This window comes from Mercenaria mercenaria, chromosome 12, assembly GCF_021730395.1.
Source record: "Mercenaria mercenaria strain notata chromosome 12, MADL_Memer_1, whole genome shotgun sequence".
Taxonomy (NCBI): domain Eukaryota; kingdom Metazoa; phylum Mollusca; class Bivalvia; order Venerida; family Veneridae; genus Mercenaria; species Mercenaria mercenaria.
In genome coordinates this window covers 65,817,819-65,889,907 of record NC_069372.1, presented here as the reverse complement: position 1 = coordinate 65,889,907, position 72,089 = coordinate 65,817,819, and the positions used below count along the sequence as shown (strand labels likewise).

General features: G+C 33.7%; 1 protein-coding gene across 5 annotated transcripts; it reads right to left on the bottom strand.

Moving 5' to 3' along the window:
* Positions 1-51,335: 51,335 nt before the first annotated feature.
* On the bottom strand, positions 51,336-64,215 carry LOC123534472 (uncharacterized). 5 transcript variants are annotated; one of them, XM_053520243.1, is made up of 6 exons: positions 63,900-64,215; positions 63,272-63,437; positions 62,895-62,996; positions 62,180-62,488; positions 57,803-58,017; positions 51,336-53,910 (listed from the first exon to the last, which is right to left on the bottom strand). In XM_053520243.1, exons 4-6 carry the CDS (start codon positions 62,478-62,480, stop codon positions 51,844-51,846), a joined length of 2,583 nt encoding a protein of 860 aa, XP_053376218.1. In that variant the 5' UTR covers positions 62,481-62,488; positions 62,895-62,996; positions 63,272-63,437; positions 63,900-64,215; the 3' UTR covers positions 51,336-51,843. The 5 variants fall into 5 exon arrangements, with proteins under 5 accessions (XP_053376218.1, XP_053376216.1, XP_045172680.2 ...); XM_053520241.1 differs by having other exon boundaries at positions 62,895-63,437; XM_045316745.2 differs by lacking the exons at positions 62,895-62,996; positions 63,272-63,437.
* Between the last annotated feature and the right edge of the window lie 7,874 nt (positions 64,216-72,089).

The window sequence follows — 72,089 nt, the reverse complement described above, 5'->3', positions numbered from 1 at the left end:
GAAGAAATTGTCTAACGTATTCTACTGAAAATGCATTTGCGGACACTTTCGTTGAGACAGACCTCTGTAAAATGTTCGGTGCATGAGTGCGTAATAATTGTCTGTTAATGACAATTCAACAATTGTCTCCTTGAATACTAACAGGTGTCTGTTCAGATGTTTGCGATATATTATTGAACTGATCATTATAGGAAGTGCTTTCTGAACTAGGCACCGGAAACGGTCAACACAATGGCAAATCTCTTAGAATATACTGTATGCAGGCAATTCACTAATTTTGATTTGGTATAATAGCGATACTCTGGACAGTGTCCGTAGATCGCGGATCAGATGTTGTTTTTTAAGAGCTTTTTTTCTACAAATGTCCCTTTCTCTCCTCCATGACCCTACATTGAATAAAGAAAGTGATACTAAAGACAAATATATATGTTATATATAACAAAATGATAACCTCAACATTGCCATATATAAGATTAAAAACTCCACACTTTAAGTAAACTTTCTTTCATACTTTCTATGATATAATGATTACTTTACTTTGTGTTGTAAAGCATAATTCACAAAATTATATTTTTACATATTAACGCCATTTTTAGCTCATCTGAATTTTTGAAAAAAAAAAAAGATAAGTTATTGTCATCACTTGATCGGTGTCTACGTTGCCTGGTTAAGTTCTATGTTTAGGTCAGCTTTTCTCCTAAACTGTCAAAGCTATTGCTTTGAAACTTGCAACACTTGTTCGCCATCATAAGCTGACCCTGTACAGCAAGAAACATAACTCCATCCTCCTTTTTGCAAGATTTATGGCCCCTTTTGTACTTAGAAAATATCAGATTTTTGGTGAAGTTTTATGTTTAGGTCAACTTTTCTCCTAAACTGTCAAAGCTATTGCTTTAAAACTTGCAACACTTGTTCACCATCATAAGCTGACCCTGTACATCAAGAAACATAACTCCATCCTGCTTTTTGCAAGAATTATGGCCCTTTTTGAAAATCATGGGTGGGACAATTTTTCTATTATACAAAAAAAATCAGATGAGCGTCAGCACCCGCAAGGTGGTGCTCTTGTTATTATCTTGTTGTAACAATCATTCCTGTTAACGTTTGTACATTTTCTACCAATGGTATCTCAATCACCGCGGGATTTTTAGACAGATTCCCATTTAGATATGACGTGTTACGTAATTCATATTTAATATACTTTTAATTAATTCATGACAAGCACTATTCGATCGATAGAGCAATGTGGTTGGAAATATGGCTGACTTGAAAGATTGAAATGAATAAAACTATAACATATTTTTGTAATAATATGGTTTTCATTATATCGAATTATGTTGTAAAATCATGTCCTATGATACTGACGTTGTCGAAGTTCATACCTTATCACATTTGACATGACAATTTTTGCAGAGTTTCCTAAATGTGCAAAGAGTTAATTTTTAGGCATATACTTTGTAAAAGTTTATTGTGCATAAATGTCACTGAACAAATATTGTCAAAACTGTAAAAAACTAAACATGATCGAATCGTATTATTTATGTATTGAAATATAACATGCCGATTCAATTCAAAAGCCTATTTAAGTTATCTCTTTCAAACATATGAATAATTAATATATGTCATTAAACTCATTATGGAATGCATATTAGGAAAGTGGCATGTTCAATATCATAGAAAATAAATTGTAAATGATCGATTGTTTTATAGACCTTTTCAAACATTTGTAGTATGTAACCTCTTTTTCTATACCTAGGCCGTCGGAAACAGCATTTCAGTCCATAAGATGTAAAAAAGAGCTGAAAATAAGTAGAATTAACACAGGTTAAGTGAATTAAATATACGTCTGTTTAACCCAATAATGATGTTCTGTTGTAAAGATCTTTTTATCATCCCGCAAGATTTCATTGACATTTTATTATAATTTCGGAAACAAACTGTGCATATCGAAAGAAATCTAGCCCTCTTATATTGTTGATTACGACTGGAAAATAGATTGTCGAATGATTTACCAAAATCACCCTAAATGTATACAAATGGCAGTCCGCAAGGTGCTTGGCTACCTGCTGAAAGTGTTTCCTTTCTTAAGCCAGTCACCCTATCCCATCACATAATCATTACACGCATATGCTTAAATATTTCTATTTTATTGTAATGATTCCAGTGAATTTGAACATCTTTATTTTTTTTTATTTTCTATGTGCATCATTGAGAAAGACATTAAATATAAAAGCGTGATGTCGGAGGACAGTCACGCTCGACCATTCTTGTCACCATACAAGTAAAGATAAAATTACATAGACATAGATAAGACCAAAGGAGGCAACACTATTAAGTCTTAGCACTTTCTTCTCTTATTACGTTTTATGAGATTACTGCCTGAAGCACTTGCCCATCACCGGACATAAAAGTTTTAAGAAAAGGGAACCGTGCATTGCATGGAATATGTTCACAGTGAACGAGTGCATAATGGATACTGGAATACCAGCATACACATAAAAATTAACTTAAAAATTGCAAAGTGGAAAAAGGGTCATAACTTTGTCAAAATGTAAAATAGAATGATAAAAACTGCACACTGCATCTCAGAATATTACAGTGAACAATACTTCAGTGTATGATTTCATACCATGGCAGTGGATACTGAGATGTCACCTTACATACCAAACTAAATTTAGGCCGAAAACCGGGTATAACTTTGTAAAAATGCAAACTATATATAGGTATGTAACCTGTGCACTGCTTGTAAGAGCACCGAATACTCAACAGTTGTGTGTAGTTACAATCCATTCCAATCAGTGCATACTTAGGTAACAGCTTGCATACAAAACTAAATAAAAAATCGCAAACAAAATGGGGCACAACGTTCTAAAAATGCAAAATACACAATTCTCAATGCTCACTTGAAATATATCGTGCATTTAGGTTTTGGTTTCTTAACCAGGGAATCATATATGAGATAGCAACAACATATATTCTTTCTTCGTTATTTGATTTAGTGCAACATTAGTTATCAGAGTCGTCTTTACGTTGACTGTACAGAAACATTTCAACTGAGGTCCCTAAGTGTAAACTTATTCGTCAGACGACTGTTGAGACTATAAGTATTTGATCATTGATCATATTTTTGTAAAATATATAAGCACCTCAAAACGGGGGACGATTGTAATGATCACATTATCGATAAATATAGATGACTTAGATCCCCATTAATAACAAACTTAACTTTTTATATTAGTAATATAAATTATATTCTTTAGTCACGTTTATCATATTAGCATTTCTAATACTAAAGGATGCTTTCAGGAGAAATTTTAAAATCGATGGCACCAATTTGACATTTAATGATTTATCTGCTACTCCGATATTGCGTTGTTTCTAGTAAATCAACAAAAGTGTTAAGAAAAGTGATATTGTTCGTATATAGTCCCTGACTGTATAATTATGTGAAAAATAAGAATTATACAACTGATGAATATATGCCCGCACACAATGCACACTCTCAACACTTTGGTATCTTCAGCATCTTATATAGGACGTTTGTCCATTTGTTTTGGCTAAATCAAATAAAAAAGATTGACACAGCAATATTGTGTTACACACAAGCTTAAACTAATGGCGTTTAACATTTCAGCTTGCTTTGTGTTGCTTTGCTTAATTTATCTGGTTACGAATTTATGTAATTTTTCATTTTGACATTACCCTATTATAATCTAGTTCTCATATTAGAATATGTACCATTACTGTCAGTTTCAGCTGAATCAATTTAGGATCTTTAGGTTGATTCCCATTTAGATAAGACAGGATAGTCACTAAATGTTTAATATACACTGAACTGATTCATGATAAACACTGTTGTACCAAAGTGAAGAGAAACGTAGCTGATTTTAAAAACAGGAATGTTCTTTTGGTCTGATTTCGTTACAATTAGTGCCATTTCGTTAAAAATGATCATCTTGTACAAATATTACCAATATTGTTTTATTTCAAAATCGAAAAGTATTTCGCAGGGTAAGGTCATTTTCTGCAAATAACTTAAATGTATTTGCTATTTGGCCATTTGCACAAGCAACTTAAATAAACCGATTACATTATTGGTAAAATGTTTTAGGCTTAACTAAATTAAAATTATTAAAACCGTTACAGACACCCTTTATTAAAATATTGACATACTACACGTCAGTCCATTTCAAAAGCCTTCTGTTTATTTCATACATATATTTGAATAATTAATGTATGTCGTTAATGTTTTTATTCAATGCAATGTATGCATTTGAGATAACGTTGAAATCTTATTTAACATGGTTTACAGATTATATATATAATTAACTTTCTGTTTAGCTTGCCACATCGTATTTGTATGCGTTTAATGCTGTCGGTTGTTTGTAGCCCGCTATCGTGTTTATCTTTTAGACGAAGGCTGCAAAAAGATAAGAAGTAAAAGGACTTATGAATATAAAAGATACACACTGAAATCAAACGGGTTGACTGATAATGTACAGCAGTAGACAACATGCTCACACTGTATCCATGGCATTTTCTCTGCGAGTTTATACTGGTGCTGGAGATATTTTACATAATGGAATGTATCATTGTTCGGATAATTACAATTACTGTGTTCGGCTGTGTAATGCATGTCTTAATAAATTATGTTTAATAAGTACGAGTCCCTTTAATAGTTTTTCATCTAAATTATATGCGTCCAATTTAAGATTCAACTCATATTCGAATCTCTTAAATACCGTCTTCAAAACTAAATGAAACACCCAAAAGACTGTATTAATGTGGTGAGGTCTTACAAATCAAACTAATGTAGTACTTTGAAGATTTCATACAGCGATATGTCATACACAAAGTTAGAAAATTTAATGCCACACCCATTTATAGAAAACCGTCAAACATGACAACAGCTTAACACATTTTAATGACCTTTTCTGGTAAATCTCAAACTTTAAATATTAATTAGCACATTTTGAAATTTCACTGTCAAATACTTTTTATAACAAGTATACAAACAAAAACGCTAATGATTTGTAATAAGTCTAGTTTTATTTATCTGAAAGTTCTCTTTGATAAATGAAATGTTTTTATTGTATTTATTTTTATTTTATTTCAGTCTCTTCCATTTACAAACAATAAGTATATACAAATATACAACACAACATTAAAACATATGTAAATGACCATTCAATTTTAGAATTATAAGAGACATATAAAACGGTAAAAAACAATACTACAAACATTAAAATCCACCAGATGACTTAAAACAGTACACACAATGTATTTATATGTATAAGCATGAGTGTGCTCGTGTGTGTAAATGCATGTGTGCTTGTGTGTGCCATTTTTGTGTGATTGTTTGTGCGTGCTTGTGTGTGTTGGTGAGTGTATCATTACTTAAAAAGTATACAGACAAGTGTGTGTGTGTGTGTGTGTGCGTGTGCGTGTGCGTGTGCGTGTCTTTTTGTGTGTGTGTGTGTGTGTGTGATTGTTTATGCGTGCTTGCGTGTGTTGGTGAGTGTATATCCATTACTTAAAAAGTATACAGAGATACATAAGTGTGTGTGTGTGTGTGTGTGTGTGTGTGTGTGTGTACGTGAACGTGTGTATGTGTGTGTTTGTGTGTACGTGTGCGTGTGTGTGTGTGTGTGTGTGTGTGAATCTGATGAGATAAAGTTACCTCAGAGTGTACTAATACATTAAGTGTGGAAGTCAAATCCATATTTAATGAAAACGTGACAGTCACATTCCATAAAATATTAAAACACCATTTATATAAACCGTACTCACCAATGATACGTATTTATTATAACAGTTGGTACTAAAAACCATACTTATAGACATAGTTGGTACTAAAAACCATACTAATAGACAAAAGATAGATTTGTGAAGTTGGCACTAATCCTGCCTGGTTCACTGGTTCATGTTTAAAAGGATGTACTAAGAAAGTTAAAGTAAAAAGAATACTAAACAAAGTATTTAAGATAGTGGATAATACTTCAGATCAGATCTAGAGCAACATGGTTAATACCAACTTCCTAAATAACAATTTACCCTCATTCAGAAAGAGATTAAAACTAATCAAATTTAGTGGAAAAAAGACTGAAATTCTATGTAAAATTATTTACATAAGTACAATTTACGACGGTCTAGAATTTTACAACAGGTTTTGGCAACAGATCTTACTAACAATGGGTTTGTAAACAGATATTTCAGTTGTTCTTGTTCTGGCAAATTCTTGAAATTTTCATTGTTTTTAACAACATAACTGAAAAGAGACTCCCTTAAATCATTATACAAGGAACATTTCAAAATAACACGTTTTTCATCTTCCACAATATTAGGACAGAACGGGCAAATTCTATTTTCAACTTGTAAATTTCATATCTACCACTCTCTATACGTATTGGTGCTACACCACATCGAAATTTACATAAGGCAGACATATGTTTTCTTGGCAGAATAATTTTACAATAATCTTCAACAATAAATTCAGATTTAAATGTACAGTATGTCCTTAATTTATTGTTGCCTTTACCACTATTACTAGTTATTCTATTAATACCATTAAACCAATCTTGAACATATTTTTCCATAATACATTTCTCAATGTTACCAACAACATTTGACTTACACACATAACTCATTATATTGAAAGTAATATTACACTCTTGGAATTTCTGTTTCACATAGTAAAACCAATTTTTGCACCGAACTTTAGAGCTAGCCCAGACTGCAATCCGTTTATTAACTCTTGTCATTGCGGTGTTACACAGACGACACACAAAGCCCGCGACAGTTTTCCATTGACGGACCATTGTAGGAGTCCAGGCCATCTGCCCCGCAAGAGCCAAATTAAGAGTATACCTCCCTACTCCCAAATAGAACCGCATGGCTCTATTGTGAACAGCATCAATACAAGAAAATGACCTGTACCCCCAAATGGCCGAACCATAACTAATAACTGGCCACACTACGGTATCGTAGAGTTTTGTGAATACGTCATATGGAACCCCACCCATCACTTTACATTTGGCTATGACAAGTCCAAGAGCACGGCTTGCACTTTGTGCTACAGCTTTAACCATAACATTTAAGTCCAGATGTTCATGCATTAATAATCCAAGGTACCTATATCTATCAACTATTTCAAGGGTGTCATTACCACATGTAAAAACCTGATTAGTTCTTGAACAACTAGGTGGCCTAAAATGTATGATCTTACTTTTAGAGACATTAATGTTCATATCATTTAAATTGCACCAGTCACGTAACACATTCAACAGCTTTTGCAGATCAGCAGCATTTTCTGCTAGTAATACAATGTCATCTGCATATAGTAAAATGCATAAAAGTTCATCACCAATCTTTACACCTATGTCTAAAGATTTAAGAAAAACAGCAAGATCATTAATGTACAAATTAAATAGTAAAGGCGATAAAATAACCCTTGTCTTAAGCCTGATTTAACATCAAACCATTCGGTAGAAAAACAATTTACCCTGATTGAAGCAGAAACTGTAGAGTATAGAGATTTTATAGCACTTAACATTTTTCCATTTATACCAGTATTACATAATCTATTCCATAATTTACTTCTTTTTATAAAGTCGTAGGCCTTTCGGAAATCTATAAAAGCTGCAAAAGTTGATTGTTTTAATTTGTTCCTGGTATCTATTACATTATATAAAGATGAAGCTTGGTCTATTGTACTACGCTTTTTCCTAAATCCATTCTGTTCATCCACCAAAATTCCATTGCTTTCTACCCACTTATTCAACCTTTCATTTAAAACATAACAATATAACTTATACATTGCTGACGCAAGTGCTATTCCTCTATAAGACATAGGATCCCTAGGATCAGAAGCTGAAAGTTTTTTGGAATTGGGTTTACAATACTAACCCCAAACCGTTGGTACAGTGCCATTATTAAAACAAGTATTAAAAGTGCATGTAGAAATAAAATAGCAGTATCATTTTTCAAAACTTCACTTGGGATACCATCTATACCAACTGCTTTACCACGTTTTGCTTCATCTACCGCCTTTTTAACTTCAATGATAGAAATATTATCATTGAAAGCATTAACATATGCATTATTATGGCTGTGCTCGTTGTCAAATTGGACAGCATCATCAGTATCAGGATTGTTATACAATAATTTAAAATCATTTTCCCACATACATAAAACATCTTGTACATTAGTAGAAATAGAACCATCTTCGAGAACAACTTCCAATGGAATCTTTTTAGTCTTAGTAAAACAAACACCAATCTTACCAATGGACTTCCAAAATTTGTTACTATCAACATTACATTCTAACAGAAGTTCGTTTTGCATATTATACCAGTAAAAACGCTTAGATTTCTGCACTTCTCTATCAAAAATTTTGCGAGCTTGTACATAATCAGATTTGTATTTCTTTTTACTAGCAATACTTTTACAGCTAAGCCATATTTTTTCTTTTACACAAACATCCGACCATAAATCAGTCAATTTTTGAGACCACCAGGGCTTACCGGGTCTACGTTTCTTATTTTTGACACCGAAAGCAACGGTTTTAAAAGAAATCTTATCATACATATCCATTCTAATCAGTTCACACCAATTTTGATACACTCTGTCAACATTTTCTTGATTAGAAACATTAGATTCCAATGTATTTATCAAATCAGTGACATTATTTAACATAACTGAATCATTCAAAAAACCTGATGCTACATTGCTAACATCAAATTTGTCAAAGGAACATTGTTTGTATGAATCAGCATCATCAGAATACAAATACACTTCAGAATTGTTATCAGATAATATATTCAGATTACAAAGTAACATAGAATGGTCTGGTATACTAGCCGCAGCTACAACATTTATACCTAAATCATTTATTATTTCTGTTGTTCTACAAACTTCAAAGTCTTGAAATTGGTGTAGATTATCTTGACTTACTAAAATGTAATCAACAACTGCTGAGCCATTTGTCGATACTGAAGTTTAATAATTTCTGATATTGTTCCTCCCATACATAAATTTGTGTTAATTAGAAACTCTGTAAAATATCAACGTATGAATTTCGTTTAAAATCAATAACTTGACGCTCAGTGATAAAATCAACACCTGGTATAAAATCTTCCAAATCACCTACTCTGCTATTGAAATCTCCACAGATATAGATCAAGCCTTCTTTCTGAAAACGGTAAACGTCAGTTAGTAACTGATTTAAAAAGGAATGCACATCAAAATATCTTGAAGAGTTTTCTGGGGGGAGGTAACAAACACAGGGTAAGATAGTAAATTTATCAGTTTTATGAGTTAATTTTAGCCAAAGAATACCTTCATAAGCTTTCTCAAAAATACACACATCAAATGATTCACAGAGTTCATTTTTTATTAAAAAACCAACACCTCCCGAACCTGTTCTAGCGTTTTTATGTATATCAGCACGATTAAAACCAAACCAAGTGTAACCTTCTATATTTATAACATTATCTTTTAAAAGGTGAGTCTCAGCTAGACCTAAAATATCAACACTTTTCATAAAAACACTAAAAGCACGTAAATTAAAACTATCACTGTCTTTATTCATTGCCCATCCCCTAACGTTCCAAAACCCGATTGAAATCTAATGGCGTTGTGAATTGTTCCATTGCTTTTCTTTACGTTTTCTGTAGCTACCATTCTGTTGACTGTTGCCATGTCTACTACCTCTACCTGAAAAATTAAAGGAGTCAGTTCTATTTGTCTGATCACCACGACTACCTGAAAAATTAACAGAGTCAGTTCTATTTCTTTGATCTCCACGGCTATGGAAATCAATATCACGGCTTCCACTACTGAAGCCTCTATCACTATCACGGTTCCTGCGATGGTAGAAATCTCTTCCCTGGTTTCCCGCATCCTCCTGAGAATTAGACCTGTCATAGGAGCTAGACCTAGATCTATCATGATCTGATGAGGACCGCACTACACGAGAACCGATCATTTTAACACCACTATTTTTCATTACGCCTAGAATAGTTCTAAAATTTTGTGCCATTTGCCTCTCAGCTTTTGTCTGGTCATGATTAATATAAATTTTTTCGTATTTCTTATTTTTCACTAGATCCCTCTTTTGTAAGTAAAGACATTTCTTTTATTTCATCCTTTTTGGAAGAGTACAGATAGGAAAATGTCGTGAGACCATCTAATAAATTTTAACGATTGTTGACTTAGGTTGATAATATGATGCATCATACTGTGGCAACACTGTTGTAGTGAAAGTTGTAAGGCACATTTTAAAGCGTGCGATAATTTAGCAGTTAAACTGAGATTACAATCAGGAGATTAATTCATTGCCATTACATCCCATTAATGTATGAAAATTAACGTTGTCTCGTACGTTTGTATTCAAATTGTTTATGCCAAAAATACACGAGGAAAGTTCAAGTTTTCCTTTGATCAGTGCAAAACGTTATATACAATGATTTCATCCTCGGAGTTATAATGTAACATAACAGTGACCTAACAATTAAAGGCATCTGTTTCGCCAGTATCCCGTGTTAATGTCTCCTGGACAGATAAACAGGGCTATGCACGTACTCTGTACATGTTGTTTTTCTGAAGAGTTTTGCTTTTGTATTTGAACAAATGGTTGCTGGTTTTATAGACTTTTAAGAGATTTGATAAAAAGCCTTCGTGTGAATGACATATTACAATCTGGTCTGTGTCTGTTACTTGATTTTTGGCAATATCTAACATTTTTACCATACAATCTTATATGTTTGTTCAGTGTTATTTTAAAATTCTATATCGATCAAAATAAGAATAATTTTATACATATAGCAGTACATTTCAAACGACATTTATCAATCAGCTGTGGAATATGATGTTTAGGATCTAGCAAATAAACTTGGTTAAACAACACGTTGTATTAAAGTGTTTCTCAACAACCAACAAATTTGTTGGTTTAAGGTCACACCGGCACAATTATTGATCATGCTTTTGATGTTGAAGGGAAACCCAAGATGCTCCTTCGTGCATCACGGGCGGGCATCCGGGTAGAACCAACAACCTTCCGTAAGCCAGATGGAAGGTCAAGTGATTTGAAGTCAGCGAGTTTAACTAGTGAAACTGTCGCATTGTTTGTCATTTGCTATGCCAGGGCGGCAACTAAAAGTAAGAGGATTGGTTTAAGGTGTTAATGGTTTAACATTTTATTTGTTAGAGAAAACATAAACGAGGAAAATCATAAATGAGAGCGCGAGATAACGGATTAATGAACGGTTTGTTTCATTTAATTTATCTTTATAAAGATGTAACGTTCAATCTTTGAATTCAGGTCAGCCCTGCCATCATTGACTTTTCTTACAACACAAACAATCCAACTAAAGTCTCTGAAAGTGTAAACTTATATACGAAAGACAATAAAAGTGGTATTTTATCATTAATTATATCTTTTTTTGTAAAATATATTAGCTCCTCAGAACGGTGGAAAATGGTAATTACCACATTACGATTAAAAGCAAATGATTCATATCACCATTTATGGATAAAAATGTAAATTCTATTCAGTTAAAGCTATATAAATTACACGCTATGATCTGTTCTATCATATTAGCATTGTTTGAATGCACATTCTTTGTAATATTAATGGACACCTATGAATACGAAACATCTTTTAAATCGATACCGTTGCTGGTTTTTGTCTGACATTTAAAGTTATTAATGTGATGTTTTCGCTAGTTGTTTGTATCCAATAAATCAAGTTTACAAGTTTATTTCCCCTTGGATTTCAATGTGTTCTTCATGTGTTGTAGTGTGCTGTATTATGTGATTGTATTATGTGATTGATATATATATATATATATATATATATATATATATATATATATATATATATATATATATATATATATATATATATGTTATGCAAAACAAGAGGTTGCACTGTGTGTGTATATGTTCGTTTATATACAGGTACGGTCAATTGGTTCTTTCTCGCTTAAAGTCTCTAACCGTAGTTGTACTTTCATTCGTGCTTTTCTTTCAGCAGATACAATGAATGCAGAACGTATTACTTTTGTATAAAATTTATATTCTCTGATTCGTCAAAGTATATTCTACGTGATAATATGTATTTCTTCATTCTTTAAAATGGTTTTAGTTCCTGGCGTGTAAAATTCATTTATATGAGGAAGTCATCCAGCAAAATTACGAAAGGTCAATGATTCTACCAAGGTTCCCGCCGTGTCTGAAATAATGTACGAAAGGAATACCGCCATGGAAAGCTGGAAAATCGCCATAGAACCTATAAGTTTGTCCGTGTGATGTTAAACCCAACAAAACCAAATATAATTAAGAAATTGCCTAACGTATTCTATTGAAAATGCATTTGCGGACACTTTCGTTGAGACATAACTCTGTAAAAAGTTCGGTGCATGAGTGCGTAATAATTGTCTGTTAATGACAATTCAATAATTGTCTCCTTGAATACTAACAGTAGTCTGTTTATATATTTGCGATATATTATTAAACTGATCATTATAGGAAGTGCTTTCTGAATCAGGCACCGGCAACGCTTAAACACAATGGAAAATCGTTTAGAATATACTATCTGTATGCAGGCAATTCACTAATTGTGATTTGGTATAATTACGATACTCTGGACAGTGTCCGTAGATCGAGTATTAGATGTTGTTTTTTATAAGAGCTTTTTTCTACAAATGTCTAGACCCCTTTACTTCCCTCCTCTACGACCCTACATTGAATAAAAAAGTGATACAAAAGACGAATATATGTAATAATGTAATATATAACGAAATGAAAACCTCAACATTGCCATAATTATATAAGATTAAAAACTCCACACTTTAAGTAAACTTTCTTTCATGCTTTCTTTGATATAATTGTTACTTTTCTTTGTGTTATAAAGCATAATTCATAGAATTATATTGTCATATATTATATTAATGCCATTTTTCATTGCGACATTATCTTATTGTAACAATCATTCCTGTTAACGTTTGTATCTTTTCTGCCAATGGTATTTCAATCACCGCGGGATTTTAAAATAGATTCCCATTTAGATATAACGTGTTACGTAATTCATATTTAATATACTTTTAACTAATTCATGACACGCACTATTTGATCGATAGAGCAAAGAGGCTGGAAATATGGCTGACTTGTAACACTGAAATGAATAAAACAATGGCGTATGTTCTAAAAGAATTTCTTTTTCATTATATTGAATTACATGTATGTTGTAAAAAACATGTCATATAGTATTGACGTTTGGACAGAGATCTTGTCGCCGTTTAATACCTTATCACATTTGATATGACAATTTTCTGCAGAACGGTTTCCTAAAGATCTTAATATTGCTCATATGTTTTCGGCATATACTTTGTACAAGTTTATTGTGCATAAACGTCACTGAACAAAAATTGTCAGAACTGTAAAAAACTAAACATCATCGATTCTTATTATTTATGTATGGAAATATGACATGCCGGTTCAATTAATTAATATATTTCAAACATTTGAATAATCAATGCAGGTCATTTAACTCATTATGGAATGTATATTAGGAAAGTGGCATGTTTAATATCATAGAAAATAAATTGTAAATGATCGATTCCTTTTTAGACCTTGTCAAACACACTGACTGTAAGATAAGCTGGAAAGTTGGCTATTTACCTTTGTAGTATGTAACCTCTTTTTCTATACCTAGGCCGTCAGAAACAGCATTTCAGTTCATAAGATGAAAATAAGTAGAATTAACGCAAGTTAAGTGAATCAAATATAGATGTTCTATTTACGTCTGTTTAACCTAATTATGATGTTCTGTTCTTATCAAGATTTTAATCGTCTCTAATTTGTATAAATCATTGACACTTCATTATAATTTCGGGGAAAAACTGTAAACTCCAGCCCACCTATATTGTTGATAACGACTGTGAAAGTTAACTTGAAAATATGTGTCGAATAATTTATCAACATCATCCTAAATGTATACAAATGGCAGTCAGCAAAGTGCTAGGCCACCTGCTGAAAGTAGTTCTTTTTTCTAAGCATGTCATCGTGTCCCATCACAGAATCATTATACGCTTATGTTAGAATAGTTTCATTTTATTGTAATGATTTAGGTGAACTGGAACCTCTATACCTTATTAATTGAGAAAGACATTAAATATTAAAGAGAGATGTCGGAGGACAACAGTGCTCGATCATTCTTGTCACTAAACAAGTTAAGATAATAAATACAAATAAACAAGAACAAAAGAGGCAACAATTTTAAGTCTTAGAACATTCTTTTTTTGTGGCGCTTCATAAGATTAAAGACAAGACATAAAGAATTGATAAAAAGAGAACTGTGCATTGCATGAGCTATCTTCACTGTGAACAAGTGCATTAAGTTTCAAACCAATCTCGTTGATGAATACTGTGATACAACCTTACACAATAAAATGACTTAAAAATTGCCAAGTGGAAAAAGGGTCATAACTTTGTCGAAATGTAAAATAGAATGATAAAAAATTACACACTGCATCTCAGAACGTCACATTGAACAAGCCTTTAGTGTATGAAGTTTCATTTCAATCCCATATTAGTGGATACTGAGATATCAGTTTACATACCAAACTTTACCAAATATTATTAGCCCGAAAACATGGTTTAACTTTCTGAAAATGCAAACTATATATAGGTAAGGAACCTCTGTACTGCTTTTTAGAACACCACAGTCAACAATTGTGTGTAGTTTCAATCCATTCCAACACTAAAAGAAGACAAGTTTTCAATCGATGCCACCAGTTTCGTCAGATATTTACAGTTATTAATCTGCTACCAAGATATTGGCAATTTGTGATATTTCAGTTAAATCAACAAACGTGTTAAGAGTTTTTACATCTAGTCAAAATTGATGAACGTATGCCTGCACATAAAGGCTGTTATCTTATGTACATTGGTTTATCCTTTATCTTATGTACATTGGTTTAACCCTCTGTTGTATATCATTAATACAAGGCTTTACTGTAAAGGTGGCACGTGAGGAACACCGCTCATACACCTTTTTAAAATGTATGACAAGGACTTTGCGCTGTGTTGATCCATTTAATTTATGTGATTTTACATTTTGACATTATCCTATTATAATCCAATTCTCATAATAAATTTTGTATCATTGCTGTCAAATTATCTGAATTAATTTAAGACGTCTAGGCCGATTTCCATTTAGATAAGTCAGTACAGTCAATTTATGTTTAATATTCTTTTAACCCATACATGACAAATACTGTTGTATCAAAGCGGTTAGAAACCAAGGAAATCAGATTGCCATTATTTCTTCGTTCAAATGCGTGTCATTTCATTAAAAACGATCATTTTGTACAATCTGTACCTATGATATTTTGTTTAAAAATTGAACATTTCAACCGAACGGTGTGGTCATTTGTCTGTTTGCACAAATAATTTGACTGAATTGACCACTGAAATTGATAGAGGATTGTATATATAAACTTCTCTGGTACAGATCAGTTATAAAAACTAAAATGTCACTGCTGATTTGTGAGACGCGAAAACAGAGATTTAAGTATATATGCAAATGTTGAACCAGTACGAATTTGTAGTAAAGTCCGGGTGTGTACATAAACACATAAATATGATAAAGCAGCTTATTGGGTTAGTGGACTTGCTGTGTCATGTGCGTTTTTGTTTGCACTACTAGGCGCTTTGCCGTAATTGGTCTGGTTTATTTGTGGTGGTGATTATTTTATTTAAATTCTCTCGACTAATATTATATAAATATTGCATTCCTGAGAGGGTGATATGAAAAATGTTCACCACGAGATATATGAATATCGACCGAGGCGCCAGCCGAGGTCTATATTCATATTTCGAGGGGTGAACATTTTTCATATCACCCTCTCAGGAATGCAATATTTATTTTATTAAACCGAAATGACATTAAAGGTCAAACATTTACTGTAAAATCAACATAATGATTTAAATGATTCATCTAACGTTAAAAATGAATTACCAAATAGTGGAGACTGAATTAAGGATTGCTTACTTGTTAGCACTCGGATGGCAACTCTTCTGTGTAATAAGACTGAATCCTATGTTTATGCGCATAATTATTTCAAAATGGTGACATACTGCTGAAATCGCTAACAGTAACATTCGAAAAACGGCGATAACTATATTATTTCTAAACGAAACATATATGTGTGAGCACTTATTTTCTTAGTTAGATCATTTCCAATCTCATGGAAATAGTTTCGATAAAAAGTTGTTTTCGAAATTTTTGGCACGTAGAACAAATCATTAATAAAAGAAAAATCGGCCGGGTTCACAAATGAAAGAAATTTAATATTAAATTATAAAAGCACATCTTCTAAAAAGTTAACGTCTCAGTCTTTTACTCAGTGCAAAAGTATCAATCACTCAACGGGAGATATGAAAAAATAATATCACATGCGCAGAAAAACAAAATAGCGCTTTTGCGCAGGTGATATGAAATTATGTATCATATCACCTGCGCAGAAACTGAAAATAACGATTTTGCGCATGAGATATAAAATTACTGGGGAATATGATATATTATTCAAGATAAACTAATGGGAAATTTGCATTGGATATTTATGTGAGGTATAATAATATAATTTATATCCAAATCTAAGCTATTTTATCTCTCACTTGTAAAAGCGACTTTGGCCTTAGACTTAGAGCTTTGCTTGTCTTCTGTACGAGTAAATTTTGAACAATTGATGCTAATTTTATGAAATTCATTCTAGAGGTTTAGAAGTTAAGGAACCGACAAGAAGTAAAGCTATTTGACATTTAATCTCCAAATGTAAGCTTGGCCTTTGACTTAGTGATATGGGTTTTAAGTTCTGCATGTGGTGTTGATGATGTAAATAATTGATTCTAGTTTTGAAAAAAAGAAACAGTTTAGAGGATATAGAGCGGATACTTTAAGCTATTTGACATTTGACCTCTAAATTTGACATTGCCTTTCGGTCTAGTGACCTGAATTGTGCACTCTACACGTCGTATTGATGAGGTTAACAATTAATGTTACTTTTATATATGAAAATCTTTCAGTGTTTACGAGGATACTGTACGGACACCAAAATAAGCTATTTGGCGTTTTAGCTATTAGTGTTACCTTAATATTGGACTTAGTGGCGTGAGCACTCCTTATGAAGTCACGATGAGGTTAACAGTCGACGCTAGCTTTATGAAAATATTCATAGCGGATTAGGCAATATTAAGCAGACACGAAAGTAAGATAATTTATCATGGATTGGTGAGATTAACCTTGGACTTAGTGACCTGGCTGGCGAGGTGAGCATGTCGTCTTGATGAGGTTAAAATGATGCTAGTGTTAAGAAAATACGCCCACATATGGAACGGGCATAACAGACGCTTTACTCCAATATTGCTCATCTATACTTTGTGTCTAGAGGTATAATAATAACCGTCTTTTTAGAGAGATGCAGAACATTGAGACATCATTCACGCTCCAGCACTGGCAGAAGCGTGATTCTATCATACAGTTAAATGATCCCAAAGGACTAGAAAACTAGCCGATAAATCGAACCATGCACAATGCTTAAAAGTGAGCGAAAAATAAGTATTAAAATTAGATATTATTAAGTAATGAATCTTAACAATTATATAATTTCAGTGAAAACAAGAAATATCTTAAAAATGATGGTCGGCGAATTGTAATAAGGAAAGAAGTTTATGAATTTTTCATCTAACATTCATCTTTCATCTAACATTTTTCAAATTGCAAAACTAAAGACCACACTTTAACAATTTAAATGGTTCTCTTTTAATTTTTCGCAAAGGTTTCGTAGGGTTGCAATTTTGTTTCGTTTATCCTTAGACGAATAATTACTGCAGTAGTTTGATGAAGATTCATGAAGCGGTTCATGAGAAGAGGTCATTAAACGTGTTTATATTTTTAGCTAAAGTGGTCCCTATCCCCATTTGTAACAAAATAGCAGGAGACCTTACGATATTGTTACACATCGAGTTTGATAAAAATCCATTACATTTTAGTGGTTAATGCGAAGAAAGGCATATCTACTTTTAGCTATAGTGGTCCCTAATAGGGCCCAAGTTCCGATATAAATAAGTTTTGAAGAGGACCTTATAATGATGCCCCAGACCAAGTATGACAAAGATCCACCAAGCTGTTCATGAGACGCTGTATAAAGGCATTTCTAGTTTTAGCTCTAGCAGCCCCTCAAAGGGGTCAAATGTCCCAGCTGAAGAAAGTTGAAAAAATCAATTGAAGGATTTTTTTATTTATTATTTTTATCTATTTCGAAAATAGGCCTACTGATCCCGCTTTAACAAATGCATATTCGCTATTCATGAATCTTTGGACAATGACGTCACACCTATAAAAAAAGTGAAGGTCAAGCAAAACATACAATTGTAATTATTTCAATATTTCTGTTTCATAAGCAAAGTTTGACCGTAGTCATATCACATAGATAAACTGTATGAGATTCAGTCATTATATAGCATATATATATAATGAAACAGATTTCAACTGAGTTCAGTATTTGCATACCATGCTAAAGAAAAATATTCATACATAATAAATCAGTTAAATAACTTATAACAAATATATCAAAGCAAACAAGTACTCGTTTTAATATGCAATCTGAATAAGTCACAAAAGCAAGAAACCTTTTCATATACAGACGACAATTGTAACAAGGAAAATCTTTTAAAAGCTCTTCTCGACATAAAAGACTCTTATCACACCCTTATTCATGTGATATGCAGACCGTATTCAGCTCTTTCTTTAATTTGATATATGTTGGTTTTTGAACAGGTTTTGATCATATTTATTAAACCTTCTTATCATTTTGAGATATATCAATATTCTTGCTAAATATACTGAGCCAAAGTTAGCTTTAAAACTATGAACAGCGTCGTTTAGCATAAACGCTTTGTCTACATTTCACTCAGCGTAGCACAATCAACAGAGTGAAAGAAATTGACACTCTCGTCCAATCAGGCAGAGTGTTGCATAAATCTTCCATTTTGATAAATTATCTCTAATGCGTTATGGATCAAGTAGTTTGAATTGCAAACTGAAGTCACGTGGCATAGGTAACGAAAACGAATTTAGACGGTGTTCGCCGAAAAATAAGAATTAAATGATAAATAAATATAAAAGGTACACACAGAAATCAAACGGATTGAGTGATAGAGTTCAGCAATAAAAAACAAGTTCAAGTTGTATCCATGGATTTTCTGTGTTGTTCGGGTAATTACAATGAATGTGATCGACTGTGTAATGCATGTCTTAATAGATTATATAAGCACGAGTCTCGTCTTAATTATATGCGTCCAATTTAAGTTTCAACTCCTACCTGAATCAAACGAAATATCGTCTTCAAAACTAAATGAAGCGCAGGAAAGCCTCTATCGAGATGTCTTACAAATCAAACTAATATAGTACTTCGAAGATTTCATACAGCGACATGTCATACTCAAATTCAGAAAATTTAATGTCACACCCATTTATAGAAAACCATCAACGTATGTGTGAGGTCAAACTAGTTTTAATTAACAAAGTTGTTAGTTTAACGTCACACCGATACACTTATTAATCCAGTTGTTGATGTTGGCAAAAGGCTCAAGGTGCCACACCGGGTAATATTTCATCACGGGCAGCATCAAGGTAGAACCACCGACCTTCCGTAAGCCAGGTGCTCCTTTAAGCGAGACTAGCTACTTTAACTACTTGGTCACGGATGCCCGAATCAAATATAGCTGTCGTACTGTTTGCCTTTCGCTATGTCAGGGACGGAGGAGTTGACAAACAATTGGTTTATGGCTATAATATCATATCTTAAGAAATCTTTTACGAATAGAATCTGTTTGAGGTAGACTGTGGGTTAAAATGCATATGAAAGAACATCTGGCTGTCGGTGCAAAGCTTATACGTGAATTTGTTTTCGAGGTTTTATTTCTTACATGTTATCATCATGAAAATCAATGTCAAATATTACAATATTAATTGATAATAAATGTAAACAAAAAACTGCATCTGCCAACATTTTACAGACATTTACCCTATGAGTTAAGAAATACGCTGAATATAGAGTACCGCTTGAGAAATTAAGTGCATTCTTCAATATCTACATGTATTGGAAATTTTTCAGATCGAAGCCTTCATATTTTATTTTGACTGCCACTGATATTAAAAGTCACACTGATTCAAGATAAGTTATGATCAGATAGTTTGCTTTTTACTGGGTTCCAAATCACAATTCTATGGCATCTGTCGATTCTCGAGCTTGTGATGGTGCAGGAAGACATTAAGTGTCTCTTTTCGGATTATATTGTAGGCATGAGGGGGAACCTGTCTTGATTCATAAAATGATAGCTCTTCAGTCGATTTTAACATCTTAAATATTTAATGGACCTAAAAGTAATTTATTAATAATTACCATTGATCGATAGAGTGCGTTGATAGAAAACCTGCAGTTAAGTTATAATGTAAATTGAAAACGCTGTTAGTTTTGTACAATCTATACAGCATTGATATGCATACAGCGTAAGAAGGAAATGTCACAGTGATATACTTGATAAAGTGCATAATGATATCTCAAAGTGTATACTTCTTCCCGCCGTTACATTCGCTGAATCCAACATCATTGTCCGTTTGGGAGTCGCTGGGGTTACAATATCCCTGTAAGAAAATAGAGTCAGTCTGGTTAGGAGCCCTGTCAAGCATAAATCTTCCAATTTGACATTCGTTCATTTCAAGCTTTCGGTATAAATCAATGCACTTTCCAACCACGAATATCCATAAAAGCTTTAATTGTCTAATTGTCTAGACCGAAGTCCAACTACCTCTAAAATATGGCAATATAGCAAAACATCTGGTTTTGAAATTGCTACGGACTGCGACAGGTCAATATATGGTTGCATGATTTAACATGATGAAAATTATGAAACGTTTGGACTTTAAAATACTCGTCAAATGCTAAAAGGTAATGTAGAGCAAAATGCAAAATATAGCTGTGTTACTGCTGTATTTGATATTATCTTTAATATATACTCAATTTTCAGTCTTTAAATTGTGCGTAAAATTATAGTGCGTGCTGTTTATGATAAAGAAATATTAGGTTTAGTTTTGTAACAGTACATAAATAAGACTGTAATGGTGATAAAAGCTAAAAAAGCTCCTTGTATTTTATAATATGATCTATACAACTGGTATTTATTTTTTATTGGAAATATTTCCTTATTGCTTTTTCCGGTATTACGATATAATTTTTATTTCAAAACAACGGAAAAGACCGAAGCTTTCGAATCCCATGGAGGCTATTTTTACCTGGCTTTCTGTGCGAACCCTTGTAACAGCATTTGCAAGTTGAGAACCAGCTGTTGTAATATATAAACCCAAAGAGATTCTTTCCTTTTTGCATAATTGATGGTTTAACAGGATATGTATTTTGGAGCTATTTCATTCTCATTTATGTTGAGCATTAGCAATCTACAGGCCGCTGACTAGTTTTCACACAATGGACTCTGATATGAATATTGAACCACAGGTTATGTCAGTGTACTGCACAGCTACCCGGAATGTACTTTAAAAAGGTCTTACTGTTAAACTACACTAATGTTTTAATGCTACTGTGCAAAAAGACAGAAATAGAGAAAGTAGAAAACTAGCTAAAACTCGTAGGACTGCAATTGCTTCTGTTATGAATGTTACAAAATGTTTGAAAAGAATCTGTATAATGTCACTAATGATGCAATATAATACATGGTTAGTAATTCAAATATTCATTCTTTAATAAGAAAGCACCCATGGTTCTCCCATTAGAAATACTCTGTAATTTCATTCACTGAAAGATGTCCGTTAAAATAGCTTTAATAAAGTAATCAAATAATAGGCATAGAATAATAAGTGTTTGGTTAAGAGTAGAGTATTTTATGATGGAGTAAAACATATTTACAGAAGAAATATTTGAACGAATTCTTTATTTGTCCAACACCCTTTATGCGCGGCAAAATTTGGGTAGGCAATTTTATTATTTACATACATAACACTAATACCAATTACGATTGTTTGCCTTTAACACAATCGTACTTGAACACCAATTGTGACTTATAGATATAGTTCGTACATTGAATTTGTACAAATTCAATGTACGAACTATATCTATAAGTCACAATTGCGTTTCCATTCATAAGTTAAGATTAGTTGCAAAATTCGTTTGCCAAGACAGCTATGTTGCCCTTTATTAATTCTGTAAAAGTATGATTTGTCAACTCTTTCAAAATATAGAAAACCATATAGTATGTCCGGACATCCTGGTTTTGAATGTAATTAGAACGGTTCAATCAATATATCAAACACAATTTAAACGGAGACGAGGCGCTAATCTATGTTTGCGCAAACAGGGCTTCTATTGTTCAATACTCGCCTCTCAAAAGGGTCTGGTAAACCAAATATGATAGTCTTTGGCTTTCTGGTATTCCTGGAATATATGAGACAAAAATAAGTATAATTATGCATTCTGTTGTATATCTAAACTGATTTATTTGTTTCTTTTAACGGCGTGGTGGTCAACGACAAGCTCCAGACTTATATGCATTAAACTGCAACAACACTTTGTTTGTGAGCTCGGCTAGTATTGTATTACATTCGTCAATAGAGGCTTTTCACTTTTTATCTTGTTCAAAGGATTGAATGTAAATATTACTCTTTAAAACTTTAAAACTTTTCTTTTAAATGAATGACAAATATGCAAAAGGAGTTAACATGTTCCAAGACTACATCCTTCCAAGAACAATACTCTACAGAAGAAGTGCATGAATTGTTGTGCAGACGATAGTCTTTGAACCAGTTAGTCCGCTGTATCCAAAACAACGTAGTTAGCGTCGTTGACCTTGAATATTGTCATTTACCAACATGGCGTCGATTCTAATAGTAATTCATGATAGTTTCTCTGGAGATTCAAGCCTTTTCACATAGTAAATTGAATATTTCCTCTATTTTAAATAAAATCGCCGTATAACATTATTAGGCTGTGACCTTGAGCACAACATCCAGTGATAAAGTGGATTTGGTAAAAATAATGCAACAGACCCGAATTACGAGTGGTTTCTCTGACTTAAACTTAATGTCATTTTATTTGTTTAAAACAAAAAAAAACAACATTTAACAGAACAACAATCTGTAATTCTTTTAAAGACTGAGCTATGCAAATTTAATCATCTATCGAACTTGACCGTTGGAAAACCCACCCACTCGGTGTCAGCTGATAAACAAGGCAGTCTGGAAGACAGCTATATCCCCCGCCGCTGCTTTAACATTTGACCTTGCGATGTGACCTTGAGCTTGAGCCGACATGGCTTATTTATAAGTTCTGCACATTGCCTTGATCAGATGATCATTTGACCAACGTTTGATGGAAATCATTCAAGGGGTTTAGGAGGTACAGAGCAAACACAAAATAGAAGGCTCAAATTTTCGACCTTGAGTTGTGACCATGACCTTTAGCCAACATGGCTGACTTATTAGTTCTGCACATTGTCTTGATGAGGTGATTATTTGACCAAAGTTTCATAAAAATCTTTCAAGGGATTTAGGAGATACATAGCGGACACAAAATGGAAGGCTTTAACATTTGATCTTGAGTTGTGACCTTGGCCTTGAGCCGACATGGCTGATTTATTAGTTCTGCACATCGTCTTGATCAGATGATCATTTGACCAACGTTTGATGAAAATCCTTCAAGGGGTTTAGGAGATACAGAGCGAACTCAAACCTTTGACCTGGAGTTGAGTTGAGTCGTAAGAGTCACTTGAACATTTCACTAAGTTTGAAAAAGCTTAATCATTTGATATCTTTTAAATAAACAGTCACTGTTATTGGTATGCAGAAAGATGTCGAGTTGCGTTTATACAATAAAGATAAAATTCATAATTGATATTTTGTTAATGACTGTTTGCGTGGTAGGTTAACTGAAAAAATAAATCTGGGGCCCGCGAGTCCGATCCACGGGTGCGGCGAATATGACGTGTGTTATAAAAATGTAAATCCGATTTATTTGCGGCCGACTTGATTGGCCTTGACATGAAATATTATAGATGCAACTTACACTTGCCGAGTGGTGTATTGTCAAAGGTGGCTAATGTCCGTTATCACATTACACTCACTAAGAGAATTTAGTCTTAATTTGTTGTAATCAATTTACATGCCAAAAGGTATAGAATAATGAAATTTAATGCATTACTTCCTTTGTCAAGTATAACATGACATTTAGAATGACTGCATATGAATATGAGACGTCCTCTAAATAGTTGCTGTGGCCTTTTACATATATCACTTCAGTTATTAATGCTTTATTTATGTATCAAATATATCAAACAGCTGGACTTTTAAATATTATTATGTTCCTATATAAAGTTTACGACGGGGTAGTTTTTAACTGCGTTTTGCAGTTCTTGCACTTAATCATTCAATCACTTTTTATTATTGGCTCCAATTTATCAATTTAGTTTCGCAAGTCGTAAAAATAGATAGAGATGTCACGTTATTGTCCAATATCACAAACTCTGATAGTTGGAAAACTTTAAATTCAATTTTTGTTATTATTCTATACAATCTAATGGATTGAGTGAGGAGTACTTATACGGTATTTTAAGCAGAAGTCATACTGTGCTAGCCTCCTATTTTGAAGTCACAGTCACTGACGCCCTGTGATGTTTACGTAATATCCTTCATATCCTGTTTATACCAGGAGAATGCTGAGAAAACGAAACGTTGATTTAATAAAATGTTGTCTTTATCAAACATGTTACTTTTTAATCAACATTTTATCCAAAAACATCGTGTTTACATTGGGTATTCAAGGAAAGTGTCAAAAGCTTAATTACCGAGTGAACACCGGGGAGTTAAAGCTAGTTTACTAGTGCCCCCCCCCCCCCCCTCCCACCCCCACTTTCTTTTTAATCCCAACCATGTTCCTACATAACAAGACAGCGTAAAGAAAGGTACAGATTGTAAAACACTGGTGCAATACCAACTATGTTATAATATTTGTACCAGCGGTGTTTTCAGTAGCATTTGGATAAATTTACGGTGTAATTACATATGAGCCGTGCCATGGGAAAACCAACATAGTGGGTGTGCGACCAGCATGGATCCAGACCAGCCTGCGCATCCGCGCAGTCTGGTCAGGATCCATGCTGTTCGCTAACAGTTTCTCCAATTCCAATAGGCTTTAAAAGCGAACAGCATGGAGCCTGACCAGACTGCGCGGATGCGCAGGCTGGTCTGGATCCATGCTGGTCGCACACCCACTATGTTGGTTTTCCCATGGCACGGCTCATATATTCTATGTTCTATGAATAATATTAGGCTGATTTCCGACAAGCATTAAACAATGACAAGACAAGCCACAATATGAATTATAGCTATTTCAATAAACCGTATATATCAAACGTAGACATTAACGACGTTTGCCATCCGGGTCAAATAGAAAGCTTCTTTTAGAGATCATGACAAAGCATTACTGCAAAAATTACGAAACAATAATCTGTTACATATTACCGCTTATATGCAGAGGTATTGATGTGTAAAATACGTTCTCTAAAATAGACAGCAATAATACTGTTTCAACAGTGACAATTTGTTTTTAAAAATTTTGATTTGAATATATCTGTCTTATATGATACAACCGTTTTCATCACTTAAATTTTGATAATGTCATCACGGTAATGTATGAAGAACTGTATAAAGAGTATGAATACCAGCTGAAAGAGTGGTGATTTCAAGCTGATGAATGTGTTTTCTCCTCAAAACGCATTAATTACATAACTCTACACTAAAACGAAGTAAGGTGAAAATCGTCGCCTTCATATATCACGACTGCTTTAATGTCTTGTCAAAGCGTGTATTTTTGCATCTAATTTGTCAAATTACTGAATTTATGTGCAGACATGGCAACACTTACATTATATAAAACTTACTTTTATAACACGATCTGTTGCATCTTTCCGGGCATGCGTGCGGATAAATAGGATGAAATAGGTTGAATGTGTGCGACAAATGTCTTACTATTATGTATTTTATCGCAGAAATCTTAAAATACTTGAAAGCTTATTGATAATTTATTTTCAGTTTATTTTTCAGTTACAGGCAGAGCTGTTTTACCGTCTCAATGTAATACAAGTACCGCTTTCAGATTGTGAGTACGAAACGGCACACCAATATTTAGTATCTTGATGGTTTCCACTCTTTCTGGTCATGTCTTGTTCACGTTTGGTGAGACAGTATAACGAGACCACAACAGCACGGCAACAAGAAATCTCAACATATTTTAAGGTAGTTCTGAACGTCATTTATCCGGATAACATAGGATAAAGCCCGGACTCAAAATAAGAAAATGGAAATCATTCTATGAATTTATGGTAACCCTTGAGTACATTTATTAAAATTGCAACGTTACTATCTTTCTAAAGATAAAAACGACATTAAAACGTTTTACATCTTAAATTATTCAAAAACCGAGAATCATTCCGAACGTGCAGAACTAACTTAATAGTCAGAATTCAACAGTTTTGTCCGTCGAGTTTTCTAAATGGCGCGTATGAAAATGTTCAGCTAGTGTTCAATGATGTTTTATGTTTGCATTTCTTCTCGGCGCCAGCTAGTAATGAAACATCCTCATATATGCATAGTCACTTTCGTAAGCGTATCTTTGTTGACTACGTAATAACCTTTACGTATTCACACTGATCTGTCCTCAACAAAAACCATAAAATTGAATGAAAAAATACCGTAAAAGTTTTTTTTTGTTGTATCGAAATGAATTCCCGCTAGCTGAATATGAACCCTGCAGTGGCTACTAGTTAAGATCTCCACCCTTCGTCTCACTTTCTTTACACCTTTACATGTGTGTATAAATCAAACCATAGTAGCTGAAAGAATTTTTTTGATGTTCACTGATTCATTTAATAGCTAATTTACAGTTTACTAATGACACAATATCCCACGTAAAAATAGTTTTATGCCCAACTGAAAGGTACATTTAAATTTTAACGCATGCGGATTTTAATGTCGAACAGGAGTATTTGAGACGCTAGATCGCATAGCAAATTACACTGTTCAGGATTCACGCAAAGGAATACAATGGTTTAAAGTTATAATTTACCAATAATAGTGAATGACCGAGGTCAAGTTTCTTCTAGAACGGTGTCACCTGTCCAAAGCCCTTTAATCATTAAATGTTCCATCTCCGAAAATTGTCAGGCGTGCCGCTGTTTCTTTACACTGTATTAACATCTTTTTGCTTCTTAACAGGTCACTTGAACTGTAATATAACGATTTAGATGGTCTTTCATTGTAACAATATGTTGATGTACTTTACTCTGCCTGCCAATATCGATATTTGGAACAAAGAGTTCTTCGTGTTGGGCTAACCGGTGTGCATGTTGCTTGGCCTAACTTGGACAATGATTCCGTTTGTTTTTACAACATTTTTCTTTTCCATCACCTGATGACAGGAACAGCAGTTTGTTTTTACTAAGATTTTTTCATCTAAATGTCAATGTCTTAATCTGCATTTTACATCATGTCATTAAATAAAACCTGTGAAGACAAGACATTTCTTAATTACATTTGTCGCCGTAATAATCTATCATATTTTAACATAAGGCAAAATAATAATTTAAATGTCAAGGCAACTTAATTGCAGTAACTTTCAATTTTTAGATCAGCGGGAAATGAAGAAAAAGCGATCAATTTGAGAATACGCACACATTAAAAAAGTGAGGTAAACAAAATAATTCAACTTCAGTGTCCCAGTTTCTACGATCCAAATTGATTAAAAATCAGACGATCGTGAGGAATCTCAGGGCAGTATTTGCCATTAAGTAGGCACAAATATACATTCTTGCATAAAAACTACTTTTTTCACTGGATCTGCCCATGTATAAACGGGAGAAAAGTCGTGTGCAAACAAGGCAATTCACGTGCTGTTAATACATGATTTTTATTTTTGAAATGCTTTGCAAGGGACATATGTATGTATTTCTGCGCAGACTGATATTTGGCATCTGCATCTTGTTTCTTCCATAATAACCTCTTCTTGTAGCATTATAGATACAATGTAATCCATAGTATGTTTAGCTGTATCAGTTTCCAACCCCAAACGTACTGCCCCCATTAATGTACGCACTAGCTTCTCTTAGAGTTTATTCCCTTTACAAAGCGTCTGTTAAGTTATTGTAAATAACTGTGAATAAATAAGTATCGCGTGTAACTTTTGCTATTGCCCGTTTTTTAGGTATTATATTAATGGTTTTTGTTAGTATCAGTCGGTTTGTTTTTACCTGATTGTTCGCAGAATTCATATAATAAACCTCGAATGCTAGTCACTAGCTTCGTACTCATCCGTACTCTGTTTGTTCGTACTCAAAATAATTCGAATGTAAAGTTGTTATTCTTAAAATAAATGTGTTCCTGTTTATCAAACTTTTTAGTTAGATGCAAAATTATGTGTAATGTAACGTTTGTAATAACTAAAAATAAAAATAAGAAGCTCAAAAACCTTCAAATCACGATTTTAGTAGTGTTGTTTTTATGTGTGCCCCGGTTATGGATATTTATAAAATGTTTACCGTTTCCAAGAACAACAAGAATGGTAAATAAAAAATGTACCGGAATCGTCAAGTCATCACATATGAAAACAATGCATTTAGCCGTCGTGTAATGTTTTTTATGCAAGAATAGCGACAATACACGTTTGTTTTGTGTATTAACGCCTGCAGAAGCCCTTGGGGTATGTTTGTCATACAATCCCGCGGGCTTCTGCAGACGTTAATACACAAAAAAACGTGTATTATCCCTACAATGAACATCAAAATTTTGTTCACATGGTTAAACTTCATAGGATGGTTACCAGGGATTGGTACATTACCTTATTGTTTTGGAATCGATATGTCAAAGGTCAATGTCAATATGACTCAAGGTTGAAAAAGGCTTCCGTTTAATAATGAAATAACGCCTTAGCTGTCTGTCCTTACAGGATGCTTGTCTGTAGTCAGCAGAACACCCATTTTAGACAGTATGACAGACGTCGAAAAGTCAGTGACAGTCATCTTGGTCAAAGAGATCAAGGACGCAGTCCCAGACTACCTTTCAATGTTGTAATATTCCAAGTAAGTGTATTGAGCCATACTTGCGATTCTATTTTCCATCAAGTTGTTCTCTGTGACCGTATGTCCCATCGAACCCATTGTACTTATGTTATCAATCTCCAAGAAAACAACAGCTTGTCGTCGTTATAGAGTAAACCTCTAATCATGGCTTTCTCCAATACCCCGAGTAGTGTTGTTTAACTGACCCTGTAAAACGTCTCTGAAATTTGTCCATAGGGTTCTGTCTACACGATTCAGGCCTTTTGTACAGTTGAATGGTCTAGAAGTGTTTCAGTCCGCACCGACTGTTTATAGCATTTTTGAATGCGACCTCGGTGACTCTCAATCTAACATCGCAGGACGACCGAAAGAAACTGATATTTGTCGCATATGCACTTTAAGAAATACACTGTATGTCACAGTGACATTTTGCTTCATACAATGCATGCATATCAATTCCAAATAAGGAAATTACATCAATAACGTGTCTCTTATTTATAACTGAACAGCAGGTATCTGTCTGCACACCGCGCTCCACCGATCTATAGTTATTTATAATGATCTGAAGCAGTCCAAACATGACTAAGAACTTCAAAGCAGCATGAACTTCGGAACTGTCTCAGGTTATTAATATAAGCTGTAGAATGGGCATTTTGTCCAGCCATAGAAAGAACTACATAAAAGGGATATAATGAAGCTCTTATCGCGTAACTTGAAGCTCTAATAGCATAACAGTTTTGATTTTCTCATTTGTTTGTGTTTGCCTTGTCGTATAAACATCCTACGTAGTAATCGATTTCACAAGTTGTTTATTTCCAAACTGAGCAAAACTGACTGGTGCGAGTGTAACCTTGGCCTAGGAAAAAGATTCATATTTCCTAGATTATTTAACAACGCAATAAACGTTAATGACCTAAAGATGGGAAAAATCCCATGGTCTTAAAAAAAGCGAAGCTGGCAATAGACGAAGCGATGTTTGGATGTTTCTTTATAGGTCCTAAAAATGTACATCTCACCAATTTGGTACTCTGATTTATTGTTGGACGTATCTTTGCAGTTTAAAGCATTTGAATACAAAGCGCGTTGCAAGACACAAAGCTAATGCATGGGTACAATCAGTGCCGCAAACAGATACGTACGAAATATTGAACCCTCTAATGTGATGAGATACACTGAACAATATACTATTGTAATATAGCGGTCTTAACAATGTCAAGTATTTTAAAATCCATTCTAAATGAAATGATTTTATAAGATGTTATTATGAATGAAATGCACCTAAATGCACAAAAAAGTAGCGAGTAGTAATCAGTTTATTCTGGAAATAGAATAAGTGTCCCATTCTACTGGGAATAGCTAATGGTACTATTATTCACGACTTGGAAATATCAGGTTCTTTATGGTCAGGAGAACTGTAGTTTTATTTAGGACTTTTTGATAGTTTCATGGTTTGAAAATTAGCCCAAGCTTCCAACCCCTTTCAATCATGGCTCTACTTTACCATCTTGGTAACAATAAATCATTCATAAACATATATGTAGCGAAACTAAGTTGTCTTTTAGAGTTCTAACAAGGTACTGACAAGGTCTGCCAAGTATTTATAGCCGCTGATTGGGTGACTGTACAGCTCGTACGACAGAATTGTAACCTCGCCAGTAATGGCATTGATGGTCGACAACAGGTGGCATAATAATATTTCAGTGCTTCTAGCATGGAATGTTTTAATCGTAACTACGCGGGTAGAAAGGCTAATTGTCGATGTATAATAGTATCGGCTGGAAGACATCTTTTTAATGAGCAATATTCGACAACTTAAACTTTACTACAGTTTGGATACTTTATATATCCGGACTTAAAATGATAATGGCCTGGTCGTTTCATTATTGTATTATCGCTTATATTTATAAATATACAATATCGAGATTTTATTGTAGGTAAGGTAGTGCGTCTTTTGTCAAAGTATTGACAACCACAGTTGCGCGCCATCAAATATGACATTGTGGTTCTGTATAAATTTCAAAGCATAAATGGGAAACACAAGTGCGTATCAATTTCGAGTTGATTACTGTAATCATTCTTTTAGTTTATGTTGCATGCTGTGGTGGTTCAGAGAAATGCACTTGAAGGTTCATTTTCTAGATTTTAATATTTCTGAACTATATTGCACTATTATATATGCATATGTAATATAATTTCTTTAAACAGTTATGTAATATTTCTTTAAATAGTTATTGAAGCCCTTCGCAAAGTGACATGCAGAACAATGTAACTAATAGTATGTAACATTTACTGTGATAAGTTTTAATTAATATTAGGCAAAATAAATTGATGAAACATTTGAAAGCTTGTATAGTATGGTTTTGGATTGTCGCAAGAAGATAACTCTATCTGCATAGTAGGCATACTAGCAGTAGGTGGCTTAGTATCAAATTTTCAGTTGAAAACATTTCCAATTTTCAATTGAAAACATTTATGGTGATTGTTTGGTTTAACGTCATATAATATGTAGTTTGGCGATTTACAAGATTTTGATGCCAGGTGCCCCTGGGTAGAACCACTGATGTTCCGTTAGCCGGCACATAAAAAGAACTCTACACAATAAATGAGTTTTTCAACACACATCATTGAGTGGAACGTGCTTTGTTACAACCACATTTGTAACAGTGCTTGGAATCCGTCAACGAAGACCCTCATGACAAATATAAAAACATATTTCATTGGACTTTTCTTAAAGTTAACAATGATATTAGTAAGCGAACGGATAGGTTATTCATGAGTAGGTATGACAGGTTTGATTTTAAAGACATCTTTAAAATGTTTCTGTACTTGTCACCGTGCATCATTATATTACGTACTAGGTTATTATAATTTAGGTAAAATTTGACTTTGTTTAAACTATATATAGAGAGAGAGGGCATGTCATTTGTTCAAAGTGAACATGGAAGAGGATCAAAAGGATCTAAAATATTACACTTTTTTGTCTTACCCCTATTCCGATCTTATTTGGCAAACATATATCTGTGGCAACGCTTCTACTTTCAACATATTAGCTTTCTGTTTATTGTTGTCTGAACCATACCAGTGCTCTGTGCTTTGTAACACTGGCTTCAAATGGACCATATATACAAATTTCGTATTTATAAAACTGAACACTTGCTGACCTACAGAAACATGAAAAAGAGATTTGTGTGCATAGTGTTGTCTGTAGCAGAATTGATAAATGTAATACCAGTCGTAATACCTTTAACAAGAGAGCCAAGATGGCCCTAGGTCGCTCACCTGAGAAACACACCATAACAGTGTTGCAAACATGTTTGACCTAGTGATTTCATGGAAAAAAATATTCTGACCAATAATCATGAAAATTGGAGCAAAAATCTTGAGTATAAATAAGTATTTTCTTTGATTCGACCTGTGACCTAATTTTTGACCCCAGAGTACGAGACCCATATTCGAACTTGACCTAGATTTCATCAAGACTATCATTCTGACCAAATTTCATGAAAATCAATTGAAAAATACAGCCTCTATCGCATACACAATATTTTTCTTTGATTTGACCTATTGACCTACTTTTTGATCCAAGATGATCCATTTTCAAACTCGGTCTAGATTTCATTAAGGTTATCATTTTGGACTTAATTTCAGGAAGATCAATTGAAAATACAGCCTCTATCGCATATACAAGCTTTTCCTTTGATTTGGCCTAGTGACCTACTTTTTGACCCCAGAGGACCCATATTTGAATTTGACCTAGATTTCATCAAGGTAATCATTCTGACCAAAATTCATGAAGTTTAATGGAAAAATACAGCCAATATCGCATACACAAGGTTTTTCTTTGATTTAACCTAGTGACCCAGTTTTTGAGCCTAGGTAACCCATTTTCAAATTCAGCCTAGATTTCATTTAGATTATCATTCTGACCAAAATTCATGAAGATTAACTGAAAAATACAGCCTCTATAGCATACACAAGGTTTTTCTTTGATTTGATTTATTGACCTAGTTTTTAACCCACGATGACCCATTTTTGAACTCAGCCTAGATTTTATCAAGGCTATCATTCTGACCAAAATTCATGAAGATTAATGGAACAATACAGCCTCTATCGCATACACAAGGTTTTTCTTTGATTTGACCTAGTGACCTAGTTTTTGACCCCAGATAACCCACTTTCTAACTCGGCCTAGATTTTATCAAGGTAATAATTCTGACCAAATTTCATAAAGATCAGTTAAAAGAAACAGTATCGCATACACAATGTTTTTCTTTGATTTGACCTAGTGACCTAGTTTTTGACCTCAGATAATCCATTTTCAAACTCGGCCTAGATTTTATCAAGGCTATCATTCTGACCAAAATTCATGAAGATTAATTGAAAAATACAGCCTCTATCGCATACACAAGGTTTTTCTTTGATTTGACCTAGTGACCTAGTTTTTGACCCCAGATAACCCACTTTCAAATTCGGCCTAGATTTCATCAAGGTAACCATTCTGACCAATTTTCATGAAGATCAGCTGAAAAATACAGCCTCTATCGCATACACAAGCTAAATGTTGACAGACAGACGACAGACGACAGACAGACGACAGACGCCGAACATCGAGCGATCAGAAAAACTCACCTGAGCATTGCTCAGGTGAGCTAAAAACTGGCTGTTTTAGCACACGACTGTTACTACTGAGCCCATATTCACCAAGTTTTAAAGTCTGAAATTTAGACCTAGACTTTAAACCTTAAATTTCAATTTTTATCTGCCAATATAATAAGCACAAATTGCAACGAAATGGTACTTGAATGTGCATTCTGACTCTACAAACTTTCACTAGTGTTTAATATGCTATGAGCAAAGTCCTGACAAATTCAAGATTTGAAAAAAGCCATATCATAATCATAAATTATTTTAGTAAAAGATGTTCATTGTATATCGTTAACTTCTTCTTTGAAACTTGATGAGGCTTTCTGTGCTATAGGGAGTATGTACAATGGTTCTCACATGATTTAGATCAAGTTATTATATGATATGGTTTAATAATAAAAATGTGAAAATAAGAAAATTTAAAACTGAGCTATAAATTTAAAAACTTTTTTCTACATTGCTTAAATTGTTGCATACTTCACCATACATTTATCACATATCAAAAATAATATTTTTGAAAATGTTTGATCTTTGGTAAAAGAGTACATGGTAATTAGCGAGTGCTTTATTATAAATAGGTTGAAATGATTAATGAATTCAATTCCCGTCCAACTTAAATGCCATAAATCATCAGGTAATACCTAGGTTTTATATGTCATTGAATTATCAGTACCATGTTTATTTGCCTTTGATTTGAATTACACGTAAATTCAGCATAATACAGTTCTGTAAGGCCTTGTACTCCATTCTATAGCATATATCAACTCTACAAATACAACCAAACTGTGACGTGAAAATTCAGCATGAAAAACTAACGGGCAATAATGGACATCATCAAATATCAAATGTTCTATTGTAAAATGTTGACACATCGCTAGCTCGCAATACGAGGAACAAATGCACTAGCACAAACTGCGAGTTCTATAAAAATAAAACAACCTTATTTTAACGCCACATCAGTTTAGTTTTCGTATAAAACTATCGCTTGTATAATAGAAATGTTAAACATAATCTTATTGTCAGAGGTAGATATTATATACATTTATTATCGAATTATTGTCGGACAGACATCAGAACACCACTTAACATGTCGTTGATAATTACTCCTGTTAGTATTAAAATCACAAATCAGTCGCCTTTTCCGTTTTTTTTTTCTTGTAACTAAAATAATTTCTCTCAAACAGGATATATGAATGTTGTGTAATTCACGAAAATTTAAGTATGAAAAATCCGCTTTTAATAAGCAGTCAAATAAGTATACAGTATGAACCAGGATCAGTAGAGACTATTTCGGTGTCGATCCATTTCAAAGATTTCTGTACAAAATTATGATAAAGACAGTTAATATATATTATATTATATATTGTCATTTTCAGTATTGTATGGCACTTGATATATTCTAATTAGTACATATTTATGATGTATTTATTTATTGTTACAGAAGATTGCAACACGTGTGTTTTCATCTTGATATATTTCAAGGTATCTCTCCCAGATTAATTTATTTAATCTAAACAAATCATTACATGTTTATGCCAATAATATTTTGACTTGACTTGACATATTATTGCAATAGCTTAGATATGCAGTACGGTTAACTGGCTTACTCATTTTGTCCCCTTTTAACACAGAAAAATACCTGTAGATCAATGTTCATCTTTGTTTTTCGACGTTTTTTTCCCCCCAACAAATACTGAAGCAATTAATTGAATTAAAAATGGGATCAAATGCTTAAATTCTGACTCATAGTATGGATCTTTTGTGTAAAATCCATTTGTACACATTCAGGTCATTTGTTCTTTTATCAAGGTACCTGATGGATAACAAGATAGCAGTTATCGGATAAACTGGACTATATGCTTCATCATCTTAATCTATTTGAAGCTAGGTTATAAATGGTTGATCTGTTTTTTTTTATAAAATGTATATACTGAACAAACAGCTAGCCCACTAGTTCTGATTTTGAATTGTTTGAAATTAAGCATTGAGTATGCTGTTAATAACACATCAAAATCTGAAATTATCAAATTACGCAAAGATATAATTTTATTCTTAATTTTTAAAGACACATGTCACCAAATTACACGTAAAAATTGTGTTAAAAAAACAAGTGAATCACATTTATAAGAATGCAGAGGTGTACATTTTGATATTTTGCTATAGAAGGGTGTTAAATATCACACAAATATTAAATGCTCTTTTTCGATAGTGCATGACACCGATGTTACTTTGTCTTCTTGTCATTTCCTTCTCTAAAAGTGCTTTACCAAGATTCCAAGATTTCCAAGATTTATTTACATTTTGCACAAGTCCCACAATAATGGGAAACATCAGCATAGCACACAATATAACGTCATGATAAAACATCACGTGTAACAATGGAAAACGGCTACTTAATTGTAGTTAATTAACAAGTATAATGTGTAGCCTTTGTGTTTTATACAGAATTAATATAATCATTTGAACAACATATCTATTCACATGAAGAAAAAGAAAAAAGAGGAGAGATATGACAGGAGGTCCAAGGGGGCTGATACGCTCACCTGTTTGACCTAATTATAATATACATGTATCTATGTACTACAAAAGAAAGTATATACGTCAGACATAGGTGATCACAACAATTTCTGTACATTTGTGTATATGCAGTGTGTGAGAGTGTTGCAAAGCTTAAGTGTAGTGTTTTCAAATATTGTGTCATTAGTTAATTTGTTTTGAAATAATCCATGATTTTCTCACAGAATAAGCTTAGCTTTTTAAGTGAAATTACATTTTCGCTTGATACTAAATTAACAAATTTGAACATACTTGGACGTATTCTTATATGTCTCTCTATGTATTTAACTCTGTAGTTTTCAAATATTGGGCATAAAAACAAGTAGTGATATTCATCTCCTAATTCTCTGCAGTTTGTACATACACGTTCGTTAACGGGTAAATTTTGCCACCGACCTGTTTCAATAGGAAGTCTATGGTTTCTCGTTAGAAAAGATATTATTTTTTTACACTGATTTAAGGGCAACTTGTCAATTGACATAGTACGTTTAAAATAGGTCTTTATATATTTGTAAATATTTGTGCTAGACGTTTGGTTTATTTCAGCCTGCCAGGTCTGAATAAAAATATCTTTTAATTTTTGGTATGTTGCTGTCTTAAGCCATTTGCTACTATTAAAACTTTGACTATACCACACCCCAGAAAAACCTGCCTCACAAAGATATTGTTTAATGTTTGCAAGCCATTGGCACTTTATTTTATTTTCTGATTGTAGCTCTAATAGTACTGTGTAAACTTTGGAAGCGAGTTTAGTGTTATCTCTGCTATTAATATTATCAATAATTCTTGCCCAATAAGTAATGACTCTGTCATGTATATCAATTTTTAGCGGAAGTTCCCCAGTCTCACCATAAATCATATAAGATGGTGTGGACTTTTTAAAGTTAAAAATGTATTTGTAGTACTTGAGTTGCACCTTTTCGAGAACATCCGTGTTACCATAGCCCCAAATTTCGCTTCCATAGAGTAAAATAGGTTTTACGGTTTTTTCAAACAATTCTATCTGCAAGTCGAATGGTAAGGCGGGTGATTTCACCTTTTTCAACAATGCAAACATGGCTTTATTAGCTTGTTCAGCAATATGGATTTTTGACTTGTAAAAAGAACCACTTTTACTAAAAAATAAACCTAGGTATTTGTAGTTATCAACCGTTTCTAAGGCATTTGTACCTATAGTAAATACTTTATGTTGCCTTGGTCGGCCTTTACTAAAGACCATAATTTTAGTTTTGGTAGTATTTATGTTCAATTTCCATTCATCACAGTATATTTTAAATTTATCTAGAGCTATTTGCAGGTCAGTCTCACTGTCACTAAAGATAACTGTATCGTCTGCATATAAGAGTATAAAGAGTTTCAAATATAAATGAGTTTCTTCAATTGATGTATTTAAATTTATTCCATTTACACCACTTGCATTCAAATGCTGTTCAAGATCGTTCAAATATATTGAGAAGAGAAAAGGTGACAGATTTTCACCCTGACGTACTCCAATGAGACAATCGAAAAATGAAGAAGATCCCTCTGAAGTTAAGACTTTAGATTTTATATTTTGATACAGACTTTTTATAACGTTCAGACATTTGCCATTTATATTTTCTTTAATAAGTTTTTGCCATAGGCCTACTCTCCAAACTGAGTCAAAAGCTTGTTTGAAATCCACAAAGCAACAAAAAAGTTTTTTCTTGTTCGCCTGAACTATGTCAATGAGACTTTTAAGGATAAAAATATTGTCAACTGTTGAATAACTTTTTCGAAATCCTGCTTGAGTTTCATGTATCAGGTTATTTTTGTCAGCATATTTTGTAAGTCTGTTATTCAAGATACATGTGAAGAGTTTACCAAAACAACTTAACAAAGATATCGGGCGATAATTTTCAGGCGATTCTGGACTACCTTTGTTTTTATAGATAGGTTTAATATGTCCAATGGTCCAACTTTCTGGAATAATACCGTGATCAAAAACTAGGTTGAATAACTTTTTATATACATGTATCATAGAATGAACTGTATATTTTATATGTTCATTAATAATTTCATCGCAACCTGGTGACTTGTTATTTTTTAATGTTTTAACAGCATCTAGTATTTCTTTTTCTGTTATCGGGACATTTATTTCCTCATTGTTGTTAACGTTAGCGGTTTCTGACATATTTTCGTCGCTACTGTTTTCAGTGTCGATTAAGTTTTCATTTAAGTCTTTAAAATATTCATAGAAGTCGTTCAATTTTGCTGTTTTTTCATTTTGAGTAGATTTTCCATTTATAATATTCCAGTATTGCTTAGGGTCAGCGTACTTTAGATTTCGCAATTTATGTATTCTATTTGCATTATAGTCATTTTTTGCTTTTCTTAACGCACATTTATATTGTTTGCTGACTGATTTCAACATATCTTTGAAATATTTTATACAGTATTTTGTAAATTTTAGACAATTAAGACGATTAGTTTTTGTGATTACCCAAAAATGGATGGATTTTTGTAAAGAGGGTAACTTCATATGTTGGAATAGTTTGATTTTGTTGAAATTTGTACATTTTATCAAAACATATTATTCTATAGCGTACGCTAAATTTAATAAAAGGTGATTTCATTGATTTTTAAGACATGGATAAAGTACCAAATGACGGGTTGGCTGTTTTGTTCAGTATGTTAGTACTCTTCTATATTGAAAATAAAGTTTACTTCCATTTATATGCTTGTTTGAAAGCCACATCAAAAACGAAATACATTTAATTCAAATGATTTTTTTTCAGAAATAAATAATTGAACTTCAGCGAAGCAAAGTACCACGGTAAAATTTTACCCATGACCGTAATGTTTGATATACCAAGCCATATGCCGATATATTTGCTAATGAAATTGTTTTCATATATGATGCAGAAAATGTCACAATATGGAAAAGGGCTTGGATTTACAACTTTCATTCTGTCTGTCAGATGTTCTACATTAATTTTAACTTCTGAACTATCCCTTTTATGGAGTTTTACTGTTATATATTAATGCTTTCTTATGTATAGCATATTGTTGTCTAGCTAATTTTACATTTAACTATCTGAGAACGCCTATTATTAAACATTTTATTTGTGACAGGATCGCAACAAATTGTCAAGTTAATGGTAAAACTTGCTATTAAAGTTTCTGTTTGTCAGTTGTATAAAGAATCTTTATATTTCATTTTGTCCGATATATTGGAAGATTTTTCACGTAAAGTTGCCAGTGTACATTGAGATTGTTGTTATTAAAATGGTTTAGTCACTGGCAAGAGAAGTTTATATTACAAGTAACTTCAATGGTCTAAGAAAGACCTGTCTAAACACTGGGTAAGACACAAGTTGACTTCTATTTTAGATACTTCAGGGGAGTTATCTTATGTTGGTTCATTTGAGCATTATCAAATGTAATTTCCTCTACAGTTTTATATAATTTAGTGCACGACGCACTGTAAGTCAAATTGTCACGATGAACATTTACCTAAGCGATGGCGTCTGGATCATTATCTATAATCATATTTATGGAAACATTATGTATGTCGAAAACTTAACAAAATATATTTGACGTATCGTAGGTATTAGGGTTTGAATTATCTCCCGGATCAACGGAAATGATTGTGCATGTACGTTATATAACTATTTTTGATCGTGTATATGTAGTTTAATAATTATTTATACATATGCAACAATCATTGCCGTGGATAGACTCAGATCGATCATAACTTAAGGACAGATAAAATGTTTTGCAGATGATATGAAAGATTTATTAATCTGTGCTGTGACAGAACAATTAAGAGAAATCTAGGAACTAGTTAAGAATACATTTCAAAATACTAACGATGCAAAATGTCATGACTGCTCATTTTACGGGAGTAGTAAGTAATATATGTAGATGAAACTAGGGAAATGGACACGGTGATTTCCGTGCCATTATGTATTCTTTTATAACGTTTAGGCATTTTCAAATGATGATGAAGCCCGGTGGTCTAGTGGTAACACGCTTGACTGTCAATACAGAGGTCCGGGGTTCGAATCCAGGTCCAGGTACTGGAAATTTCTGAGATGCTCTTGAGTGTCTCCCACCTAACTAGAGGCCTGTACTGTTCTTCCCAGGAAAAACGGCTTCGCGTGTATCGGTGCTATACATCGGGCACGTTAAAGAACCAGACTGTCTATTCGAAAAGAGCTAGGCTAAATTAGCCGGACACGTCTGTAACTGAAGTTCTCTCTGTCTGTTCTGGGGGCTTTATCTCACTCTGTCCCTCTGGTCAGATCGCTCTGTGTCTGTACTAGTAGAGGATGATTTCGCGCCCTGTGTGGCAGCAGTATATGTAAAGCGCCTTTAACGTGTTTATCATGAAAAGGGCGCTATATAAATCTGGTATAATGATGATGATGAATACCTAGCTTTCCGGTCATACCGTAGAATGCTGAAATTGCTTAAGGAGGGCACGTAATCAATTTCCTATTGTCATAACTTGCCCACTACCTTAATAGTTTTTCTACAGGACTTTAAGTACCTTCTATATCTTTCCGTCCTTCCGCTACAGTGTCTGTTTGTTGAGGGCGTACACTTAGTATGTGCGTATGGCTATGATTATTGTGTTCTGTGCTTCCAGGTCATCTACCTTTGATAATAAACTGTTCTACATATGAGACAAGTTATGCAGTATATACCATACTTAATACACTTGAGTCGTTTATGCGGATTAAAATATTATATCATGATTAATGCATTTAAAGAGAAGTTCAAAGACGAACTGTTATGAAAGAATTTCTAAATAAAGTATGCATTGGACCAACCGATCTGATCAAACTAATTCAGTTGCACTTTACGGTTGTTTATCAGGATTGAGTAATATCCGAATAACATAAAACTGTCATTCAATTACCGTACGACAAAAAGCAAGAGAGAGAGGAAGAGCGAAGGTTTTCAGTATACAAACCTACGATTTTTTTGTTTGTCGTTATTTACTTTATTTATTTTTTTAACGTTATAACCTTAAAGAGACACGTCTGGCAGGTGTTGCTAAAGATACTTCAAAAAATGATAAATCGTATTATTCAAGTATAATGATCAGTCATAATTCTTCTTGCATACTAGTCAGCCTATGTAGCTGCTTCTGACAGTATGAAAACCCATTGTTAGAAATGTTATTGAATCATGTATGAGATTCGTGCTGTGAAAAGTACCCTCTGAAGCATAAAACGCAACAAAGCAGTTTCGGTTTGAGCGGGTCTGCCCATGAGAGGTATGAATGTCAACACCTTGCCAACACAATCATGTACCTAGCGGCCCCCCGAGGAATTCTAATTCATTCGGTTAAAATCGCGAATGTCTCAACCATTCAATGATCTCAAAAAGGACCACAACAAATACAACAACAAAATGACAAAACAATATCGGTTAATTTAAGTCATAACCACATAGAATTGTAAAATTTCAACATTACTGAATCTGTAATTTGTAATAAGTATATAGAGTTAAAAAGACGCGACATTACTCCCCAAAAGCAAATAAAAGCAAAACAAAATATGTAATTTCAAAATGTTATTAAAAGGCCCACAATCTATACAAAACTTTTAAAATTAAAATAACTAGAAAATATCGTAATACTGTTTCAACCCACATAAAGAACATAATATTGAACATGAAAGTACTGAATCCTGTAACATTTATAAATATGGAGAAAAAAAACGTGAAATTGGAAACCTGCATAGCTTACTTTGTTAGCCAAGATTCTTGAAAGCGAAAATCCACCCTACACTATCACTTATTCTATACCAATTTATCTTTATATTAGCACACTACCTAAGCAACAGAAAGAATTTTAATTAAAAATACTAATGAAAATATATCGTACATAAAATATCATGTCAAAATGAGTGGGCATTTCTTTAAAATTCTTGTAAATGATAACAGCGCCTTAGCAAATTACATTTATAAGATTTGGATTCCCGCAGAGAAATACAGAGGTTTGAATAATAGTTTAGCAATATGAATAAAAACGCTAAGTTTCTTCATGTAGGATGTTACCTGTCTCAAACCTTTTAATTTAATCGTTCTTAGCTGTGATAACTGTCAGACACGCCGCTGTTCTTTTTTTTCCTACTGTATGGACTTCAAAACAGGTTGTTACGAATCAGTGGAAGGTAGTTACAAGACCAAATATTCGCTTTCTTCTTTCCTTTATTCTAACTTTGAACGATATGCAGTTTTGAAACCATTTAAATTTTAATTGACCTATCTACTTTGCAATTTATCATTTGAAACCAATCCTTTACCAAAGCTGTTTGCAGAGCCAGCGGTCATTGCTCAAATACAACAGAAATAAAAACCTCAAAAGATAGAATACATGACAGTGTGCAAATCGTATACACATATCTGTGAAAAATGTTTATTTTATTCAGTAGAAGCAGTTTTTGTTTATTGCATTGGTATTTGAATACAGGTATGCCAACACAAAGACCCTGTAAATTCCCCAAAATAGTTCCAAATCGTTTTTGTTGCGTTTTTGCTTGTTTCTTAATATGGCATGTTTATAATAATCAAATTTAGGTAAAGGTAAGGGTTGGAGTAAGTTTCTACAACCAGTAAAACAAAAAGAAAGTAAATTAGTTTCATCATGTCCTGACAACTACAGAACACCCTTTGAATAAATCAAAATGAGTTCAAATTTGAATTCAAACTAATGAGACAACATTAATTTTCTAACATTAATGTTATGCATTTACATATGTTATGAAGACAAAATGTCAGCGCATAAATCTGCCTGTTACCACTTAGTTATCTCATGAAATAAAATATGTCATATACAAAAGAATTATGTTTTGAAGCTACACTTTTGTCTCTACAATAGTATGCGTTATACTGTAAGCCTTTGAACAGAACACGACTGTGAATGTTAAACATGGCGTAAGAAATATATATATATATATACAAAAAAGTTGTATTTCACTAATATTTTGTACGAGATTTATTTTTGCTTTGCACTCAAAATACCTTCTCTTACGTAAAAATGCACATTTTACCGATTGCATAGCATGATGTTTGATTCTAACTTACTCAACCATGATAGCATTTTTCATTATATTCAGTCGGTTTTAAGTTAGTGTGGTTTTACCGTCGCACCTTCTCCGAACTCGAATAGGTCATATTATACTCTTTCGCATCTTGGTAAATTGAAATAATTTCTGGCTGAGGTGTGCGCAGTCTTTTTGTCATTTCACGTCAGGTTAACTAACTAATGGAGATATTTATGAGTTTTCATGACGGCAGCTGGGGAAAAATAAATCATCATTTGCAGTTTGTGCAAATAAACACATAAACCACCATGATCAATTCTATTCAGCTGTATGTAAACGAGTCTAACATATGGGCACAGCATAGATGACAGTTTGCAGTGTCGATCAAATAGTGTTAATCTAGACTCATTTTAAAGCATATTTCTTATTAAAATTTCGGCGATATATGACCATTTTGTGTCGATTCGCCGTAAAACCCAACTCACTCACTCTTATTAAAATTGTCTTGCAAGATAAATCCATCCTGTCTTATCTAAGCAAGGGGCGGTCTACAAAGTACTCCTTAGTGTCTAGGACAACATTTAAAGGGAACTGTATCTGTTTCTATACGTAATGAGCTGCATATCCGTGCTTTAAGCGTAAATGTGTTGGGCTAAACACAAAAAAACAGAAATAATGAGTGTGTCAACGAAATGTCATAACAACGATTAAAAAGATGTCTCGCGTTAAAAGGAGGTGTTCATTTATATTTCAAAGAGTGCATACAAAAAAAATGCTAATTTGATAAAAGTAATTAAAACATGCAATTCATATGACTTTGGACAAAACAGAAAAAAAAAATGAAATAAGGCGTTAATCACCAAGACGTCGGAGGTAAAAAGACGATGACACCGGTTAAAAAGAAGTCTCGTGTTCAAAGGTGGTGTTCATTATTAATCAAAAGAGTGTGCATACAAAAACATGCTAATTTGACGAAAGTGGTTAAAGCGTGCAAATCAAATAATTTTCTATGAAAAGAAGATTCATGTTTTGCACTTTGTTATCAATTAATGGGGATCTAAAGAATGTTAAAATATGACGGTACTGTGATCATTGCTATTATTTTTGAGAAGCTATAATATGAAATTAATGACAAAATTTCAAATGGTGTCAACTGTCGATTTACAGTATTAGGGCCTTCAGTCTTTAGCAAATTGTTCTGAAAGAAAATCCAACACCAGAAATTGCTCCGATATTTAACTTAAGTGTGTACTAAGTACCTCTTAAATCATAATCCTTTAGTCTAATACATCGCTTACCTTACATATAGTGTCAATTTCAAATGAAAACAAAAACCACTTGTGAAGGTGACCTTATGTAACCTTATTTAAAACGATTATTTTTCTACCATAGTCGTTTAAAAAAGAAACACTAGAATTGTTTTATAATCATTTGCTTTCATCAAAAAATTTACTACGTAATTTCAAAACTGCAAAACCAAATTATTATGTCTTAATTCAATTCAATCAGTTCATCTCCTTTTCCTACTTGTACCAGGTACAGCAACGTTTTCTGATGAACTGTAACCAAAAATAAGGGTTATGTTGAAAATGCTACATCATCACACCCTATAAACGACTGTATCCCCCGCTTCCTCTTGCGAGTGATCAAAACAATAAAATGACACGGAAAAGGTACGAATCGTCATTTAATTCATTATTTGGCTTTACACTCTATGTGTATTTAAGTTAAACGATAAGTCTAACATAAATATGTGTATATGATGATATAATAGATGCAACTGACAGGTAATGTTTAAAAAATGGTGACTGATCACACTCATCGCATGAAAATTCTCTCGACGATGTCACGAAATTGATGAATATCACACCAAATTGATTTGTAATCCAATTATCCATTTTGTTTTCTATAATAAGTATGCATACTCCAAAATGTATGTAAATAAAATGTTTTGTTTCTGTTGCGTTTTTGAATGAAATTAATTTTTCTCTAGTCGGTAAAAAAACATTTACTGTATGCCGGCTTGCCAATTTTGATATTTGATCTGAATTCGTATTTGCGAATGATACTGTATTCCATCTTGCGATTACAAAAGGCGATTTATGTCCTTGAAATGCGTAAATGAAATAAAAAATATGCATATAAAATTGTTTCTTTTAATCAGTCGTCATGTTTATACTGCCATTAAATGTCGAACCCAACCCCCCCCCCCCCCCCCACCAACCCCATGTGATGCTTATACTAATCCATTGGGGGTGGTTGGATTCGAGTGTCTGTGACTCGCTATCCTACTTAATTAAATAGTTAATTGCTTCAGCATCGTTTACATGCAAGTGTTCAGAGTTTGCTTTACACACATATACTATCATAAAATACGAATTAGAAACTGAATGTATACACAAGGTCCCTACCATGTCTTGCAAGAAATTAATCGTCGATTCCCTATGGAAATCGCACGAAGTAATGTTACCTTACGATTTCAAAATATCAGTGAGATGAGACAGGAGAGGACTATAGGTTGACCCCCGTCTGTCTGTCCGTCTGCAAGAAAATGATCCTCTGATTTAAAAACAACAAACAAAACTATTTCACCCGCAAGTATCCTCTGCGGATGAACGTATAAATAGAAAAGGATAACGAATATATTATCGGAAAAGTCGATTAAGTCCTTATTAGTATTTCAGAGTTAACTTCATGGTGAATCAGTCAACAAGATTCAAAAGCATCACAAAATAGCTGAATGGCCTAATGGTTTAACCCTTTTCTCAATAATAAAATAAACATGTTATCGTTACAAATACAGCCGTCATGTTTACTGACTCAAGATTTACCGCTATTTCTCATGTTAGAAATAGTTTGCATTTGATAGTGATAACGCACACACGCCAGGAATAAGTCCTTGCGGATTTGGTCGTTTTCATTGCTTTTTTCAGTTTACAGTTTATTAATCAAGTCAAGGCCCATAAGGGCCTCTGACAACAATTGTAACAATAACAAGTCATAGTAACAAAATCAGATTGGCATGTAAAACCTAACAAATCGTTGCAGAAGTAACTGATGATGTGAAGGATGAGAACTAACTATCTATCTAAAAGCAGACATAATTTTCTTACAGAAAACAGCCAGTTTTAACAAAGTATTCTTATTGTAATTGTTCATAAGGTCAGACAATTTGAGAGTACCTGGATATTTAAAATAATATTCATCTATATATTAAATATATAGATGAATATTATGTTGATAGAAAAAAATATATTACATTTTTTATCAACATTGAAATATATATTTGTAATAAAAAGGAAATTCATCTCCTAAATATGTTACTGTTACACAAATGACAAGTACTTTGTTCTCCTGCATTGTTTTCAAATCTACATTTTTCTATTGGCAACATGATTCATGCATCTGAATTTACAAAGTGAAATGCTAAGGTCAAAAGGTAAAAGCTTGAAATATTTTTCAAATACAAATTCGTGTTTATACATTCTATAATTTAAACATTTGCTTGGGTTATTAACTGAATAGTTCCAGTTTTGTATAAACTGATCTTTAATTCAAGTGTTAACATTTTAGAAGGAGTTACAAGAGCCAATCTTCTGATGTAACGACTAATTAGATATACCAAGAGAATCAAGACTTTCTTTAAAATAACATAACCAGTTAAATTTCTTGTTTTGCCTCTGAGACAGTGAGAGAAGTTCTGTACAAAATATTACAAATTTTATTTTCCTTGGAGCTTATTAACTTACTCCAAAAACTTAACACTCTACATTTAATACGACTCGAAAGTGGTAAAATACCAAGATCACCATACAACATGTTATTAGGGGTACTCTGCTTCAAATTTAAAATAAGTTTTATATATTTCAACTGAAATTTATCAACAATATCTAAATTTTCAACCCCTCCTCCATACCTCTGAGCCGTACAAGACAATAGGAGTAACCATGGTATCGAAAAGGTGCAACTGCAAATAAATAGGTAAAAACAACTCTCTGAATTTACTAATAACTGCAAACATAGTTTTGCGTGCTTGATCAACTAAATGAGCCTCAGTTCTACTGAACTTGCCATTGAATGAAAATTGAATACCTAGGTATGAGAAGTAGTCAGCAATTTCTAAAATATTACCACTCTCAAATTGAAATACTGAAGCGTTACGTATACCTCTCTTATTTTTCAAAAATATGACAACTTTAGCCCCTATGAGGTGCAATACTCTGACATAGCATTAAGAGCTGACTGGAGGTCATTAGGGGTCTCTGCTAAGGTGACTGTGTCATCAGCATACAACAGCAAATATAACTTGAAGAAGAAAACTTCAAAATCGTTATCACTTAACATATGACTAGCATTATCAGAAAATAACTGAAGACCATGAAATTTACTAGACAAAAAGCTATTAATCATTCCAGAATAAAAAAAAATAGAATATGAAAGAGATTTTCACCTTGTCTAACTCCTGTATCACAAAACATTCAGATAGAGTATTGTTTGATTTTACACAAGACTTCGCTTTATCATACATGTTGAGAATAATTTTAAAACATTTACCATCAATATTGTAACTTAGAATCTTTCGCCGCAGGGCAATACGATTGACTGAGTTGAGGGAAATTTGGTTAATCCAAAAAAGTACAGTACAGTTTTTTATTATTGACAAAATACATATCTATTAACATTTTTAAAGGAAATATATGACCAACAGGGCTGTAATGTTTTCTAAATCCAGCCTGTTCTTCACACAATATGTTATTGACCTCAAAAGTGTTAAACCTAGTGTTTTATAAAGATGTGAACAACTTTCCAAAACAGCTTAATATAGTTATGCCCCTGTAATTGTCAGGGTTATTAATGCTAGCCTTGTTCTTGTACAAAGGTAAATAACACCATTACTCCAGATATCGGGAAAAATACCCGACAACAACAGACGACGGACACAGGGTAATCACAAAAGCTCTTCTAGAGCACTTCTTGCTCAGGTGAGGTAATAGACCCTCATTTTTTCCTCTAATGGCACTTCTGCTTGTAAAATGGGGACTTATTTCATTCTCAGAATGTATTTTCAGTAAAATAAGACAAGGTTCATGTTAAAGTGCATGTGTTTATGGCAAATACAAAGACAAACCTAAAATAAAGCTGATTACTGTGCGACGCTGTCAAGAAAGCGATCCACAAAGGATTAGTGAATTCAATCTGGATCCGCTTCACCCCATTTACTGTTCATATTCTCACATGTTATTAATTGCAGTTGCGAATATATATTAGTTGGTTTGAAATTCTAGAAAATATAGTCTTGTATGAGACACATCGTCGCATTACAGTCTCATGATGGTGAACATTTGTGCCAAGTTATTTCAAAATCCCTTAATGCATAAAGATGTTATGGCACTGACACGAAACACAGACCATGTTTCTCCTTTAAGTGTAACTTTAAAAAGAAAAAGGAAAGTAATAAGATGGGCATTAACTACATATGGCCGATGTTTGTATGAAAGCTTTGAGAGAGGTAGGTGCAATAGCATTGAAGTAATTGCACGACCAAATATATGAAGACACATATAAAAACAGATCGAACAGACAGACCGCATGGTGACTGCTTTATACCACCCTCCTTCAAACATTGTTTGCGGGTTCTAAATATGAAGAAATACTACAGGAGCATAGGAAACGCCGACATTTTGTAAAGAAGTCACTCACAAACTGGCATACAGTCTTTCTACCAAACTCGAAAGCACTTGTACAGAAATTAAGCAAGCATGCATACAGTCAGGAAATAGCACTGAATCTTCTTTCCTTTACGGTTATAAACAAATTCGAGAATTTATCAATGATTTTATTTCATTTTACCAAACTAGTATTGTTTCTTTATCCGTGAAACAGTGGAATTTACATATAGGTCATTCTTCCAGCAAGAAAATAAGTACTTGTGACGCCGACAATGTATAATTTCTGGACAAAATCAGTGATCAATCGAGTTTTTGCTATAATTCTACCTGTCATCAGACTAGCACATTATATACAGAAACAAGTCATGTTCAGGTTCTAATAAAATGAAAATATATATACCTTTAAAGCAAATCAGTCACTTTAAAATGCTGTTTTCAACGTTTAGCTGTCAGTTTATTGTTTTGATCACTCGCAAGAGGAAGAGGCGAAATACAGTCGTTTATAGGGTGTGATCATTGTATCACACAGTAAGTCAAACCTGTAAACAAAGACCACATTTTCAGAAATGAAACATTTGGTCTTTGCTGGCATGTAGGTCTTTCAGCACTGTTACGTTTACTCTGTGGTTAAACAGGCAGAGAAAATGTGACTTATGGACATGTTTGACAGTAGTAGATTTTGTCCCGAGATGGTCTGTAGCACAGGCGTAACTGTAATTCAAACCAAAGCGAGAGTCTAGGAACATGGTAAACATCCTAAGCAAAAGTCTGCGTCCTACTACTGTGACTGTGCAGCAGTGGCAAACGGTGGTTCTACACATTTTTCCCCACTTTTGTGAGAAGTCCTCACGTCCTGGCCGTTATTTGGATTAAAATGGCGTCGATGATTTCTGTACGAACTGATTTTGAACCCGCAAGCATAAAAACAACATCAATAAAGCTTTCAAACAGAACAACAGTTATGTTTTATATGGCGGTGGGCCGTTGGTCTAGTGGTAACACGCTTGACTGTCTATCTAGAGGTCCGGGGTTCGAATCTCGGTCCAGGCACTGGAAATTTCCGAGATGCTCTTGAGTGTCTCCCACCTAACTTAGAGGCCTGTATTGGTTCATCCCAGGAAAGATTGCTTCGCGTGTATCGGTGCTATACACCAGGCACGTTAAAGAACCAGACTGTCTATTCGCAACGAGCTAGGCTAAGTTAGCCGGACAAGTCTGTATCTAAAAAGGATTTCTCTCGATCTGTCTGGGGGCTTTATCTCACTCTGTCCCTCTGGTCAGATCGCTCTGTGTCTGTACTAGTAGAGGATGAATTTCGCGCCCTGTGTGACTGCATTTGCTATATGTAAAGCGCCTTTGAACGTGTTTATCATGAAAAGGGCGCTATATAAATCTGGTGTAATAATAATAATAATAATATGAATTAATAAATTGTGTATCTGAGTAACATTTCGATATAAGATAGGCGTGGTATTACAAAGAAGCTAACATAACACATTACTTTCAATTTTCCTACTAAAGTTGGCGGCGAATAGCCTATTGTTACAAATTAATATTTCATTTTTTTACAATGCATCCGATTTTTTTGCGTTGTAGCTATGGAGATTTTCTATATAAATGTGTTAAAACTTTTGACTACATATTAATGATATAGTGTGTTTGTTCGTATTGTTTACAAAGTCAGCTAACGGATATTGTGAAAACTCAGTGTCGGGATGTTAAAACTTCCGTAATACCCTTTATTTTCTAATGCCAAAGTTTGTTTCTTTTTATAAATATAGCTCAATATATTTTTCTAAATGAATTAAAGCTAGACGAATTCGTAGAGCTAATTGATAAATATTTATAGTTTCATTGCTTATATATTATAGCACGTTCTTCTGCAAAGCAAACGTAGGAAATAAAGCCATGAAATTAATTATTATCAACCAGTTGATGGTGTTGAACAGTTCCTTACTGTTTTCTTTAATTTAGTGTATCAAATTTCTTGAAGGCATAGATACCATCTACACCTAGCGCTCTTTTACATTGAAAAACTTAGTTGTTTTAGTTGACACAATTGTCGTTTCCGCTCAAGAGAATAACGAGGTAGAATGTGATAGCCCATACTTTATAACTTTGCATACATACAGGTAATATAAGGGTCGTATGAGTGTCTTTACGAAAACCAACAACGTAGTATCTTGATCATCAAGGCGCATACCAGGCTGGCAATAATCATTATCAATGATGACAATATTATGAATATAAATAGAACAGCCGCTAATGCAATTTTTCTTTTATTCTGCGACTCTGTCAAAAGATATTATGATATTTTTCAGCTGTAGGCTGGACGTAATAAACAACAACAAAAAATAAAATGTGCACAAAGATGGAAAACTTATGACAACGATTAATAAAGAAAGGATAGGGATCAAATCATTTCACATTATATTTTGATTATGACAAGTATTCTGTCAATGCACTAATTCTAGTAGCAATGCATTCATGTATTTGCTTTTGAGTGTAATTTCATAAACAGAACTGTTTCTAACAAATGAACGTGCAGCGAAATATGTGTACATGGCAAGTTGGAGCAAATATACTATTCTTTCACCAGTCACGTTTTCATAGAAGAAAAGGGGGAATCTAAATATTTGCTGTCAACATGAACTTGACCAAAGTCTTCAATTTCTAAATTTCCCTGTGAACGAAGTAAATTAGACTTTGGTGAACCAGAATATTTGCGTTTCTACTACTTTTGTCCATAAACCAATTACCAAAATATTGCCTTTTCATTTTTGAACATATTTATTCCTATAGTAACCAGAATGTAGCATAATCGGAGTATAATGTTGTTGACACTCCTTTTTAGTGTATAATTGTAAACATGCCTTAAGTACACTTCTGTAGTCATCTGTCTGTTTCAGTTTACTGTACATACTTAATAATATTCTAAACGTACCAATCCGCCTTGGATCTATTCTATTAGACATTAAAAGTCTCTGCTCAGCTTTTGTGTACAATCCATAATGTATCAACCAACTGCCTTCATATTCAAGAATTGTTGCATTCCAAAAGATCTTTATATTGTCCGTTGTATTTGCTAGATCCTCTTCCTTCTGTTTTTCAAAAGTTCTTTTCAAAACTTTAGAATTTCCAACTCGGAACATTTCGTCATATCCAATGTCAATGAAGTTACTGTTAGTTTTTAGAATAAGGAAGTTATACTGTGGAGTTTGCCTTACCTTTAGGGAAAGATATTGCGAATGATAGACTGATATAAAATCAGAAATATTTGTGAAAGTTGAAAATCCGTTCTTTTTACTGGAGAATAAATCCAAGCCAGCAGCACCATTTGTATGTTGAGTTATAGTTTTTCTGTATTCCATATATTCAAAAATGTTTAAAGCAAACACTGGAATGTCATGGTGGAGTATGGAGTAAGCCCCGGATGTATGCACAGATCGGTCCATAAAAACACCTGTCACATCTTTCTGCTGGCGGATAAAGTCTAAACATATATTAGTTTCGTGAGAATCTGTGTTTTTACCGTAAGTCCATTTTGCTCGGTCTTCAAATTTCATATTAATAAAATTGAAACAATGACTAGACATAAATAAAGCAGTAAATAAATAGACAATATAAATAGAATACTGGCATCCATTTTGATTACGTGAAAATCTACTAGGCAGCGACCATATTGCACTTGAAACTGCAATGTACATAAATATGATACCGTTATGCATTAAACGCAATTCCTTGTGACTGTTTAAACTAAATGCTAGCAAAAGAAATATAAATATAATAAAGCTTTGATTCCTAGCTGATTGACTATGTTTGTTTGATGATGTAAACAAACGATGGATAATATCTAAAACATGAATCAGAAGAATTGTGAAAGACAGTGTCACTAGAGGTTCATTTTGATATAGTTTAAGCAGATAAAAGTAGCAGCTGTTTACGCCAAAGATTTCGCCAGCAAAACTATTCCGTACGTTAAATTTGTACCACTGATATGGCGAAAAGAACCACCTTTCATACGTGACGTAATCGCAGTAACCACCAATCAAAATGCCTGCCGCTATACCAAGAATATAGTACTTGAGTAACTTCACTGTTTCCGAGATACGCTTGAAACTAAAATGGTAAAAACCGGCTGAAAGTAAAAGCGGTATGAAAACCAAATCTACTCTGACATAAATGCTAAGGGCAAGACCTAAACCTGCCAGTACTTCATGTTTATTGATCTTGTAAATAAATGCACCATTGCCGACCTCTTTAATTTGTGTTTGGTTTCTCTGTTCATCTATTGCTTTAGATGTAGATGCAGTACTTCTTAATCCATAGATATTACTTGCACGCCTATTTGACAAATTTTCTTTTAGATAGATAACATTTGCGTTTTCATCATGACTAGGAAATGTCTTATTTGATTCTTGCGTAAACTGACCAGATCGAGTATATATCCCTTTTGGACTATCATTTTCAATACCCAATATTTCACCATTTGCATTATGTATTTCACTCATTGTTACAGTTTGTCCATTCGCAACTCTTGATTCTCCTCGAGAATCTGAAGGTTCTTCAACACTAGCAACCTCCGATTGTTTTGACTCTCCAATACCAAGCATCTCTAAAGATGACAATGAGCTGACTAGAGGAAGCAAACACAAAAAGAAAAAAGGAGCTAGAAAGCTATTGATTAATGTATGGGTTCCAAAGATATTCAAGGACGATGAAGAACTAACTAAGATGGCAGAAAGACATCCAATGTCACTGGAATGATGTAATATCCGACTAAATTGAAAGACGATCACTGGTAGAAGAGATGTAACTGTCACGTGAAATATCTTCATGACCTGCAATATAAACATAAAGAAATAGTATAAAGTGAATTATTAGATAAAATACAATAAGAAATTTCTCATAAAAATAATTAAACTTTGTTCCACTTTCCTTTATAACAATTCTTGAACGCGGATATATGCAACTGAAATGAATTTTGTTGGAAGTTTTATGTTAAATCCACACAATTAAGTAAACATTGTCGATCTTTTTATAGTGGAGAAAGACATCATATGCCCCTCCACACTTTTATTTCAGGTGCGCAGGCACCATGGCAGACCAAAAAAACATTTCGAAAGCAGCCAGTTGGTTTCTTCATATGAGGACCCTAGCAAGGGCCGAACCAACAGAAGTGAGGAGTAAGCGACTGGAAATCAGCTTAAACACTTAGTTACGGTAACCCCTTCAAATGAATTCATTAGTTGTAACTGGGGTGAATCGACTCTTTAATGTGCATAATTCTTTTGTGTTTTAGCACGAAGACGGACCAGACTTTTGTAAGCAAACGGATACATTGTTTCTACAAAGAAGCAGAATAACAGAAACCCATTTAAGCGAAACATAATTATAGTAAATGGAAACATGTGTCTTCAAAAATGTATTCAAATAAAAGATAATGACAAAAGGGCCACATGACCCTAAGTCGCCAGGCGCGTAGCTGCTATTACGCAGATACGAAGCTGCGTAATGAAAATCTGGCAAACACACAAAATTAAACTGGCTAGTTTATTTGGTTGCAACAAGAAGTCTATATTGCTTCATTCGCAATCATTGCTTACTTCTTATTTTATTTGAAGTACGGTAAACTGAAGTAATAGCAAACTGGTTTATATAATTAGTTGATTTAACGTGCATTGAAATTCACCAATAATTGTCTTTTATAACAATTTAGGTACAGTCATTATCCTACTATTTGATCGCTTATTTTGTAATAATCCTGACCATGTGAAATATTATATTCATACACCGTCTATGCCAACGGTATAAAGAGTCAAATTTCTATAATAAAATTATAATACAATGTCAAAATTGATAAACTGTTGGTTGAGAAATTGGCAAAGACACATTTTCAAGGCTAATAGCTTTTGAATAGGACAATCATTTTGTATAACACTGTAAACGTACTTTGTCACGCGTAATAATTATTACGTTATTTTCAAATATCATAGATATGTCTTATCTATGAAATTATCAATTATTCCATGGTCCCAATGTTGTAAAAAATAAAATATTATAAAAATCAAATAATCACACCTAAGTTTGACACCGGTACAAGTCATACGATATTACAGTATCTGTCAACCAATTGACAGTGAGGTAAATATGTTTTTTCTTTACAATTGGTGATTACGATTTTTTCAATGGCCTTATAGGTAATAAAATTATATGCATTATATTTCAGAAGATCTTAAACAACATTCTAAAAAAATATCCAATCAAGATTTCAGTGTAATACTTGGTTTTAGATGTCGTTGACATATATCAACATTCACGCTATGTTTTTAATATGGTTGGTAAAATGACTACCGAATGCTACTGTTAAAGCCTGAAATATTCGGGGTTTTTTTTTCGCACTTCGCCATTGTGATCTTGCGCTTCTCCGTCTTGAGCAGGCGATACGCGAAGCGCGGGATCATGATGGTAAAGCGCGAAATCATGATGGTAAAGCGCGAGATCACGACGACGAAGCATGAAATCAAGAATATTCACATGCGCGAAATCACAATGGCGCGAAATTGCTAGTTTCACGATCTCGCCATTCGCCATCGTTATCGCATATCGTAAGAATGAAGCGGGAAGCGCGAGATCACGATGGCAAAACCGCGAAATAATTTAAGAAACATTTTGCAGAACACTGTTTTAGTTAAAAAAAAGAGAGAGAAGGGAAATACCTATAACGAAGTTGACGTAATGAAGACGTCGCTTTATCGGAATGCTTTCCCTATGCAAGGTATCAGTTTCAGAATTGGTACATTTGTATCAGTATCATGAAACTTAACATGTCTTTGTTGACTAGTCTAGTATTCAGTTTGGAGTTATGGCAAATTCCTTGTAACAGCTATCGTATAAATACTTACAGACATATCTCTTGGATGATATATCCAATCAAAATGATATTTTCAAAGTTTATCACCACTAACCATTTGTTTTGAATTAATATTTGCACATAAATAACATGGATCACTAAACCGCAGATTGCATGTGCAATATTATGCACATAACTAGTAAAATAAAACATCTTATATTAAACAGTTAACAAAGTATTAGGTTTTCGTGCAATGTTTTTGCTCCAAATACACGCTAAAATGCACCATTTGCCATTCTCACATTGATAAATAACCATGGGGAGGATACAGCGACGCCCGATCCCCATTACGTCTGCGTACTATGAAAAATGCCATAGCTACGCGCCTGGTCGCTTACATTGTCCTGACTACTTGAATTTGAATGTGTGTATGACATACTGCATCGTGAATGGTAACATACTGATGTGTGTGCTAAAACAAATCTGCGTAATCCTAGTCAGTTGCCCCCATTTGAACAAATTTGCGAGGGGGCCTTACAAGGATGTTACTGACTTGGTTTAATGAAGATTCGCCCATGGATTCAAGAGCAAAAGGTAATTTAGATTTATTTCTAATTTTAGCTCTAGTGGCCCCTTTAAATGGCCAAGTCTCATTAGTTGGAGAAATTAACAAAGAATTTCATAACACTGCTACAGACCAAGCTTGTTGAAGATCTATCAAGCGCCAGGCATTTCTATTTTGAGTTGTAATGGTCCCTAAAAGAGGATGAGTCCCCGATTTGAGCAAACTTGTAGGAGGACGTCACAATGAGACTAAAGTTTATGTTTGATGTAGATCCATCAAGCGGTTCACTAGAAGCCGTTTAAGGGTATCTCTTGTTTTACCTCCAGCGGCATATAAAAGGAACTAAGCTCTCCGCTCCCTACTTTAGTAAGTTGGGAGGGGACCTTGTGATAATGCTACAGACCAAGTTAGAAAAAGATCCATTAAGCGGTTCGTGAACAGACATTTAAAGATATTTCTATTTTTAGCTCTAGTTACCGCGACCCTTAAAAGAGGCAGAGTGTCCCAATAAAATTGGGAGAGGACCTCATAGAGATGCTACTGACCAAGCTTGATCAAGATTCTTTAAGCGGTTCATGAGAAGAGGTCGTTTAAACATTTTTCTACTTTAGCTGTAGTGGCAACTCAAAGGGGCAAAAGGCCCCTAATTGTATAAGCTGAGGACATGACCTTACAAAGATGCTACAGACCAAGTCTGATGAAGATCCATCCGGTAGTTCATGACAAGAAGTAATTTAAAGGTATTTCTACTTTTACATTTATTGACCCTTAAAACGGGCCGAATGCTCCAATTAAAAAAGAACCGAGATAGGACCTTGCAATGATGCTACATAGCAAGTTTGCTGATTCATGAAATATTTCATTTGAAGAAGTCGTTTAAAGATATTTTCCTAGTTTTTAGCTAGAGCGGCCCTTAAAAGGAGTCAAGCGCCCCCATTTGAACAAACTGGAAGAAAATCTTATAATAATGTCCAGCGGTGCACGAGAAGAAGTCATTTAAATGTTGTTTTTCTTTCTATTGTTTTAGCTCTGGTGGTCCCTTAAAGGGGCCAACCTGAATCATTTGACAAACTTGATAGCTGTCCATACCAGGATGCTACTGACCACTCACCTATACTGATATAGGTATATTACATATAAAAGTGTCGTATAATGCTTCACACTGAGACATTTAAATATGAGTACATTTATAAATAACAAATGTAGAACGATGCAGGTAATAATCAAAACCTAATGAAAATGTAATTAAGCAACAAAGCGTTCTAGGCGTATGAAAAGATGTAATGAAAATTTATAAATAATACTATATGCTTACTAAATATGGCGAAGCGTTGATCCCACTCATATCAGCTAATATTAATACACCGGAAATAAGTTTTGGCAGAATATAGGATCTGAGACTGAACATCCCTAACTGAATTTCTTGCACGTGCGCACTAGATAGTGTTGTTGAGTTTATGACGTCAGGACTTGGTGGAGGCAGGTACTCGTAAGGTCGAAAACCGTATCCAAAAACGTCTGAATGAGCGACTGAAAAAGTGAACACCACGTGTAAAAATGTTTTAGAATTTCGTAATATAGCTAATAATTGTCTGTTTCGCGGCTTACTGGGTTACTTTCCTTATTTAACTAATAGTGCCTAAAATATCAAACTCAAACAATATTATATATTTCTTCATTTCGGAAAAAAGAAAAGTTTATAACATTGTTTTGGTTATGATAAAACTTATACTTCTCATTCTTACCCGTGGGAATTTGAATATTTATTAAATACAAGTGAGAAATTAATAGCTTGAAATATCTATTTATGAAATATTAGTATTCATAAAAGCCATGGAGATTATTTGATAGCTTTTCATTCAATAAGACAAAAACTGATTAAAATGAACTTAGTATGAAAGATGCGACATGCCTTTTGTCGCATTAGTATAATTATGCGATGAAAAGGCAATTGATCTATCGGCTGAAACCAGACATACAGGCTGAGTACTTTACATGCACCATAAAAAATGCACCATAATTAGATTCACAAGTTTCGTGTTTTTGATAGTTATAATGGATTAAGATATGAGACCGCCTATGGATTTATATGACTAATGCATCTGTGGAAAGCGGGATAAATGAAATCGAAATGATAGTTTTTACACCAATTTGCATGCGTTAGATGAATAAATAATGTCAAAATGATTCAATTAACTTAAATACCCGTAAATACCCCAGTATGATATAGATGTATCGTTAAAACTTGACTTTGAAATTTGCAAAATTGATGTTAAAAGTACATACAAAACAAATTTTAAATGCGATACCGACACTTTCCTGGGAAAATTCTCGTTGCCTTTAAAAGGCATTATTAAACATTGTGTCTGTGTTTTACATTCTGTGGTTAAACGTTTCCCTTTTCCCGCCTTTGTTAAATTAAATTCGCTGACAACAAAATCAACATAATAATACAGACATTAAAAATCGTACGGTTTTTTTTTTTAGTAATTATTTCAAAGACTCTATTATTATTATTTTTTTTTTCATTCTCCAAATCTTGATTTTTAACTAAGATACATGAATAAATACGCCATTATAAGGGCAAAAGGTGTCTTTACCATTTAACGTATACTCGTACTTTGGTCATCACGACGGAAAAGGTCGACGTTATAACATACAGTTGAACCTTCCTTAACGGTCACCCGTGTTAATTAAGCAGCCATACGCATTCAGGTAACTTGTCAAATAGGCATTTTGTTCTAATTCTAACTTGTCTTTAGTAGACATGTTGTGTATCTCCCTTGACTGACTGCTTAATGCAGATTTGATTGTATCTATTATAACTATAAACAAATTTAGCCGAAAGCAAGTAAAAAAAAAAATCGCCCTCTTTAACCTTATCATAGCATATAATCATCGTCATTTTTAAAGACGTTACTCGGTGTTACATTGTTAATGAGAAGTTTATGCAATCGAATCATTATTTGTTTTATCTCTTTAACCATCTTGAAGTGACATGACTAACACGGGGTTGATCAAGATTTGTATTGATAAAATAATCAAACTTATTCACCAAATTAGGTCAAATTTAATATCCTTTTTATTAAAGGGCAAGACCAATAATAATCCATACATATCGTATGTCTGTAAACTCATACTATACACTTTATTTGTCTGCCACGGGCGGTACCGCCATCGTGGGTGGTTTTAGTAACTCTGTATTAATTAGAGTGTTTATCAGATTCCAAATTGCATGTAAAAGTGTTTGCCTTGTATTCTCTAAAGATTTCTTTTATTTCGGAAAGATCCATTTGGCACTTGTATTTGTCAAAGCTATTGGCAATGCAATTATCTAGTAGGAATCCGAAAAAAAGGTCACACAAGTAATATAAAACGAAATAAATCTTTGACAAGTTGCCTTTGTTGTATAAAATGGATTTTTTTTTCCAGTTCAATAGGAACCTTGTAGTTGCTACCAAAACAGTTATATGGGCATTAAAAGCGAAAAGCCATCTTTCAATTTTCTTTTACAAACAGAATGTTTGGGCCATATGATGCATTTAATAGCTTTTTTATAGTAGACTAATGGCAATATAACGCTGTTAAAGTTTGTTTTATGTTCACTTGATTGGGTATTACGACGAGATATATTTATGTTTTAAACGCATTCCAATTTACTGCTGACTTATTTTACAAGACAGACCTCTTTTAAACATGAACAGAACAGAACAAAACAGAACGGAACCTTGCAGATCATGCAGTTTGGGGTTACGTAGCTAAAAGGACAGTAGCTTCCTAAGTTTAACCGAAACTGATGCTGTAGACATTTATCCGGAATAGATAAAACAATGTCTGGTAGCCGTTAAGTCGGTAGCATAAATGAGCCGCACAATGGGAAAACCAACATAGTGCATTTGCGACCAGCTTGGATCCAGACCAGCCTTTGCATCCGCGCAGTCTGGTCAGGGTCTATGCTGTTCGCTTTCAAAGCCTATTGCAATTTGAGAAAGTGTTAGCGAATAGCATGGATCCTGACCAGACTGCGCAGATGCGCAGGCTGGTCTGGATCCATGCTGGTCGCAAATGCAGTATGTTGATTTTCTCATGGTGCGGCTCATTAATATCTTCCGGAAGAAATTAAATTATGTCCCAGGCATTATTTGGTTTATGTGTTATACAATCAGTGAATCCGGCGAATTGTAAGAAATCAAGCACGTGGACAATTTCTTTCGGCAAAATATGATTGAAAATAAGTAAATCTACAATTATAGAAAGTTTCATTAAAAATTCTATTTTGTAGACCAATCTTTGTTTCCAACGTGCAGAATTACGTTAACAAACTAATAATGCAAGTCAGTCAAATTATAATGTTTCATGTGTCATAATTTTCTGACCAGTTGCTGCGTCTTTTTAGTATACTAACTTGGTTTCTAAGGCAATAACTAATTTCTTTTAAAAATTAACAAACACCTAAATTTAAACACACTGTTTAAGGTGGTAAGTATTGATTTAAGAACTAACCTTTATTCGCTAAAATAGTCAATAATTTCTTTTAATTTAAGAAAGTTTGTAAAAAAAGTTATTTCGTTTCTCAATATTTTAATGTATATATTTATATAAATTGCCCGATTATTTTAACGACTGTATAGATACAATTTACAATGTTACTTTTTATAACTTTTAGACTTGAACCGTTTTAGCATTTTAGTTAGTTTAAAAATTGAATTTCCTATAGATACCACACATGAATTCAATATGTTAAAACATCATACAAACATATCCATCAAAGACACCATGACAATGCATTTAGTTTCCTTTTTGTAAAATCTGTCATAAATATGATGTACGACGTGTAACCGGTGCACGAGTTTAAAGTTAAATGGAAACAATTTACTTTCATTATTAAAACAACTTAAATTATTTCGTCATATTTTGCTCTGTTTCAGTCAGATTATGATAGCGTATCCTTTTGTTTCTTCTTTTGGATGCAGTTACGTTTATACGTACAAAACATTTATTGAATGGCTTGTCGGCCCATAAGTATATAATATGATACTTGACAGGTGTATAACGTACGACCTATCCTTAACCACTGTATCATCGTTTGGTGAACCAGATGTACCTTTTTTCTTTCTAATGCATTTATGATGTGTTTCAATATATTGTGAAGTTTTAAAATCATACATGAATAGAATCAAGCCTAAATTTCATTAGCAATATTTTGCCCAAACTTAACTTATATAGTTTTCAAGTTTCAAGTTTTTTTTCAAGTTTTTTATTCATATATATTCCACTGGACTTTAAGTCCATGGTGGCAACATTTACATAATATATACATAATATATGACGAACAGTGAATACATATAAGTGGAGAAGGTATGACATATTACATTTTGACATAATAATACAATTATATACCAAGTAGGTATGGAGCATAATGCTATACGGATTGGATCAAAACTATAACTATAACAAAATAAGAATAAAGTCTGTGCCTCCTGAAATGTAGTTTCAATTAGTACTTGTAACAATTATAAATCGAATGGCCGTTTATACGCTGTATGTGCTAAAGTTTTACCACGCCAAACCTTCATTAATGCCACCGTAGAAACAAATAAAAATTATTAGGCAAATATTCCTTTTTTAATCCTTCGCAGATCTGTATTATGATACTGAACATTTAACCTTTACAACAGAAAAAAATGCTCACCTTCTATCGTTTGAAATATCTCGTCTGGATGTAATATCCACCAATTCGTCGGCTCCAGTACGTACAAAATCCTTATACCTAACGTCAACGGAAACAATATCCATGGCAGCCAATGAGGAAAAATATTATCCGAAAATGCTGCAGATTTATCTTTTATATTGACAGTTTCACCGACCTGTTTCCTTTGTGAATTCGAGTTCCTCAGTTTTATTTCATTAAGTTTATCGGTTGCCGTTCGTTTGCCGGCAACATCAGCTGGGCTTTGCACATATCTTTTTATATTAGGTCCTCTCTTCCCCATTTTCGACACTAAAATAATATTATAGATATTTTATAATTATTAGTTTAAAAAAATATTCCTTCTTTCCTTCTAACTTCTGCATATGCTCTTTCAGTTCATTAAAACATTAAGAAGTACAGCAGCTTTTAACTCTTACGTCATCGAATGGTATACTCACTCATTTCCCATGCTGATTGTCAATTACCCGTGCAGGATACGCCTTAACTAATTTACACAAATGGTGGTTCAAAATTACTCCAAACGGTATTTCTATTTACTGTGTAAATACCGGTTAAAAACCATGCACTTTATCAAATTACTTTCTTCATATATACTTTTTTCATTTTATATTACGTGGCAAATTATGTGATTATACTTTTAACTTTCATGTTCGTAAATGAATGGCGAACTGAGATAAACTAACAAACTACGCACCGGTGAGCCATTAAGTAACTTCCGCCGTCTACCAATGAAATTTATTTTCCGTGAAACACGGTGTTTGATTTAACAGCATGCTGTGCTTTTATGTTCATCGATCTATAACAAAACTGTCTGTTGAATACTCTGCCAAAGCAATCGATCGATTTAAACACAACTATAATGTAAGTGATCCATCATTCCGTTACAAAGATGATACATTAATTTTGTTATTTTACACCAAGATGAAAATTGAAAAAAAAGTGACTATGTCTCTTTGATAGTTGCGTACGTCAAGCGATTAAATGCTTGAAATTTATCCATTTATCCACTAGTGGTTCGTTCATAATGATTATTATAATGCGTAGATTAAATAAAATACTATAAGAACGTACTAGTATGTAAGTTGTGGTAATTACAACATGTCCTTGATCTGTCTGTGACATTATCCTTCTTGTGTGTCATTTAGGTATTTCAGGTGATCATTATTATCTGATTGTCTATATTTAATCTGTGATGGGGATTTCGATTCTTCTTTCTTGCTGTATACGTGTGCCGGGACTGTTTAGAAATTCTATTTCGTCAGAATGCTTAAAAAATTCGATTTATCTATCAACAGGTTTAATTGAAAAGTAACGGTTTTGGACTCTATGTAATTTACCGTGGCGCGGATCAATCCAGCTCAAACTATTAAGGTAGGATATTTACGGTATCAAAATGGAAACTAATACACACTTCGTTAATATTCTTAATACATCTATGGTTTAAAAATTAAAGAAAATAAATTTTAGATATTTGTATAAACATTTGTTTTTCTTTCGGAAACTAAAGTCTGTCCTCGTCTATGTTTTGAGTCTTTGTGTCATTTGTAAAAATTGTACAAATTACGTTCATTTTTCTTTCGTATTCATATGCCACCTTTCATTGTAAATACTCTTAATATATTGATACTAGATTCTCCCAGGAATAAAATTAATGATAATAACAATGATAATAATAATAATAATAATGTTCTTTTATTACCTCTATAGTATAGCTGTTTCCCTTTTTTTTTTTTTGTTTTTTTTTTTTTTTTTTTTCGTTTTTCGTTTTTTGTTGTTGTTGTTGTTAAATTGTCATCCGTAGGACTGACATTCCGATCAACGACCATGAAATGTGCACAGTATGAAAAAATCCGCAACTATTAATCTTTATTTCTACGATAAAAAAATCCAACGTTAAACTGTCCATCTCAGTTCGGATGAGCATAACTTCAGTCAGTGCAAAACGAAGCGGCGTGGATTTATATCCGTGTGTGTTTATTCAAAGTAGTGCGTCCCGTGTAATTATCAAGGTGTATAATACAGTTTTGACCGTGTCGCGGATTTCATATCTTTATTGGGATAAATGAGACGTGCCACGGCGCTCTATTCAACCATACATCACCAGGTGTCTGCTGATCATTTATACCTTTAAAAGGGTCATTATGTTCTTGGTTAAAATGTGGCCGCCACATTTTTTATTATGACCCTCACATATGAGTTTCCGTTTTTTTTCTTACAATTTTCTGCATTTTTATCTCATATATTTGTGAAGATTTGCATATTGGGTGATTTCTACTAAACGGCCAAAAATGATATTCAGTTGTTTACAAAAATGATAACGTCATGATTCAAACTAGTTAATGATTTTCATTAATATCAGAAAGAAACCAAGTTTATCCAAGTTTCCAAGTTCATTATTAAATTCTCAGTATGTACATAGCATAAACATGAGATTCACATAATAATAATAAAGACACATGATCAAGGACAATTCTTATTCAACCAGTCCTATGCCTTACGTCAACAATAAACTAACACAATGATTGAAATTCTTACGTGACTTCTTCAATCAGCTCAACAAAACAACCAGTGTTATGAAATTCATTGTAATACAACGCATATGAAAAATGGAGAGATAATGTGGAAACTAATGACAAAATTTGACAAATGAAAAACTTGTTACCACAGATGTTTGACATAAACGTATGTCTCCAGCCACTTACCGCACAAAAATTGTAAAATACCACAAATAAAGGGCCATATTTCCAGGAAAAATCACTGAACTATATCTACAAGTAGGCTTTGTAGTGGTAACTCCTGTGAAGTTTGAATACGTTGCATCTTACGCACCTCACCGATAGCTACACCATACAGTATGACATTGCAGAAATCCAGATGTGAAATAACTAGAGACAAAACAAAAAGCTGACACTGATCTCTCCTGTAAGATTTGATGGATTGTGACAGGAAAGGCCGTACCGGCGACAGTAACCATCAGAATAAATCAACACCCTTTACAATATTTACAAATTTATTTACAAAAGATGATTATTAACAATGAATAGATGATATGAAAAGAAGAAAAAAACTGATTATAAGAAAGAAAAAAAAGAAAGTTCAGTATCTCTAGATACAAAAGTTCTTATAGTTCCATTCTAATCTGACGTGACACAGTTCTTTAATTCAATTGTGAACTTTAAGTAGCACAAACAATATATGACAACATATCTTCTAATCCAGTCCCTTTAAACCGTGAATACGTTGATTCCGTATTGGCTCCCTATGGTGGTAGGTGATTGCATCCCTGAGCTGACTTCAGAGGATAACAAAAATCATCGTCTTTGCGGTTTACGGCACAACCATGGGACGAAAGCTCTGCGCTGGGAAAATCACATCCAGGCGAGTGAAGACAAGTGAACCTCGGGCATTGTACTTCCGGGTTATGACATCACCAGGTAAAATCGTCTGGCGGAAGAAGCTAAAATATATAACATATGGTAAGCACCATAGCAAAAACAAACAAGTGAATGAAGTATTGCCATGCAATACAAAGTCCCCTACTGGAAGGCACCTAATTTTCTCTACTGCAGTATAACATAATGAACTGATATTTGTCAATGATGTATAAACAATATTGTACTACATTTACAATATAATATAACAAAGCACTTGGATTAAAATTTGCATATATAAAAACGTACAGTTTTTTTTCATTTGGAATTTTTTTGGCCGATTTTACAAAAAGTTATCATAAAAGTTATTTATAGTAACAACAAAGTGAAATTAATCCTAAAAAAAAAAAAAAAAAAAAATCTATAAAATGTAAGTCCACAAGAAAATCTTTACCAGGCAGAGATAGACCAAAATACACCTAAATATTGGATGTAACATGCATGTTGTACCACAGAAAAGTGGTCTTGAATTTTCCCTAAGGCCAGTAATAAAAAAGTTACAATGTAATCTATTTATAGTAACAACAAAGGGACGTAATTCTAAAAAAAGTGTGCCTCATGGTGGTGAACATTTGTACCAAGTTACATCAAAATCTCTCCATGCATGAAGAAGAAATGCTCCGGACAAAGTCATTCTTGAATTTGACCTTTGACCTCTAAGTATGACCTTGACCTTAGACCTAGCGACCAGGTTCTGGCGCAAGACAATTTGTCTTATGATGGTGAACATTTGTGCCAAGTTACATTAAAATCCCTCCATGCATAAAGAAGAAATGCTCCAGACAAAGTCCTTCTTGAATTAGACCTTTGACCTCTAAGTATGACCTTGACCTTTGAGCAAGGGCTCCGGGATTTGTGTATGACACGTTGTCTCATCATGGAGAACATCTGTGCCAAGTAATATTGAAATCCCTTAATGAATGACAGAGTTATGGACCGGACACGAAACAGACCCTGTTCATGCCATGTTAACATTTGACTACTAAGTGTGACCTTGACCTTTGAGCTAGGGGTCTGAAAGTTGTGCACGACACATTGTCTTATTATGACATACAATTTTGCCAATTGATATTAAAATCCCTTCATGGATGAGAGAGTTATGGACCGGACAGGAAAAAAGCCCTGTTGACCTTTGACCTCCAATTGTGACCTTGACCTTTGAGTTAGGGGTGCAGGTTTTGCGCAAGACACATCGCCACATCATGGGGAACATTTGTGTCAAGTAATATTAAAATCCCTTCATGGATGAAAGAGTTATGGACCGGACAGGAAAAAAGCCCTGTTGACCTTTGACCTCCAATTGTGACCTTGACCTTTGAGTCAGGGGTGTAGGTTTTGCGCATGACACATCGTCACATCATGGGGAACATTTGTGTCAAGTAATATTAAAATCCCTTCATGGATGAAAGAGTTATGGACCGGACACGAAACAGACTCTGTTCATGCCATGTTAACATTTGACTACTAAGTGTGACCTTGACCTTTAAGCTAGGGGTCTGAAAGTTGTGCATGACACATCGTCTTATTATGAGGTACAATTGTGCCAAGTGATATTAAAATCCCTTCATGGATGGGAGAGTTATGGACCGGACAGGAAAAAAGCCCTGTTGACCTTTGACCTCCAATTGTGACCTTGACCTTTAAGCTAGGGGTCCGGGTTTTGCACATGACACGTCGTCTCATCGTGGGGAACATTTGTGCCAAGTAATAATAAAATCCCTTCATGGATAAAAGAGTTATGGACCGGACACGAAATTGCGGACGGACGGAATGACAGAATGACGGAATGACAGAATGACGGAATGACGGAAAAGTGCATTCCTATAGTCCCCGAAACTGGTTTTCAACCAGTAGGGGACTAATAAGTCAGGGCATAAAACTGCTCCTTTGGGTACACCATACCTCCGTAGGCTCCCATAAATAATACGTGCTACTTATACAAAATATATGTGCTACTAAGTTCATACGTCACGTGATTCAAATACGTCACTAATTACTTCTTACTTCCATTATTACAAAAATTACTTACTTAAAAGACTAAAGTTAAAGTAAGAAAAAGATATGAAAAGTATATGATGAAATATTATAGTAATGGAAATGATAAACTGCAGCCATTATTTACAACTACAAATTAACAAAATTCAATGTAAATCAAACGTTATATGATAGTTGGCATCCATATACTAATGCCATACACTACAACGGACATTAATTAGATGTGCTATAGACTGGCACACAATTACAAATTACAATACTATATTACATACATGGTATTAGACTTGCCATATAGATTTATACATAACAATACAATGCAGTAACGGCGTTCCATAATTAACAAAATGTTTGACATAAGTTTTTGAAACAGTGCTTTTACAATTATCATGTTACAAATTTCAGTATAAATCTAACATCTTATATAAACGAAACGTTTAGACTCCTCTTTCTAAATAATTTACAAAAGTCTGAAAAACTTAATAAATTATCCTGACATACCGAAACTAGCCAAAATCATGTGCCGAAAAGTAAATGTTACAGAATTCTGTAGAATGAACAAAAATTTACCAAATAAAAATCGTAATGCAAAAATCATACAAAAATCTAACAAATAAATTTCTTACCTCGATCGAGCATAAATTTCTAGCAAGAAAATAATTCAGACATAGATTCGTCTATAATGTCGGAAGGTGGTTTGCGCAAGGCATATCTAGGGTAGTCTATGGGTAATGTCCCGCCAAATACTAAATTTCATGGGACTTACGGCTAAGCCGTGAGCTATGACTATTGTCATTTTAACGGGATTCACGATATAGCCGGGAAATCTGACTATTTTGGCGCGAATTGAAATTGACAATTTGAGGCCCATTATAGTGGTTTTGGGGATAAAAACACGAATTACTGAAGTTTATAAAATATCAACTTTCTTATTACTGAACAGAATTTAATGAAATTTATATGAAAATTTAAGTTATGAAATACAGAAAAACATGAGAGGTATTTTATGCGTGAAATCTGACATTTACCTCAATAACTCAAAAATTTACAAAAAGATGATGCAATACCTGCATTTACACTACAGATAAAATAAGGCCCGTATGTCAATTTGTGACATGGATATCTGCACTATTATACAAGATAAACATTACAAAATTTGACGAATCAAGGGCCATAACTCGCCGAAAAACACTTAACCAGAACCTGCCCATAATATGCACAACTACACTTGGCAATGATGACTTTTGTGTAGTTTGTTATAATTCTTCTTGGTGGTATCACAGCAGTTGCCCAGGCAATGTAAAGTACTACAAATCATGGGCTATAACTCCACTGAAAATCACTAAACTGGAACATACCAGCAATATACAATATGAGGCTTAATACTGATCACTCCTGTAAGGGGTGATGAAAACCCGACCAATAATATACGTTGAGCGTAGGGATTGGGAAGTGCGGCCGTCTATCCACAGACCGTCAACAAAAAAGGTAGCTCCTCTCACAAACGGTCCCTTTTGAGGGCCACTCCCGCAGGCTTCAGGACACTGACAGAGAAAAGGTCAATATAATTATGACCTAGTTCCGTCAATGCCCTACGGGTCGGAGAAAGAGTTATAAATAATGTATATAATTTCTATTATATACCTATGGTACAGTTGAATAAATTCTTTTCACAGCCTCCCGGAAATAGAAATTCATTCGTAAAATTGAAAGAAGTATTTTTTTCTTCTAACTATATGAATATGCAAATTCTCTATTTGGACAGCTGTGCTGCACCTCAAAATGGTAGCAACGCGTTTTGGAAGTCTCTACCAAAATTCGGTCGAGTTTTGGTAGTCACTACCAAAATGCGTTACACTCCGCACAATTTGGTAGTTTAAAAAAATGTAGTACCAAACTGCGTTGGATATGTACACATCCAACGCAAAACGGTATTAATAATACTCTCATTGAGGAAGACCCCAGGTGCCCCTCCGTGCACTATTTTATCACGAGCGGGCACCTGAGGAGAACCACCGATCTTCCGTAAGCCAGCTGGATGACTTCCTCACATGAAGAATTCAACGCCCCAAGTGAGGATCGAACACACATAAATGAGGGGCAAGTGATTTGAAGTCAGCGACCTTAATCACTCGATCACGGAGGCCGCTGCCCCTGACTCTGACCCTAGGAGAGATTTCACAAAAGCCCGTAAATAATATAGACTGTTTGAGATCAAAATTCAGGAGATTCACGAGAAAATATCTAGGTGGAGGACTCACGCGCCATTCTCACATTTATACTTTATTTTACAGAATTCAGCATTTTCGTGCTTTAAAAAATCTCGGCGGACTATCCCTCCGACAACACTAGCACATTAAAACAACAAAACAATATAATGTTACTGCATAGGAAGCGTCGTTTGAGGCCCCTTTCACACGCTCATGGATCTAAATTTTTGATTGTTTCTATACGAAAACTATATCTCGGGAGCGGAACTCGGGTTTGGCGAAGAAAATGGTCCAGCTAGGAAATTACAGAACACTAAAAAAACTAATTATCTTCTCTCTCTTTCTACTTATCAATACATAATTCATACATTTTGGTCATGACATATCGATTTTACTATTTATTTAAGAACTGTAGTCAAATATCAAAATATTTCGAAAGTAAGATAAATATGCTGAATAAAATCTTTGTATAAATAAGTGAAATTTAAATATATCTATACACGCGACAATAATTACAGGCAATTTATCAATGTTATTAAACGAAATTGTTATCTTTTTCCTAACTCTTATATAGCATATATTCTAAATGATGCTCACATGTGTTTTGCTTTATTTTACAGATATTGGTTTTGTGAAATATGGATGTAACACGGGTTAAAGAAAAAGTCTTTGAGGAAGAAAGGAGAAGTGCCACTACAAAGGCCGATATAAAATATAAAAAAAAGACTTTCTATGAATTGTGAAAATTGTTTAGTTTAAAATTCTATTCTCCTTTGTTCTTGTTTACATTAATTGCATAAATGACTTAAGATTTTTTCTTTAACGCTGTTCTTTAATATCATTCTTCAGATTGTATTCTAATGTTCTTGATCATATTAAATTATCATTCTACATGTCATATTGTAAGGAAAGAGATAGTACTTCAAGTCTGAAAAATTTAAATTTGCAATTCAATTTTTTTTTCTTTCGGTGGGTAACGAGTGTAAAATAATCAAGGTTAGACAGTACACCAGCTACACACCTGTCAAGCTGATATTGTTGATGCATTTATCTAATTGTTTATTATATCACATCCTCACGTTTTGTACATCAAATTGTCAGACAATACATATAACCGATGTTATGATATACTAGTAGCTATATAATAGAGCTACAGATATTTAGATGGGCAGAAGTGGTCAGAAGGGCTTAGAAGTCCGGCTGGACTTAGACCTAGGAATGGGTCTCGCGGATATCAAGTTAGGTTTAGATATGACATTTGTTAAGACTTAAGAAGTTACGAAATAAATTATGAAAGTATGTACGAAATATTCCACTGTGCAAATAAACATCAAAAACGTTCAGACTCGTTTCGTGTTCGTGTTGTGTTTGTGTACGCTACACAACCGAACCCCTTCTGTTCTCCCACCATTTCTATAAGAGACATTCTCTCCTTTTATCTCTCTTTTTGTGCGTAATGTAAAAATGAGCACTGCTCCTGATGTAGAAAAAACTACCAAAATACGTTCCATTCCATGATCCTTTACACATCATCAACTTGCAACGCATTTGGTGACTGCCAAAATGCGTCGCTGCTATTTTGAGGTGTAACACGGCTGCTTATTTGCTTTCAACATAAAAAACAGAAGAATTATGGAATTTTACAACCGTTTGTCTTTCTATCTTAATGTGGTTTTAAAAAGAAATTACAAACATTTACGTCTATTATAAAATAAACAAAATGTCGAAAGCTGTAAAGTCGGCGTGACAAGCTTTACATAAAGTTAAATAAATATTTGTTTACAGATTTTCTAAAGTCATGACAGAAAAGTAAACTTGAATTTGCATTATGTAACAAGTTAACCGCCGTATTCAAACGCTCAATTATTTATATATTATATTCATTTGTATTGAATGTTATTTGAGAGAAATAGAACCGTTTTCAGCTGCGCAGTTAAAGAAGATAAAATCACTGATTTCAGGTATTGGTCCTTTAAACACCCTACATATTGGTTACAAATACGTATAATAGGTGGCCTAGTGATAACACTCTTGACTGTTATTCCAGAGGTCCGCTGTTCCAATCGAGAGAAAAAAAACTTTTATTACGAAACTTTAAAAAGAAATGTCAACGTGACATTTAAGCGCCGGGTTATCGATGTCGAAAGAGCCTAAGACAGTTACCCTCCAAAAAGCTTGGCTATGTTGTCATCAATTAAAAGTCATATTACACCTTGACTTGACTGTTCAGTGAGTGTTTATGCAGTCTGACCCGGG

Excerpts from the sequence above, each read along its gene's own strand:
- LOC123534472 (XM_045316745.2), bottom strand. The coding sequence starts at position 64,026 with ATGGTCGTTGATCGGAATGTCAGTCCTACGGATGACAATTTAACAACA. Across the intron at positions 58,018-62,179 it reads GATATTTCAAACGATAGAAG|TCGCTCATTCAGACGTTTTT; the intron begins GTGAGCATTTTT and ends TCACTTTTTCAG. Across the intron at positions 53,911-57,802 it reads TCAACGCTTCGCCATATTTA|GTCATGAAGATATTTCACGT; the intron begins GTAAGCATATAG and ends TTTATATTGCAG.